Genomic DNA, 72,089 nt, shown 5'->3' with positions numbered 1-72,089 from the left:
ATGCCAAGAAGAAGACAAGCTCCACCTACTCCTATAGAAGTGGACAATAATGAAGAATTTAAGGGAGAAGAAGTCTTAAATTCAAGGCTGCACCAAAATAAATTGAAATATCTTATCCATTGGCATGGATATGATATTAATGAATGCACATGAGAGCCAATAAAGAATCTTGCAAATGCAGCAAAGGTGATGGAGGCTTTTTATTCACGATATCCATCAAAATCAAGATAAAAACCTTCCTTATAAAAGAAAGAAGATCTAAGCAAGATAACATATTACTTTCAATTTTTGTTTGTAGCTTCTTTGTAGTTGTGACACTAAGGAGATGGAGAACCAACAATCAACGGATTTGACTCAAGAGCCTTCATTTGCTTACCTACCAAACAAGACATTACGATTGTCACAACCTTTAAGACAACACAATTGAAATGAAGATCTTCAAGAACGACATATTCTTCCTCGAATAGATAGTGAGATACAACACGTTTGGTATCACAACCTTGGAAAGGAACTCTCAATGTTTGGTGATTTTACTGGAGGTAGGAATAACTCCTTATGGTGTTACAAATATTTTATTTGAAGGAAGTTATGAAGGCCTCAATGACGATTAAATAACTGGGTAGCCTTCTTGCCTTGGTATGGGATACTACCAATGGTTGAGAGGCCCTATCAATAATCTTTGAAGAGAACAAAGATCAGAGTATGTGATGAATATAATTTCTCGCATCATAGATTTTCTCAACAGATGATGATCGCTCCTCATGGAACTCGTCCCTAGAAGGAGGGGTAATGTCACAGACATATGCATGTAAGCTAATAATTACATGTATAAATAGGTAGAAGTAAGTAAAAGTAGGTAAAAGTAAGTTAATTCTATAATATTTTCTATAGTAGCTTCATAGAAGCTTTATAGACGTCGCTTTGACTTTATAGGTCTCTTTAATTCACATTTTGGATTAAAAACGTCGTCAACAAGTTGTACCTAATAATATAAGATAAACTTCTCCAAGTCAAGTCAATATTTTTTTATGATCTTGTATATAATGAGCAACATACTTGCGACACCTCCTCTTATCTAAAGCTTCATCCTCATCTTCTTATTTGCACCTCTTTGTAAGAACATCATCTAGAAAAGGCATAGTCTTCTCAGAAATAAAATCTCTCAATACCTTATTCATTCCATTCATCATATACACAACTAAGTTGGTTGCGCTTTGAAAAAGGGTATATATTCTAAGTAATCCAAGTGGTGTTCACATTGTTGTCATATGTCTACTTTCTTCTATAAGTTGAAATTGGTCATAGCCCAAATACAAATCATCTATTGAATAGATTGCCCTTCCTACAAACGCCTCACCAAATTCATCTACTATAGGCTCAATTCCTACATTCCTGATAGTTACTGCATTCACTGGTTGCATATCTTGAATAAAACGTAATGATCCATTTTTCTTAGGCATTATAAACCATCGACTAGAATATGGTGCAAAAGAAGGCTCCAAAATCTTCATCTTCATCTTTTCTTTTAATAAGTCCACAAAGCTTGGTAAATATATACTTGATACTGGAATTGGCCTTAGATTCTAAGATACATGTGGTACAGTGAAAATAACCATAGGCGTTATAATATTTGGATTCATACATCTAATATCATAAGATTCAAACACAAATAATCTATCTTGTTTTGCCAACATCTCTTTGAAGAAAATAATTTCTCTCGGCAATAAAGAACCATCAAAATCAATCTTCAATTCTTCAAAAGTCTCTTTAGTAAACTTGTGACCAATATTCCTAAGATTTCTCAAGTTTCTTTCTCTTCATGCTTCTTCCATTTGTTCTTTAGAATCTTCTTGCAAAAATCCAGCAATCCGTTTACCTTTCTTATCTACTGTCTTATATTTTGTCTCAACTATAACCTTTGGTGCTTGGAAAGATTCTGACATATCATAAACTTCTCTTGAATGAATTGGTATAACTTTATCATCATTACCTAATCCAATAGATGCAATTAATTCTAAAGGATCTTCTAGTCCATTTTCTTCATAAATACTAGTAATCTTTTCATTATCTTCTAATATTTCTAACCTATAAAATTCTTTTTTAATAGTACTTAATTCATTCTTTTCTTTTCTTTTTAAATCATCAATCTTCTTATATATAATGTTTCCATTTTTAAAAAATGCCAATAAATCCTCTATTAAAGGCATCTACATTTTGTAAGAGTACCTTTCTTTTTGTACCTCTATAATCTTGTTTTACAGTGGTACCTCCAAAAAATCTTTGAATTCTTTAATAACCTTTGGCAATGGATTTTTTCTCAATTTGTCTCATTTCTACTCATGATTTGGAGGCATAGTTAAAAACTATATTGCCCTCCTCTCATCCTCACTACGAATTAATATATAAGCTAAACCATTATCAAGTACCTTTGTTTCTATCTCAGTTATAATAATATATGGTTGTCCCAAAATAAGAGGATAAGATGTTGCATCTTGAATAAAAAAATTTTGCTCCATTGCAACCTCACCAATCTGAATTTTTACATCCAGATAAGCACCATATAACTCCCCTTATGTATTATTGGCTACATATATTACTCATCCATACTCCATATCAATTGGCCACTTTTGCTTCATATAAAGATCTTTAGACCTAAGGTTTATCTCTGAATCATAATCAATCAAAGCAACAACTGGCTCGTCCATATCTCCAATCTTCACTAATATCTTTATAATTGTTCTAGCCCAATTCTTTCGAGTATAATGACTTAAAACCTCTCTATCTTTATTACCTTGATCATTTAAATATATCCTTTGATTATGACTCCTTCCTTCACTTGCTGATTATTTGTAACAATTATCAAATGCATCTTTTTCACCTTCATATATGTGTACATCAATAGCATGATTCAATCTAGCATCTTCTATTAATTGCATCTTTTGTTTAATGTTGTCAATAATGACATCATGGAATTCTTTCTTAGCGATTCCTAAAATTTTTTTTAATCTAAACTCAACTTTAGCATTGAACACACGTTCTTCAAGCACTTCTTTTAAATTTATTACCACTTCAATATCAGAGAATAGTTTATAAATTATCAATTTACCTTTATTTTTCATCTCCTTTTCTTTGTCTTTTGATATTGTTGAAATATCCTTTATGGACAATTTTTGTGAAGCTGCTGCACGAGCCTTATCTCCTCAAGTTTGCTTCTTAGAAGAATTTCCTTCTTTTGAATCATCAAAATTTCCTCTCCTATTTTCTTCTATTAAAGCTTCATGTTGGCTTTTACCATTATATGCATGTACTGACAAAGCTTCTACAAGATCCTCCTAATCCGTAGCACCACAAATTATTGCAGCAGCTCTCAATAAAGCTTCCCGTGATATCTTCTCTTTTAGCATTGTAGAAATGGCACAACACCAAAGTCCACTTAGTTGAACATTTCCAATAAAATTTTGTCTACCATCATTATCTATCCTAGTTCTATAACTTGCAGCTTCCATTGTTGAAATTCCATGTATTGCCAAATAATCTTTAACCAATGCTTTCATGCCTTCTTTATTAAAGTTGGTTTGGAGAAGATGACCACTATCTTTCAATACAATCTTCCCATCTTTCCAATAAACAATGCCTTGTTGTACCATCTCATCAAATTTACTACAATCTTTTCAAGAATGAGAATCATCATCATACTAAATACATCTTTGCACAAACCCTTGTTTAAAAATAGCCTTTAAATTTATTGTAGAAGTCTTTTCTTCAAGCCTTGCAAGTTTGATTTGAAGATCTCGCATCTCTTGTACAATCTCTTCAAGTTCCATATCTTCTTTCTTTGGTGTAGTCAATGGAGGTTGGACAATAGGCATAGTCAATCATGTAATAGGCATTGAGATCTTTGGTACTTGTACCATTCTTCGAGTTCCAAACCTATTTGTTTTCTTTTCTTTTTTTGTAAGTAATCCAATAGCATCTTCAACAACTCTCTACTTTGTTGTCAATCCTTCTTCTTCTTTATCTTCAAGAAGAACCTCTAACTTCTATTGTAATTTTTTATCAGCAGTTTGAAGAAACAATTCAATCTTGTTTGGTTCCAATGTTAACTTTTCTATTTTTGATAATCAAAAAAATTACCTTTCAAATTCTTTTAATAATTTTGTAGCTTGCAAATTTTTGTTAGGTTGCTCAATCCATTCCAAGAATGATTTCTTGATAACTCAATCATTATCCTCCAAAAAATACTCATCCTTCAATGCATATAAAAATACCTCCCATGAACTTTGAGATTGCTCTATAATAGATCTTATATGCTCTCTTGTCTATGATATTGTAGCAAGCTCAAATAATTGAATCATCTCCTTTTTAGATACGTGAATCAATTCCATTTCTTATACATAACATCTTAAATATTTAGAAATATCTCTTCTATCAAATTGGTCAACCTTGTTAATTACTGCTTGCAATGTTTTGGTTGCCAAAGCCTCTTTGCAATCATTGCCTTATTATTGTTGCATAAATAATATAAATACTTGAAACGTTTTTGCAATGTTTTGATCGAAGTACATGCCTTGTTCACCAATAGAAATCCCACTTGAAGCTGCACTTGAAGATCCACTTCAAGCTCCATCCAAAGCTCCATCAAAAAGTCCAACTTCAAACTTCTTGTCTTTTTGCATCATCAAATTCAAATAACCACAAATATAATCCAATACCTTCTATATCAAACTTTCACATCGGGTTCACCACTTATGTCGTATTACGTGTTGTCTTATTTAGGAATGTATTAGACACCTAGATGTGGAAGGTAAGGTTATATTTCATAAGTATCAAAGAAACCCTAATAGGTTTCATCCATACGAGAAGAATATAATCTGAATTTTAATTCAAAAGTACTAAAAAAAAATCTTCTTAGTAGCCTTAATCATACATAAATCTCAATTACCTTATTACTTTCATAATTAAATAATTTAGATTGTTCTTATAAGTGCCAATACTAATTAGTGAGTTTATTAAGTTGTAACATCCAATCTGACTATCTACTTGATGTACAATTTTGCATGTGATTGTCAATATAAGTCTTCTATATGCTCAAGAATTTTTAGCCCAATCTAATTTATAGATTGTGAGAAAACCTCCAAAAATTGCAATGATGTCACTCAGCTGCCAACTTGAAAACTCAAGCAAAAATCTCACCACTGATTTCTTCCTTTTCAATTGTTAAATTTGTCTCAAAATTAGTGTGTAGCTTGACCTTCAAGTCTTTTAACACCATGCAAATTTTTATTTTAATCCAATTAATAGCTCTTCAGATATTATAGAAATCCTACCCAACCTCAAACTGCCACCTTCTAAAACCTTCTTGTGCTAAAAACTAGATATCTCTAAACTATGCCATTAGATTACCACAAAATTTTGTAAAAACTTAGCACACCTAATAATCCAAATAGTATCAAATTTTGAAGTATAGATATTATACCAATTGTATGAACTAGCTAAAATTGCTAGCCCTAATTATATTATATAAAACCCAAATAACTAATATAAATCGTGACTTTGAATAATAATTGCTAAGTCTATAAAAATCCTCCAAAAATAATCCTTATGCCTTTGGAAAGAACTTCAAGCTAGCTCTCAAATCTTATCCTCTGATCTACAAATGAATCCCTATTTTGCCCTAGGCCATCATTTTTGTGGCTAGAGGTCTGATTTCGATCCTATGTCACAAATGGCCAATCCCCGGATATCAATCTAACCTATCCAAAGGATTTTTTAGCCCAATCCTACTCTCAACTTAATCCTTATATCAACTATACTAAGTATTTATCTTTTCTAATCCGATTTTATTAATTTATGGTCTTTCTAAGATAATAGAAGAGTCTCTACAATCTAGAAAGTAAAATTATTAACTAACTTTTAACTTATTAACTATTAAGATAAGAAAGTAACCTAAGATGCTTTCATAAAAGCCATGTTTAGATACTTCATATTATAATTGAACTAAGATAATCAGATATTAATTAGAAATTCAATTTTGATTATAATTTTACTATATAGTCGTATTTTATCACGACATCGGGTAATGTATTATATAAGCTTTATAAATGACTCTTCAGGTCCATTTTGAGCATGTTCATATGGAATACAATATGTCAATTCAATTTTTATTGTAGTATAATAGTCTTTAAAAGACTTTGATGCGAATTCTTTTGTATTATCCATATAGAATGTTTTTATAAGATAATCTAGAAAATGTGCCCGAAAATGAATAAGCATAGATAAAAGATTGGCAAACACCATATTTTGAGTTGATAATAATGAAACATGTGATTGGTTACTTGATGCATCAACAAGGACCAAAAAATAACAGAATTCTCTTGATATTGGATTAATAGGACCACAAATATCACCATGCAATCTTTCAAGTATTAGTGGTAATTCTTGTAGGAGTTTCCAAATTGAAGGTCAAATAATCATCTTACCTTGCACGCATGCACGACATAATTCTATAGAGTCTATATTTACAAGCTTTAAATTCTACCTAGTTATACATGGAATGATCTTTCTAAATAATGTAGATCTTGGATGTCTCAATCGTCTATGCCAAAGAGAAGCACAACTCTCTGTAATGGATGATGCAAAATTAAATATAATGGGAGGCCAAATCACAATTTGGTATAAACCATTTTTTGTAGCAAAAGCTTTTTTAACAAGTTTATGATTCTTTGCAAGAACCAAAGCCTCTTTTATATTTAAAATGGCAATCAAGAGGTAATAACCATTAATACACACATCTTGATACCTGATCAGTCTTTAAGGTGCTGAGGGTGCAAACATCGCATGTTTACATTTTATGATGAGAGTTTTTTCAATCATTTCTTCTTCAGAGATGCTTTCTCCACATAATTGTAATTTTGAGACAATATTATACATTTCATTATTGAAAGCATTTAAATTTGGAAAATCTAAGATATGTAAATGTGTCGAATTATGACATGCACGTAGATGGAAAATAGTTTTTTGATGATCAAACCTAGATTTAAGATTCTTCCAAAGTTCTGCAGGATCTTCTATTTCTAAATATTGATATTGTTATGCAAGTACAAGATGACAACGAAGGAGAAGAAGTATTTTCTAATGAATAGCACAAGGAAGAGAAATACTTATTGTAGAAGATTCTTCAAACGTAATGGCATTTGAGAGTTGTTTTGTAAATAAATTTGATTTTACCATTTTTGCCCATAATAGATAATTGTTTCTATCTACAGTCAATAGTGGAAATAAAAGAGCTTGAAAATATTGGGATGCATTGATAATAGTTAGATCCATATTGTTGGATCTATAGTAGAAGCAATTGAAGATGTTGAAGCACTCATTATAAATAAATCTATAAAGTAAATACAAAATCAAGTAGAAAAGTTGAATAAAATATACCTTAAAATATATAATCAAATAAAATGATAAATTTGAATTTGAAAATCAATAATATATTTTTTTATTATTTTATTATTTTTTTAACAAGGTTGTAGATTGTGGCAGCAGAGCAGCAGTAAGATGGCAATAGCAAATAGCGGTGGTGGTAGGAGGCATTGGTAGGCAGTAGTAGGGTGGCAGCAACAACGACAAGATTGGCAACAGTTGGTGGTCAGTTCGGCAGCTGTTTGGTGGCAGTTTGGCAGTGTATTTGGCGGCAATTTGGTAGTTATTCAACGGCAAGCGTGAGGCGCAGAAAGGAGGTTGGGTTGGAGCAAGTATTCTAAGTAAGTATTCTAAGCAAGCAGGACAAAGAGTGGAACAAGTATTTTAAGCAAGCAGCTAATGTATGAAAGGCCAACAAGAAGAGCAGCAAGATCATGAGGCAAACAGTGAGCCAAAGTAGCAATAAGTTTGAAGAAACAAGACTAGAGCAAAAAAAATTGTAATAGCGTGTAAAAGAGAGTTGTGCTAATAATATATTGAGAATATTAAGAAAGGCACAAGACTAGTCGTAAATAATACACACACATATATACACAAGAGTTATAGTAAATAATATACACAATATTAGAAACATAGTCCTTAGAACCTTTTAGAGACAAGTTTCTAGAACCTTCTAGAGACAAGTTTCTAGAACCTTCTTGAAGCAAGCCTCTGGAACCTTCTAGAAGCATTTTAGTTGATGGAAGTTACTTGAGAAGCTTCCTAGTTGGTAGAGGATGTTAAGGACATAGTCCTTAGAACCTTCTAGAGACAAGTTTCTAGAACCTTCTAAAAGTAAGTCTTTGGAAGCTTCTAGAGACAAGTTTCTAGAACCATCTAGAACGAACTCTTTGGAACCTTCTAGAAGCTTTCTAATTAGTAGAAGTTGCTTGAGAAGCTTCTTAAATAGGAGTATATATTAGAATCGAGGTTGAAGAGTTCTTTAGTCTCGACAACACATCTCTTGGAGCTCAAACTCACCTCTCTAGTGTTCTTCTTGTATTCATCTGATTAATCTAATTCTTGTCAGTTCTTCTTGAACTTCTTATTAGATCTCGAGCCTATATTTCTGTATCCATGACAGTTTGTCGAGACTTCACTCACCTCAGATATCAGAGCTAGTTTCTTCCTCGTTAGAGTGTGGATTACCCCTCTGCTTGAAGGTATACTAGCATTTTAGAGGTTGCGGATTATCCTCCTCTAAACTGATACTTCTTTTGTTACAATATTGGAGTCTTATTTTTCTTTGAGAGAGTAGATTACCCCTTTTCTTGAATCTCTTAAGGCGTTTTAGAGGTTGTGGAGTACCCTCTTTTAAACCAATATTGTCTTCTTGTAGAGTCATTTCTGTCATTCTCTTAGAATGGCTGGAGGTCAAGACATTAATATGACACAAAGTTTAGAGTCTAAGTTGGATGCTATCATGAATGCCCTCGATACGTTATCGCAAAGAACTGTAGAAATTGAAGGAGTCGTGGCAAGGCTTCATAATGATGGAGCATCTGGGATGGCACAATCTAGGTTGCACCAGCTTCAAACTTCTACACTTGGAGAAGCAACTTTACCTCAGGTTCGACAAGCACCACTGGTTCTACAACATAAAGAGCCCTGAGTTAGTCTTCTAGACAAGTTCGATGGTACGCGTTCCAAGTTTCGAGGATTCGTCAATCAAATTAGATTGATAATAGTTTTATAGCCTGAACGCTATTCAATGGAGGAGTCATGTGTTGGGCTTGTTGGAACCTTACTTATAGGGCAAGCTCTATCATGGTTTGCTCCTTTGTTTGAGAAACAATCGTCCATACTAAACAACTTTGAAACCTTTTTGGAGGCATTTGCGAAAGCATTTGGTGAACACGACAAGGTTTGATGGGCTACAACAAAGATCCGGTCACTACGACAAGGGATGCGCTCTACATTAGTCTATGCATTAGATTTTAGGCAATTAGCATGCGACATCAATTGGGATGAAGAAGCATTGATGAATCAATTCTATTGGGATTTAAGAGATAATGTGAAGGATTTGTTGTTAACTCTTCCTAATCCACGAACGCTCAATGAAGCTATTAGCCAAGCTGTGAAGTACGATAACCACCTATTTCAACGTCGCCAAGATCAACGCTCAAGACAACATATGATTCGCCATGCCCCAACTATGTCGACAAGGAGCATGAATTCACATTCAAAGGTAAAAGACATGCAAATTGATGCAGTATGTATCAAATTCCTTACTCTAAAAGAAAAAAAGTGGCATATGGAAGAAGGTCTATGCTTGTATTGCGGTGAAGAAGGCCACAAAGTTGAAAACTGCCCCAAGAAGCAAAATCGACACACTGTCAAGACCAGGGCACATTTGTTCAGGAAAACAAGGATGCCCAGCCACAATAGGAATCGTGCGATTGGACAGTAAAATATCGCAACAACAACTAGGTTCTTTCTTTCTACTCAACCTGTCTTTTGTTTTACAATCCCTTTGTTTATTGGCCTTCAAAAACTGAGAACCTTAGTATTATTAAATTCAGGAGCATCTACTTCTTTCTTAGATGAAGAATTTGTGAAGCATCATAAGATCCCTTTAGTACAAAAATCCAAACCTATTCACATTGAGGTCATAGATGAGTGACCTTTATTGTCTAGTAGTGTCACCCATGAATCAGAACCTATAGAAGTGACGTTTAAGGGCCATAGTAGTCATATTATTTTCAATATTATTAGAATCCCATCAAATCCTATTATTCTTAATCTTTCCTAGTTGAAAAAGTATAATCCATCCATAGATTGGAAGTTGCGGAAGATGATCTTTCCCACAAAACCACCCAAGAGCAAGCCTAGTAGAAAACCCCGAATAGAAAAATCCTTATTCATTGGAGCAAGAACATTTGTAAGATCGTCCAAGGAAGGCACACCATTTGTCATTTATGCAGCTTTAACTACTGGGGAGAAGATCTCGACAGCAAGTATACCGGAGCAATATAAGGATTTTAAAGATGCGTTTCAAAAGAAGAATGCTGACATGCTACTGGAACAATGACCATATGATTGCGCCATAGACTTGCAGAAAGGAGCACAACCACCTTTTGGCCCAATCTACAATCTATCGCAGATGGAGTTAGCGGAGTTGCGAAAGTACATCGACAAGAATCTAGCCAAGAACTTCATCCATCTTTCAAAATCGTCAACTGGGGCACCCATCTTATTTGTGAAGAAGAAAGATGGCTTGTTGCAGATGTGCGTAGACTATCGAGGCCTCAACAAGGAAAAAAGAAGAATCGTTATGCATTACCCTTGATTTCTGATCTCTTAGAACAACTTAGATGTGCAAGGATCTTTACAAAAATTGATCTAAGGGGAGCTTATAACCTCGTACGAATCAAAGAAGGAGATGAATGGAAGACACCGTTCCGTACAAGGTATGGCCATTTTGAGTATAATGTCATGTCCTTTGGTCTTACCAAGGCTCTAGCAGTCTTCTAACATATGATGAATGATATTTCTCGGAAGCACCTTGATGATTTTGTTGTCATCTACTTAGATGATATTTTGATATTCTCCAAAAATAAAGAAGAGCATGAAAAGCACGTTCGTTTGGTCTTGGAGAAACTACGTGAGCGAGGACTATATGCAAAGTTGGAGAAGTGTTTATTTTACTAAATAGAGATGGAATTTTTGGGGTTCATTGTGACTACGGAAGGCTTGAAGATGGATCCTAAGAAGGTGGAAGCAATCGTATTTTGGGAGGTTTTGAAGACGGTTAGAGACGTACAATGCTTTCTTCGCTTTGCTAACTTCTATTGAATCTTCATCAAGAATTACTCTCAAGTTGCTGCTCCTCTCACTCAGTTGACATGCAAGGATAAGTTGAAATGGGGACCTCTAGCGGAGAAGGCGTTTCAAGATCTGAAAACGACATTTACTATGGCTCCAATCTTGGTACATCTAAACTTTACAAAGGCCTTCTATTTACAAACTGATGCTTCGGATTTTGCTTTGGGAGCTGTACTTTCAAAAATGAGAGAAGATAAGAAGCTCCATCCGGTTGCATTCTATTCTCAAAAGTTCTCTACTACTGAAATCAATTATGAAATCTACGATAAGGAACTTCTTGCTATAGTGGATTCTTTCCAAGAATGGCGTCACTTTCTTGAAGGAGCTATACACTCAGTGACCATATACATGGATCACAAGAATTTGGAGTATTTCATGTCAGCTCGAGTTCTAAATCGACGTCAAGCTTGGCGGAGTATGTCGCTATCTAGGTTTGATTTTGTTATCACTTATCAACCTGAAAAGCAGCAAGGACTATCCAATGCCTTATCGAGGAGATCGTATCTTGTACCAAAGATTGGAGAAGTAGCGTTTCATCCAAAATATACGACATTGTTGAAGCAGCATTTCATCAACAATGTACAACGTTGTTGAAGCCAGAGCAATTTCGGCTTTGCGTTACTATTGTGCCAATTGATACTAACTTCCTGAACTACGTACGATCCATGACCATTGAAGATTCAGTAGCCATTGATATCAACAGCGTGCCAATGACGACAAGTTCAAGGTAGAAGGAGATCTTTTATACTTTGAGGAGCGGTTGTATATTCCAAAAGGACCAACACGACTCCAAGTTCTTCAATCTCGCCACGATTTTCCAGCTGCGGGACATTTTGGATTCAAAAAGACCTTGGAGCTTATTTCTTAAGATTTCTAGTGGCCCCAAATGTGGAAGGATGTGAAAGATTTTGTCTTTTCCTGCGACATCTGTTCAAGATCCAAGAATCCTCGACATCGCCCTTATGGACTTCTACAACCATTATCGATTCTACATTGACCATGGTCTTCAGTTTCTATGGACTTCATCATGGACCTTCCATCATCGAACTCATTTGATAGCATCTTTGTCATGGTAGATCGGCTTACAAAGATGGCGCACTTTGTCCCTTACAAGAAGACATTGTCCAATGAAGTCACAGCAAGGCTTTTTCTCGATAATGTGTATCGATATCATCGACTACTAGATGATATCATATCAGATCAAGGAACCCAGTTCGTATCAAAGTTTTGGAGATCTCTCTTTGAGATACTGAAGGTGGATATCAAGCTTTCTTCGGCTTTTCATCCTCAAACTCACGGCCAAACGAAACGGATGAACTAAGTCTTGGAACAATACTTACGATGCAGTATCAACTATCAACAAGATAATTGGACCACATATCTACCGCTAGCCAAGTTTACATATAACAACACCCTCCATGCGTCGACTCAATACACACCATTCTTCTCCAACTATGGATATTATCCAAAGCTTGATTTATTGATTCTATCAACAAATAAGAATCCAACAGCTGAAGGATTTACGAAACAACTATCAGAGCTTCAAAATATGTTGAAGCTTCAATTATAATCCGCTCAAGAATCCTACAAAGCATCTGTAGTTAGATTTTAGAATCAAGCACCTACTTTCAAAATTGGAGATAAAGCATGGCTTCTTCGACTGAATATCAAGACCAAGCGACCATTTGATAAGTTGGACTATCGAAGATTGGGACCATTTATCATCCAGAAGCAAATCAATCCAGTGGCATATCTTCTGGAATTACCGGCTTCTATGAAAGTACATCCAGTCTTTCATGTTTCTCTGTTGGAGCCTTATCGAGAGTCGTCTTTTCCTGGAAGAGTGCAATGTTTGCCACTTAGTATTGAGATCTAGAACCACGAGGAATACGAGGTCAAAAAGGTGTTGGATTCACGACAAAGGTGGGGCAAGTTGGAGTATCTTGTTCATTGGTACAGCTACAACATTAATGAGCGAACATGGGAGCTAGCTGAAAATCTCGCCAATGCACCTCAAAAGATACAAGAGTTTCATCAACAACATCCTCATAAACCTAAGCCAGTTTGATGATAGCTTCCTTCTGAAGCTTGCTCACCTAAGAATATAAAAAAGAGAGAGAGCATCACCAAAATTCTTACTTGATGTAGTTATTTTCTCCAAGATAAAGTAGAATTTTTTCAGTAGCCATAGTTTGGTCTTCTGATATGGATAGCAGAGAGATAGATACTATGCCAATCAGATTATCTCAACTGACTAGCTCACAAAGATGACCCTGAGATGAAGAACTGCCTACACCATGACGATGACGGAGGATATCGAGTAACCGATCACTAGTGATTGTATTGGAGATTGAGCCTGCTTACAATGGTCAGCCAGAAGATATGTTTGCAGGATAATTTCACAATGAGGACATGAAAGTTCATGCTTGGTCAGAAATCGAAGAAGTGGGCCACTATCGTTGGCTTCAAGGGCTGATGAACCACTTGCCTCATGAACAACAGTTGGAGTTCATAGCAGACGTTATGCGACAGATTTTCATTTTCTTGCGTTGGTACTGATTAACAACAACATTGCTTCTCAGAGACCTCGAAGCTAAAGGAGGGGGTGATGTTAGAGACATAGTCCTTACAACCTTCTAGAGACAAGTTTCTAGAACCTTCTAGAAGTAAGTCTTTGGAACCTTCTAGAAGCTTCCTAGTTGATGGAAGTTGCTTGAGAAGCTTCCTAATTGGTAGAGGATGTTAGGAACATAGTCCTTAGAACCTTCTAGAGACAAGTTTCTAGAACCTTCTAGAAGCAAGCCTCTGAAACCTTATAGAAGCTTCCTAGTTAGTAGAAGTTGCTTGAGAAGCTTCCTAAATAAGAGTATATATTGGAATCAAGGCTGAAAAGTTCTTCAGTCTTGATAACACATCTCTTAGAGCTCTAGCTCATCTCTCTAGTGTTGTTCTTGTATTCATCTGATTAATCTAGTTTTTGCCAGTTCTTCTTGAACTTCTTGTTAGATCTCGAGCTTATATTTCTGTGTCCGTGACACACAAGAGGGTTTTTAAGGAGAAAGAGCTTCACACATAAAAATCCTAAATCAACTAGAATAATTGCCTTCGAGACTTACAAAGACTCCATTTTTTCTCCACTGATACTATTCTCCTTCATTTAACATCTTCTAAGAATAGCTTCACCTAAAAATTGTAATTTTGATACTCTACATGCATTCTTTTGTCCTAAAACAACTAGAGAGTTAATTTGATGACTCACACTTGATCTCTAAGATCTCTAATATAGATCCCCGCCCTTTATTCATCCAAGAATCAATTTTGTTATGAAGGGTGATGGCTCTTGTAAGTTTTCAATAAAGTAATTTTTGGTAAATCTAACTTCACCATTGTATTCAAAACACCTTTTTATTTTTAAGATCTACTACTTAAATGTCTCAATCCATGTTTAATTGTAATTTTTATGAAAGTTTTTACCTACAAGGATCTTAGCAATTCTTGTAAAATTCTTCAAAATGAGAATTTCATTCTTCCACTTTTATTTTGAAGAAAAGGTTGCTGATTTTTTTTTCATCTCATGGAGTGAAGAAAACTTGTCACCATTGCATTATAAAGGCATCTATTAATTAAAAGAACCACTATACTGCTTAAATTTGTTGAATTTGGAAGAAATTTCAAAACTATTATTGCTAAACTTCACAAGTTCTTTTAGAAAATTATAATTCTAATTCACTTTAAATCATATGAAATGATTGTTGGTGAACTCGTAGGCTTTTAGCCAACTCTTATAGTAGTGATTAACAACATTTAAATTATTAAAATTAACTAGGTTACTATTTTAATTTTCTAACTCTTATCACTTTGGTCCTAATTAATCTAATTCAAGGAATTAGGCTATGATCTGTACCATCAAAGATTGCAATCCTAAAAATTCTATAAGACTAAATTTTACTTATATAAATCTTAATCTAACATGTTCAATTATCATAAAATAAGAAAATAATAAAAATTTAAAGTTTAGAGTATAATTGAAAGCTCGCATAAAATTAACTACTAGATCCACAATAAAGAATTTTTTTCAATCATAGATTCATTTTTAAAATAGAAACATTATCTAAAAAGTATATCAAGTCTAGCCATTGTATATATAAATCATCAAATCTTCAAATACTTCATATTGGCATGTGTTTTGAAATGTTGTCAGGTCTATTCGAGTATGTCTTTATTAAGATTTAATTTCAAGATTACTTATCAATCCAAAAAGAAACAAAGTTTGTAAAATGTCTTTTTTGGAAATTCTTATATTACACCAAAAGAAGAAGATGCACCTTTTGATCAATAAAGAATGATTCTCTTGAAGCCAAAGTATTTTTATCTTTAAGTAATGTTATCAATATTGACTATCGATTTAATCTTTTTCAAGTAAGTTCAATTGAGTATATCTTTTATATCAACGACATATATATTTAATCCAATAATTATCTACATGATTATGTAGAAGTATGTAAAAGTAGATTAATTTCATAATATCTTCTAGAGAAGCTTTCTAAAAGCTTTAAAGATGTGATTTTAACTTTATACATATTTGTAATTGATTAATAGGTTAAAAAATTTGTCAAAAAATTAATCATGTATGATTTGTCATATTACGTGTGTTCTTACTTGAAAATGCATTAGGCACCTAGTTGTTGAAGGTAAGTAGAAATATAAGAACAATCCTATCAAATCTAATATAATCTTAAATAACTTTAAATAAATCTTAATAATCCTGATCAAACTTTGACCAATCCAAAAAAAAATTTTAAAAAAAATTATAAAAGAAATAAAAAGAAGTTTTAACCTACTTTAAAAGAAAGATAAAAAAATTTAAAGAAATATAAAAAATAAACCTTAAAGAAATAATAATGATGTAAAAAAATATAAAAAATAGAATTTAAAAAAAATATAGAATCCTAAAGAAATAATAAAAATATTATTATTAATTAAATCTTGTTAATATATAAATCAAATCCTAATTGAAATCCTAATTGAATCTTAATAAAATTTTATATTGAGTCTTAATGCAATCCTAATAAAATTCTAAATTCTAAATAAATCCTAATAAAATTCTAATTAAATTTTAGTAAAGTTTTAAATTAAACCTCAAGCAAAACCGAATCTTAATCAAATCTTAGACCAAATCCTAATTCCTAATCAAACTATAGACAAATCCTAGATCAAACATCATATAAAAATAGAACTTCAACAGCTAATGATTAAACCATTTTTATCAAGTCAAAATTTGCACACTTCTTAATATCTTAGTTAGAATATGCTCAAGAAAGCTGAAATTGATCATGCTTACCAATTGAGAGAAATACAAGATAATCCAATTATATGTTAGGTGGCCTCTTAGTCCAACTTAAATACTAAACTTTTAGCACCAATATCTCCTTTTTAAACTATTAAATTATTCTTAAATTTTACTTAAACATTGGAAAATGAGTCTAATATCCATAAAAAAAAATTCACTTCAATCCAATTGAAAAATCACTAAAAATCTTAAAAATACTCACTGACCCTCAAATTCCAATTTTTGAGACCTCAATCTACAAAAACCTTCAGATACTTTGATCTAATCATTTAATTGATCTCAAAATTTGTACACACACTAAAAACTAGCATACCAATCTATATTCCAAAATTCATCCATATACACACTACAAAATTCAAGAAATTCTTAAATTTATAAATGTATTTTTATTTTTTAAAATCTAAATCAATTGAAAATATTACTAACTTTGAAAATCCTTTAAAAACTCAATATTGATTTAATTGATATAAAAATAATACCCAAAAATCTTTTTTTAAGTTTTTTCTTAAATTCCTTACTTTGATATATCAAATTATTTTAAAGTCACCATATAAGCATGATTTTATGCCTTAGAATTTGATTTTAATTCAAGTTAATAAAAAATCCTCTTTGGATATTAATTTTTGATAATTTGAGGTAATTTTTATTTTATCCTATTATTAATTATTTTTTAAATATGTTAATATGAATTTTTTATATCATTTACTTTGATTTGGCTCATTTATCTCTCTACAAAGTAAATAGGAGTTCCTTCTATAAAAAAACAGTATTAAGACTAAATCTTTTATTACCATTCTATCTTTTATTCTTATTTGTCTATTACATATTTTTACTAGGCTCTTCTATAATAACATCTATATTTTTATTTTTTACTATATGATCATGTTATCACATGACAACATGTTATTAGCTTGTGGAACAAGCTAACTATATGGTATACATATAGATAACTTGCCTTATAAGTTAAGATATATGTATTGTAAAGTCAACATGTGTTAGAAGTCTTATAGAACATCACCACATATCTTCTAGTTAAATAGTATATGTAGAAGCAAGAATGAAGCCTTCTTCACTCTTTTCAACACTTTTTTAGTCTTTAATCTTATTTCAAGTCTTTCTAGTCTTCTTGTCTTTAAAAATAGCCATTTTAATTCAATATACTTTTATTTTTGAGTAATTTTATAGTCTTTTTGAGTGATATAAGAATATATTAAGATTCTTTTTTTTTAATTTATATCTTAAATAATTTAATAAGAATTTTATCTTATTATTTTTGTCTTGTTATAAAAATGAGTGGATTATTTCATTTCTATTATTTTATTTTAAAGCTTATAGACTACCCACCTTTAAAAAAATAGTTTGGTTTTCTAAGATTGATTTTTTTTCTTATAAAAAGTAGATTGTCTCTCTTTGTGGAAATTTTCATTTGAAACTAGAGATTGTAAATTACCTTCTTCTACTTTAATTTTTTAAATCTTTTTGAATTGTCTATAAAAATAATAATTATAGATACTACTCTTAGTAGAAAAAAATATATTTGTAACTATTATAAATTTTTATAAGCTTTTTAATAATCTTAAGGTAAAATTTTACATATTTCAGCATAAATCATAGAGGTACTATTCCTATATCTATGGAAGAAATCAAAAATGAAATTCAAAGTTTGCACCAAAAAATTGTACAACTAAGAGAAGCAAGTAGATCAAGTTCATAATTAAAGTTGAAGAATCTTGCTACTATTAGTATAAGGAAGGCAAAGATAAGTATACATGAAAAGTTTGATGGCATAAGATCAAAGTTTCAAAGGTTTTTACAATAAATCAAGCTCTATCTAGTATTGTATCTTTCTTAATACATTGATAGATTTACTTAAGGCAGATCTATAAGAGTACTTCTCTTTAGAAGTATTTTTTCTTAATTTTTATCTTTGATAGAAAAATATTCATGACTATTCTATAATTTGAATTCATTCTTTGAAATATTTATGGCTATATTTAGAAAAAATAATCAAAAAAGATAGTAGAACTGAAGCTCTATTTTTATGATAAAAATTATATTTAGTCACTACATATATTGTTGAATTCCAATATCTTATTTATAATATGGATTGGAATGATAAATCCTTTATTAATCAATTTTAATATGTATTAAAAGATAATGTCAAAGATTTATTGTTGATAATGCCAAAAGTAGATTCATTTGAGTAATTTATTTCTTAAGCTATTGCATGCAAAAATTGAAAATTTTAAAAGATACCAAGAATAAAGATTTGATTGAAGAGGTATAAATCAAGCGATGGTGATATCTTCTAAATTTTTGAAAGCTTATTTATTCAAGCTAGAGCCAATGTAAATTGACATGGTATATTTTAAACCTCTTATTAAGCAAGAAAAAAATTGTTGTCAAGAAGATTTGTACCTATGTTGAAAAGAAACTAATCACACTATTCAATATTGTTCAAAGAAATAATGCAATCAAAAAAATGGAGAGTATGGTTGCTAAAGAAGATAATAAGTCAAAAAATAAATTTTTTCAACTATAATAGGAATCATGTAGCTAGAACCATGTACAACACTTAGTATAAAATCCTATTTTTTTCTTAGATTCTTTGCCAAGTTTTATAATTGATGTATGTGAAGGACTTAAAAATCATAAAATCTTTGCTTTAATAGATTCAAGAATCTTAGCTTATTTTATAGATAAATATTTTTTCAAAAAATAAAAAAATCTCAATTAAATTCATATATGCAAAAATCATAGATGATCATTTATTATCTTTTAGAGTTATTATCTATGAGACTATCTCTTTAAATATAGTAATTAAAGATCATAATAGCATAGTAATATTAAATGTCATAAAATCTCTTTTTAACTTAATTATTTTAGAATTATCATAGTTAAAAAAATATAATTTTTAAATTGATTGGATTTATTGTAATCTTAACTTTTTTATGTCTAAATCAAAAATTCCATTAGTCAAGTAGAAATACATAAGTCTACTACATCTAAATCTTTATTGATAGGTACAAGAGCTTTCATCTATGCCACAAAAGAAAGATCATCTTTTGTTATATATGCCATGTTCAAATTTTACATGAAGTACTAATGTACTTCTAAAAACTATCACAACAAATTTCCACCCTTTCCAAATCCTTTCTAAATCCTAAATCCTACTCTCAAATTCTAAATCCTAAATCCTCAACTCTTTTTCAAAATCCTAAATCTTAAATTTTATTTTTATTTGAGTTTATATATATATATATATATATATATATATATATATATATTTTAAAATTGGGATTGAGAATTTCAAAAGATTGATGCCATCTCACTTTAAGCTACTACCAACTTATTGCTTCTCCCTTTTTTAGAAAAGTCATATACTAATCTATTAAGAAGATAAATATATAGAAGGTATAAGCATCACATATCATACTACTATTAAGAAAGATTCTTTGCTCTCATCTATAGGTAACAAGTGTCCTTCTCATCCAACATAATCCTCTAATACAAGTATTGTGGGGCCAATATTTTGGATATCTTCAATAAATTAATTGAAAATATTTAGAAAATATTTCTTCCCCCTTCCCCCCCATGTACCACCATGGAATTTTGAATCGAGAACCTCCTAGGTGCTGCCCAAGCACCTTATTATCCATCTACTACTATGAGCTCCAAGCCGCCACTTGATGTTCAAAGCCTCAATTCTTTTTCTTCTAAGCTTATTGTCTAACCTCTTATCATTCTTCAAATCTCTATTTCTCACAAATTATAACTTTTTTTCTATAAAAATTTTATACTTATTTATAAACATGTTAAAAATATATCTACCAAATTTTATATAAAATAGACACTCTAATAATTAATTATCCTAGGACTTATTTTCTCTTTATATAAACTTAGTTTTTTATTTCTAATAACTAAAATACTTCTAATTATTTCTTTATAAACCTCTATAATAATTAATTAACTAAGAACTAAAAAATAATATATTTAAAATGTATATTTAATTTTTATATATTATGTATAAATATGATATAATATTAGTAAAAATATATGATTATTTTATCATAATATTGTGATTGATACCTCTAGAGACAAGTTATGAAGGATAAGTTGTTAAGTTATCAGGATAAGAAGATCTCAATAAAAGAAAATCTCAATATATTCTTTTTTCAGTTAAGAAGATTAAAAAATCATTCAAAGATGATAATATATTAAACTAGAATGTCTATTGTCAAAGACAAGAAGACTAGAATGTCTTAAAATAAGATAAATGATTAGAAAAGCATTGATAAGAGTAAAAAAGACTTCATTCTTGTTTCTATATATATTCTTTAACTAGAAGTTATATGACAATATTCTATAGGATCTCCAACATGTATTGACTTTGTTAGACATATGATTTAACTTACGTTGTAAATTATCTATATGTGTGCTATACACTTAGTTTATTCCACAAATTATTAATATGTGTATCATAAGACTAACTTATTGACCAAGTTTCTAATCTATCAACTAACTATAAACACATGTAAAGTCAAAATAACATTTATGAAGCTTCTTTAGAATATATTATATTTTAATTTATTTTATCTACTTTTACATAATCATATAAATAATTATTGAAATAAATATTTTTATTTGTGATATTACCTCTCTTTTAGGGACAAGTTCTACAAAGAGCAGTCATCATATTAAAAAATTTAAGATGTGGCAAATTATGTTTGTCACATACCCTAACCTTTGTTTTCTTTAAAGATAGTTGATAGGACTTTTCAACCATCCATAATGTCGTATATTAGGGCAAAAAGATCTTCCTATTATTTGATTATTATTTAGACTTTTATAACTTCTTTGAAATAAATCATTTGAAATATCATTAAGAGTCATTTTTACCTCTAATAAAATCAACAAACATTGAAAATCACTTTGAAGGTTATGATATCAAACATATTGTTGTATGGCATTGTCAAGGTAGAAAGATTTTCTCTCAAGAAAGCATTGGACTCTTGGCTACTACTAATTACTCAATCAAGTCTTGAAATAAAAAGACCAAGTTTATATATATATATATATATATATATATATATATCACACTTTTAGATGCTATTACATCAAATATATAAGTCTTAAGTTTCCAAAAACACCCAAAATATGATAAAAACTCTAAATCCTTACATATCCTATAGAATATTATTTCTAAACTTCAAAAACTCATATCTTCCAATTGGACTGTTCAAACACTCTCAAATTTTATACGAAGTACTGATATACTTTTAAAAACTATCACAAAAAATTTTAATTGCAAATTTTTTACGGATCTTAAGATATCACCAAATCCCTAATAATAGCTTTAAATCCTAGTTTTTATATACCTACATGCAATTTTCTTCATTATTCACAAATTAAGCAGTCAAATGCCACAAAATTTATTTATATAGATTTTTAATAATATAATTTACCTTCTCCAAAAGTTTTGAGCCAAAAATTCATCCTAAAACTCAAGATATGGTTCCAACCATTACTATGAACAAAATCACTTACTTACTGCCTTTGATTTGGATGTGCTAACTTCAACCCTCTATAACTTCTTCATCCAAATTCCAAATTCAATAAAAAATATATGGAAAGTGTATTTGAAGAAGTGCTCTCTTCAATCCTAGTTGTTGAACTTTTGTTGTTTTTTGTAACTGTATGTTATGCCCCAAAGAGTGACAGTAGGTATGAAATTAACACCTTAACTTTGAGTACCAATAACTCCTTCATAAAATCTCCAAATCACACAAAATTTGCATCCAATCCATATCCAAAAACCTAAACTTGATCCTAGCCTCTAAAGCTCAAATAACTTCAAAAGAAAAATCCTAATCCCTAATAAGGCCTCAAGCAACCTCTTTGAAGCCCATTGAGAATGGCCTTCGACCAATAGGAATGAAGACCCCCATTCCTTGCCTTTATCCAACCATGCCTTGCTTTCATCCCTCCCAATAAGCCTCCTACTAGTTAAGATTTTCTTCTTTAGGCTTTAATCTCCTCTCAAAGCTTCATACTAAATATTTAGGTCCTATAATTTTTTTAAATGCTATAATCAAAAATGATAAAACTAAAAATAAAGTTTCTAAAATCCATTCTTTTTAAATTAATCTATTAACTATTCTAATATATATTTAGATTTATTAATATATAATATATTTTAATTAATTTTTATATATTATAAGCTTTTACAGTATAACATTGTGATTTGAATTTGAGAATACACTGCATACCTAGCTGTAGAGAATTTAGCTTTAGCTTATATATGATGTCTTATCTTTCAAAAATTTCTTTATCTTATAAAAAAGCTCAAATTATAAAAAAGCCTTTCAAAATATTTTCTTTCCATAAAGGATGTTTTTATCTTGAATTTTAAAAATTCATATCTCTTAATCCAACTATTCAATTTTAATCTCTTAATCAAATTTTTGTTTAATATAGATTCCATTCTTAAACTTTACTACAAAAAAAATGAACCATAAATCTATTACCAATCTTCTGGCATCTTTGAAATCCTAACAGGTGCTCTAAATCCTAATCTATGAGCATACAAAAACTATTTTTCTTATATCTCAAAAGTCCAAAATTCAAATTCTACAAAATTTATACATAAAGTTTATTAACATGATTATATACATTCTGCAAAATTTTGAGCCAAAACCTCATCAAATTGCTCAAGATATAGCTCAAAACACAACCATTAGTGAATCACGTCACTTGCTACCCTTAGATTTGCAAGCACTAATTTCAACCTCCAATATCTCTTTTATTCCAATTAGAAATCCATCAAACAGTATACCAAAATTTTAGCTGAAAAAGTGCTCTCTCTAATCCCAATTATCAATTCTCTCTTATTTTTTGTACACGTGCATTATATCCAAAAGAGTGACAATAGGTACAAAATCAACACCTTCACTTTGAATGCCTATATCTCTTTCATAAAAACTCCAATTGACTCAAAATTTGTACCAAAATCATAGCTAAAAACCTTAATTTATCAACTTTAGCCTCTAAAAGATTGAATGGCTCAAAAGTATAATCCTAATTACTAATATTGTCTCAAGCAGCCTCCTTCAAGCCCATTGGTCATGATTTTTGACTAATAGGAATGGAGATTTATATCATCTATTTCCATTCATTCATATAGGCACTCTAACTACCTTTTCTGCTACCAAAATCTCTCTCCAATTCTTTTCTTTATAAGATTTATACATTATATTTCCTAAACATCATCTAAAAGAAACAAAATAAGACTTTAAGGATCACCAATATCTAGAAAAGGTGATTCTAAATATTTAAAAGTTACTACTAATAAGATCAACTTCAAAGTCACTATCAAAAGAAAATAAAGTTATATAAATTCTAATAGAAGCTTTTTTAAACAACATCTTTTTGAGGTAGTAATCTATCTACATCCTATAACCAACAAAAATCTATTAATATGGCTTTCACCATATTTTCTAGTATATTATGTATTAAATATATAAATCCATTATTTTTACATGGTAGCCAAACCACAACATGAAAATATTATATCTTACCATCTATTCAAAGCAAGACATGTTGTTTTTGAAGATATTCATTTCAATTATTTCATCTTGAAGATCATAATAATTTTAATATCTTATCTGATAACTTAGCAAATAGTAGTTCTTGAGTCCAATCTCTTGATTGTTGATTCTTTATTTCTTTAGTGCCACAAATATACAGAAGTTACAAACAAATGTAGAAGATAGAATACTAAATTTTTTATATCTTATTTTTTTTAAAACAAAGATTTATTATTCTTCATCTAAGTTTTAATGGATGTTATGAGTAAAAATTCTCAATGTTCTTTATTGCATTTGTAAGATTCTTTATTGGCTCTTATATGCACTCATTAATATCAAATCTGTACCAATAAATAAGATATTTTAATCTATTTTGGTCCCACCTTAAATCTAAGACTTCTTCCACCTTAAATTTTTAATCATTATTCACTTTTAAAAGAGAAGGAGGCATTTATTTTCTTCTTGAGATATTTTATTATTTTATATGACTCAAAAAGAGATATATAAAATATAAGATGGATCTTTATAGACTCTAATATACGTAATCAATAAGCAATAGGATTGACTTGTTTACAAATAAAAAAAGATTCAAGATTATGATAATTTAACTTATCACAAGGATAAGTAGATATGATATTATAATAAAGTATTTATATTTTATTATTGATGTTGAATTGTGGTTTTTCTTTGTAATATGCATCTATATTGATCTATTGTCATTTTTGAGATTTTTTTTAATTATGCCTTTATTATTGCATGTAGCTCTGACAAAAAATTTATCAAATCTTTTATCATAAGATTATCATTTTTTGAAAATTCAAATGTATTAAGTTATAGATGATAACTACAATTGACAAAGAAAGATGATTGTTGAAAAAAAGAATGTATTAAATTATTATATGTATACTCTACCAATGACAAAAGAATTATCTAATCATTTTAATGATAATTGATGGTATATCTCAAATATTGCTTCAATCAAGGATATGAACTTCAAAAAATTAAAATATTGATTTATTCTTATTACTTGAAAAGACTTAAAAATCTTTCAAAAATAATATTACAAACTACCAATACATGGTTAATTTTTGGACCAAGTTTCTAACCTACTAATCAACTACAAATACACGTAAAGTCAAAAAAAACATCTATGAAGCTTCTAGAGAGCATATCTAAAAAATATTATGAAATAAATATATTTTTATTTATTTCTACTTAAATATATAAATAAATATTAAAATAAAAATGTATGTTTGTGACATTATCTTCTCTTCTAGGAACAAATTCCATAATAAGCAGTCATCATATATTAAAAAAATTGAAGATATGGCAAATTATATTTGCGACATCTTTTGATCTTTGTTTTCTCTGAAGATGGTTGATAGGTCTTCTCAGCCATTGATAGTGTCCACCCTATTATTTGATTTTTGTTGAGGCTTTTGTAACTTCTTTCAAATAAAACATTTGAAACATCATCAAGAATCATTCCTACTTTTAATAAAATCACCAAATATTAGGAGTCTTTTTAAGGTCATCATACCAAACATGTTATATTTTACCATCTATTTGAAGAAAGACATGTCATTCTTGAGGATCTTCATTTTGATTATATCATCTTAAAGATTGTGACAATTGTAATGTCTTGTCAGGTGAATCAGCAAGTGATAATTCTTGACTTAAATCTATTGATTGTTGGTTCTCTATGTCTTTAGAATCACAAATATATAAAAGTTACAAACAAGAGTAGAAGATAGAGTACTATCATTTTTAGATCTTATTTCTTTTATAACAAAGATTTATTATTCTTCATCTTGATTTTGATAGATGGTATTGATGAAAAGCTTCAACTCTTTTTGTTGCATTTGTAAGATTCTTTATTGGCTCCCATGTGTATTTATTAATATCATATTTATATTAATAAATAAGATACTCTAATCTATTTTGGTACTACTTTGAATCTAAGACTTCTTCTACGTCAAATTCTTGATTATTATCTATTTTTATAGATAGAAGTGGTATTTGTCTTTTTTTGGAAATATTCATTATTTTATATGGCTTAAAAAGAGATATATGGAATATGATATGAATCTTCATAGACTCCAATAGATATAATTAATAAGCAACAAAATTGACTTGTTCACTAATAGAAAAAGATCCATGCCTACGATAGTCCAACTTATCAAAAGGTTAAGTAATCTTGATATTATGACAAAGTAGCCATACTTTCTCACCCATATTGAATTGTGGTTGTTCTTTACAATAGGCATCTACATTGATCTTTTGTCGTTCTTAAGCTTCTTTCGATTGCGCCTTTATTATTGAATGTAGCTCTTAAAAATAATTTTCTAAATCTTTTATTGTGGGATTATCAATTTTTAAAAAGTTAAAAGTATCAAATTATGGATAATAATCATAATTAGTAAAAAAAAATATTTATTGACTAAAAAAATGTACCAAATTATTATATATAAACTTTGTCAATTATTAAAGAATTGTCTAATTATCTTAATTATAATTAATGATATATCTAAAATATTACTATAATTATAATTCACATATATTATTTATCTATTAATTTAAGGATAAAAAGTCAAAGAGAGCTTTATATCCACTTTTAAAATCTTAAAAAAGATTTTCTAAAATCTTGCTAAAAATTGAGTCTTCTTATTTGATATAATATCCTTCAACAATCCATGATAGCAATAGATGTTGTTAATGAAAAACTTAATCATTTCTTTAACTGTGATAGATTTTGTACATAGTACAAAATGTGTCATTTTGGTAAAGCAATCTACTATCATAAATATAGAATTATATGAATTTGAAATTAGAAGCTCTATAATAAAATCCATAGAGTTAAAAGATGATAGTTGCTTCAAAATTAGTAATGAATGAAGAAGTCTATAAGATTGATGACAAGGAATTTTGGATTTTGAACAAATATCACATGATTGTAAAAACTCTTTGACTATATTTTATATTTGATGCCATCAAAAATTTCTAGATATTAGCTCAAAAGTCTTCTTATATCCAAAATGTACAACTATTAAAAAGTCATAATGAGCTTGAAGAACATGTAATCAAGCTTTATCTTCTAGAATATATAATTTTCTTTCAAAATAGAATAGATTATTCTTGAATTTGAACTTGGAAGTATCATGAGACTTAGAAGAAATATTCTTGATATCATAAACAAGAATATTGGAAGACATATTTGATTGAATTTGCTTGACAAAGGTTGAATCAATAGTCAATGTTTATTTTATTGCACAAAAATGAAAATGCTTTGGCTTCAAGAGAATCATTCTTTATTGATCAAAAGTTATATTTCTTTCTTTTGGTATAAGATAAGGACATATAAAAAGGAAATTTGATAAACCTTGTTATTTTTTGGATCTATTAGTGATCTTAAAATCAAATCTTAATAAAGACATACTTCAATGGACTTAACAATGATTTGCAACACGTACCAATATGAAGTATTTGAAGTTCTTGTGATATGTATTTAGAATTTTTGAATTAAAAGTGCCTTCTAGATAATGATGTCATTTTTGAAATAAATCCACAATTGCAAGCTCTTTGTCATGGATCTTATAGTTAATCTCAATTTTTAAAAATTTCTTGGAATAAATAGCTATCAATTAGAAATTATCATCTTCTCTCATTTATGATAAAACAACATCTATAGCACAGTTTAATGCATTTTTTTCTATGAAAAATACCTTAAAAAAATTGACATGATATAAAATTGGTGCAAAAATAAATATTATCTTTAAGTCTTCAAAAGATATTTCAGCTTCTTTGCTCCACTCAAGTATGGCTTTACATGCTAGTTGTGTAAGTAGAGTTATAACTTGAAAAATATTCTTGATGAAGATTCAATAATAATTGGCAAATTCTAAAAAATATTGATCTTTAATTATTTTTGGAACCTTTTAATCTATAATAGTCTAGACCTTATTACAATCCATCATTAATTCTTCATTAGAAATGACATATCTTAAGAAATCAACTTGAATAGTGTAGAATATATATTTTTTTTAATCTTTGCATATAATTTTGCATCTTTAAGTTCTTGTAATACATGACAAACATGAAGTTCTTATTAAATTCTCAATAGTTTATGCACATCCACAAAGATCCGTCTTTTTTTTTATAAGTAAAATAGGAGCTCTTCTTTGAGATTTTGAATGGCGTATGAAGTTCTTAGCTAAGTTCTCATCAATAATCTCTTTTAGTGTAGATAAAAAATTTTACAATAAGTTGTAGATTGATCCAAATGGTAGTTAAGTTCCTTCTTATAGATCAATTAAAGAATCATAGGATCAATGCTTTGAAAGAATATCTACATTCTTCTTTTCAAAAATATCCTATAAATCTTAATATTGGCTAAAAATACTACTTAATATCTTTCCACCATCAAAAATGGATGTAGTATATATAACAAAAGATGACCTTTCTTTTCTAACATGCATTAACGCTCTTATACCTACTAATAAAGATTTAGATGTAATAGGCCTATCTATTTCTACTTCACTATCAAAATTTTGGATTAAAATATAAAAAAAGTTAAGATTACAAAAAATCCAATCTATTTAAAGATTATATATTTTAATCATAATAATCTTAAAATAACTAAATTAAAGGAAGATTTTATGACATTAAATATTATTATACTATTATGATCTTTAATTGGTACATCTAAAGGAATAATTTTATAAATAATATCTCCAAAAAATAACAAATGATCATCTATGATTTCTATATATATATATATATATATATATATATATATATATATATATATATATATATATATATTAGTTTAATTTAGTTTTCTTAACTATATATATTTCTTATTTTTTTACAAAGTCTTTGTTTATAAACTAGGCTAAGACTTTTAAATCTAATAATGCAAAGACTTTGTGATTTTTAGGTCATAAATATATATCTATTTTAAAACAAGGTGAGAGATTTGAAGAAAGAATAAGACCTTTACTAGATATTACATATGATTCTAACCACACAATTCTTATTGTAGGTGGATAAACTTGTTTTTTGACACATTGACTTCTTTGGCAATCGTACTCTTTATTTTGTAATTGTGTTGTTATTTTGAATAATATTCACTAGTATATTTAGCTTTTCTACAATATAAGTATAAATTCTCTTAATTAAGTTGAGTCTTTTTTTATTTAATGAAGGATTTAAAATATACTTTATTAATTTACATCAATTTTGGCCATAATAAATAAGTTTCTAAAAACTTAGAAGCTACCATTATTACTTGGCTTGTTCTTCTTCAAGCAAGTCTTTGTTCTTAATGCCTTTCAAATAATTGATTATTACATGTAATAGCTTAAGTAATAAATTATTCTAAATATTTTTCTTTTGATATTGTCAATAATAAATCTTTGATATTATCCTTCAATTCATATTGAAAATTATTGATGACAGCTTTGTCATTCTAGTCCACAATACAAATAAGATTTTAGAATTCAGCAGCATAATTCTTATTATAAATATAATAACTTGATCTTTTCTACTCTTTTTCAATCAATATCTCTGAATGTAGCCATAAACATTTTAAAAAATGAATTCAAATCATAAAAGAATTATGAATCTTTTTCTATCAATGATGCAAACTAAGACAAAGTATTTCTAGATAGGAATGTGTCTATGAATCCAACTTGAGTAAATCCATTAAAATAATAAAAGAGATGCAATCTTAGATAGAGCTTGACTTGTTGCAAAAATCCTTGAAAGTTTGATCTCGTTCCATTAAACTTATTGAGTATACTAATTCATCTTTTCATGATACTTGTAGAAGCAATATTTCTTGATCTACTTGCTTCCTTCAACTATACAACTTCTTGACATAGATTTTGAACTTCTTCCATAGGCATAGGATTAGTGTTTCCATGGTTGGTACGAGCGATGCATAAACTTTCAACTTTGACTTGTTTGTAAAGATCTACAAGAATATTGATTTATTTGTAAAGATCTATAATAATTATAAATCTATTTTTACTTCTACTAAGTATAGCATCTATGATTTTTTCTTCCATTTTAAATAACTTAAGAAATTTATAAGTCAAATTAGATGAAGGTAATCCACAACCTCTAAAATGAAATGAAAATTCTCACAAAGAAAGGTAATCTATTTTTTTTAAAGAAAAAAATTGGTGTTAAAAAATTAAATACTTTATTTAAAGATGGATAATCTACAACTTTTAAAATACAATAATAAAATTAGAATAATCTATTCACTTTTAAAAAATAATAATAATAATAATAATAATAAGTTAATATTCTTGTCAAACTATCAAGAATATTAACTTCAAAGAACTAAAATGTCAATACAATCTTTTGTTACTTAAAAATATTAAAAAATCACTCAAAGATGATATATTATTAAATTAAAATGGCTATTGCCAAAGACAAAAAGACTAGAAAGTCTTAAAATAAGACTAATAACTACAAAGATGTTGACAAGAGTGAAGAAGGCTATATTCTTGCCTCCATATATACTCTTAATTAGGAGCTATGTGGCAATGTCCTATAGGACCTCTAAAATGTGTTGACTTTATAAGACACATATCTTAACTTGCAAGGTAAGTTTTTTATATGTGTGCCATATAGTTAGCTTGTTTTGCAAGCTATCAATATATAGTTAGTTTTTTTAATTAATTTTCAAACCTATCAATCAATTATAAATATATATAAAGTTGAAATAGTATCTATAAAGCTTTTAAAAAATATTTGTAGAAAATATTATGAAATAAATCTACTTTTATATACTTTTAATTAATTATATAAAAAAAATAGAATAAATATGTATGTTTGTGATAGTTCTAAAATCTGATTCATTTATTATGTTTTTTCATCATTTTGAAGATGAAAAGTCAAAGAGAGTTTTATATCTACCTTTAAAATCTTAAAAAGGATTCTTCAAAATCTTCATACAAATTGAGTCCTCCTATCTAATATAATATCTTTGAGTAATCTATAATAACAATAGATGTTATCAAAAAAAAGTTTAGTTATTTCTTCACCTATGATAGATTATATACATGGTACAAAATGTACCAATTTGATAAAATAATCTATTATTAAAAATATAAAATTATATAAATTTAAGACTTTAAGATCAATGATAAAACCTATAGAAACAAATGACCATAGTTGATTCGGAATAGGTAATGGTTGAAAAAGTCTATAAGATTGATGAAGAAGAATTTTTGATTTTATTACTCAATAATAAAAATACTCTAGATTCAAGAGAATTATTCTTTATTGATCAAAAGTTACATTTCTTTCTTTTGATATAAGATAAGAACGTCTAAAAAAGACAATTAATAAACCTTATTATTTTTTGAGTCAATAAATGATCTTAAAATCAAATTTTGATAAAAACATCCTCAAATGGACTTAACAAAGATTCAAAATACATGCCAATATAAAGTACTCAACATTCTTGTGATCTGTATTTACAATTATTAGACTTAAAATGCCTTCTAAATAATGATGTCATTCTTAAAATAAATCTACAATTGCTAAAAGCTTTTTATTGTAGATCTCATAGTTAATCTTGGCTATTAAAAATTTTTTTTAAATCAAAATCTATTGGGTAGAGCTTGCCATCTACTTTCATTTGTAATAAAAAAATACCTATATTAAAGTTTGATGTGTCTATTTCTATGAAGAATGCCTTGAAAAAATTAGTACATAAATAAATGTTGTCTTTAAGGCTTCAAAAGATGCTTTAGCTTCTTTGCTTCACTCAAGTTTATCTTTATATATTAAAAATATAAATAGAACCATAAATTAAAAAAAGTTTTTAATAAAGATCTTATGATAATTGGAAAATTTTAAAAAACATTGCACATCTTTTATTGTTCTTAAAATCTTCTAATCTAAGATAGTCTAGACCTTCTTTGGATCCATTTGTAAAAGTAAATTTCTTTCACAATCCAAATTATAAGATAGCCTCAATTAAGAGTTTTTTATAATTAAGTGTGTGAAGTAGAAGATGCAATAAAGAAGAACAATAAAAAGAACAATATAAAATAGGTGAAATAAATATAATTAAATAATTGCATATAACAAAAGTAGTCCATAGTCTGTTCATTGAGTTTTTATTCTATAAAACATTTAATTAATATTTTAAAATATACATTTAGATAGATATTTTTAATGCCTTTCTAAAGACATAAGAAATATGTAAATCTAAATTATTATGAATAAGTTATAAAAGTTTTAAAATAAAAAGTGAATAATTAAAAAGTTAAGTGAAAATATTTTATTTCAAGAATAACTTGCTTGTAGATTAAAGATTCAAATCTCACCAAGGCTCGCATATAGTATAAATGGATTATTACAAGATACCACAAGGCCTTAGTCTTATCTTCCTAACTCTATTCAAGGTACTATGATCCATATGGAACTTGTGTACTTTCTATTTTCTACTAATAAAATTTATAATTTTATAATTTTGACTTTACTACGATAATTAAAAGTATCCAAATAGTCCAAGAATCTAGTATTGCCTTCAAATCTTATTCCATTTTTTTATAATGGCTTCCAATATGGTAAAATTTAATTTTATTAAAGTCTTTAAAAAAAATTCTAAAAATTCCTAAATAATTCTAAAAAAATTATAAAAAATCTTATAATATTTTTATAATTTTAATATCTATTTAAGACTATATTTTTCTACCTTAGTGATTTTTTATAGTGATAAAATAAATATAAATATATTAAAAGTATTATTTTTTATATAATTAATTAAAAAGATATAAAATTCTTTTTTACGCTTCTTTTAACTATTAACTAATTATTGATAGAATTTTTATAAGTAATATATGTAGATAAGAGGCCAATAGAGAAATTGGTCTCAATAGTTAATCCTTAATACTTAAAAATAAGTAAAAATATTAAACCAACTAAGATAATTATTTCTAAGACTTGTTAAGATTCTATTTTTATAACTTTTATTTTAATAAGACTTTTCTAATGTATAAATACTTCTAAATTCTAATAAATATTTAAATATTCAAAAATATTTTCTAATCTTAATATTATTATAATATATAACTTAAAATTATATTTTTAATTAATCCATAAATCAAGATGTATTGGTAGGACTCATACTATCATTTTTTCTTTGTTGAAAATGATGTATTCTAAGAAGTCAATTTGAATAGTGTAGAATACATATCTTTCTATCTTAGCATATAATCCTACATCTCTAAGTTTTTGTAATACATGAAAAATATGAAATTCTTATTCTTCTATTTTTTTAGAGTAGATTAGAATGTTGTTTAAATAGTAGACAATAAAAATTATCAAAAACTCATAAAAAATTTTATTTTTAAGACATTGAAAAGTGGCTGGTCTATTTGTAAGTCAAAAAGGCATGATATTATTATCTAAATGCCTATGCTTAGTTCAAAAAAAAATCTTCCATTTATCTTCTTTTCTTATGCAAATTAGATTGTATGTTCTTTGTAGATTTATTTTTATACAAATCTTTGCTTGATTGAGTTGATTAAGAAGTTTTAAAATTAAAGGTAAGTGATACATATTCTTGATAGTGATTGTATTAAGTTTTCAATAATCTATGCACATCTATAGAGATTCATCAATTTTCTTCACAAATAAGATAAGAATTCCTACTGAAGATTTTAAATGGCATATGAAGTTTTTAACTAAATTCTCGTAAATGTACTCCTTTATTATAGCAAATTCAATTTTCAATAAGGTATAGATCAATTTGAATGGTGGTTGAATTCTTTTTTGTAGATCAATTGAACAATCATAAGGTCAATGCTCTGAAAAAATATATACATTTTTCTTTTCAAAAAAATCTTAGAAAACATGATAATAGCTAAAAATACCACTTAATATCTTTTTACCATCAAAAATAGACATAGCATACATAGCAAAAGATGATTTTTTTTTGTGGCATGTATAAAAGCTTCTATACTTAGCAATAAGGATTTTGATGTAGTAGATTTATATATTTTTACTTGAATAATAAGATTTTAGATTAAATTATTAAAAAAATTAAGATTATGAGAAATTCAATCTATTGAGGATTATATTTTTTTTATCCATGATAATTTTAAAATAATTAGATTAAAATAAGATCTTATTATATTAAATATTAATATACTATTTTGATTTTTAATTACTACATCTAAAAGAGCAATCTCATAGATAAAAATTTTAAAAGACAACAAACAACCATCTATAACTTCTACATGTACAAGTTTAATTCTCTTAACTAAAGATATTTCTTATTTTTTGACAAAGTCTTTGTCTATAAAAACAAATTGAGGCTCTTGAATGTAATAATGCAAAGACTTTGTGATTTTTAGGTCCTAAACATATATCTATTGTGAAATAATAGGAAAGATCTAAGAAAAAAATAAGATTTTTATTAGGTGTTGCACATGATTCTAGCCATACGGTTCCTATTGTAGCTAGAGAAACTTATTTTTTGATACATTGTCTTTTTTGGCAATCGCATTTTTTATTTTGTGATTGCATTGTTTCTTTTAATAATATTAAGTAGTATGCTTAGTTTTTGCATAATATAAGCAAAAACTCTCTTAATGATGTCAAGTTTACTTTTACTCTATGAGAGAATTTAAAATGCATCATATCAATTTGTATTGGTTTTAGCCTTAATGAATAAGTTTTTGAAAATTTAGAAGCTACTATCATTACTTAATTTATTCCTCTCTAACCAAGTCTTTATTTTTAATATCTTTTAAATAATATATTTTTATATATAATAGCTTGAATAATAAATTATTTCAAAGATTAATTTTTTAGCATTGTAAATAATAAATCTTTCACATTATCCTTTAATCTATATCAAAATTAATTGATTAAGGCTTTGTCATTTTAGGCCATATCACCATTGAATTTTTAGAATTCAGCATTATATATATGGTGGCTAATCATGATCCTTATTATAAAGATAAAATTTTAGTCTTTACTATTCTTTTTTGATCATTTTTTCTAAATATAGCCATAAATATCTTTAAGAATAAATTCAAATTATAAAAGAGTTATAAGTATTTTTTCAATAAAGGCATAAACCAAGAGAAAGCACTTCTAAATAGAAGTGCATCTATGAGCCGAACTTGAATAAATCCATCAAGGTATTAGAAAAAATACAACTTTAGATAGATCTTGACTTTTTACAAAAATCCTTGAAATTTTGATCTTATTCCATCAAACTTCTTGTGCATACTAATCCTTGTCCATATCATATTTGTAAAAGCAAAAAAAATTTGATTTGATTGTGATGTCAATCTACTTGCTTCTTTCAACTACACAACTTTTTAATATAGACTTTGAACTTCTTTTATAAGTGTAGGATTAGTTTTTTGTGGTTGGTACTAATAATGCATAAAATTTCTATTCTAAAAGTGTTGACAAGTTTGCGAAGATGTGCAATAGTTGTAAATCTATACACTTCTTTCAAGTATAGCATCTATGATTTTTCCTTCTATTTCAAATAACTTAATAAATCCATATGTTAAATTAGATGAAGAAAATTCACAACTTCTAATATCAAATAAAAATTTCAAAAAAGAAAGGTAATCCACTCACTTTAAGGATAAAATCAATGTTAGAAAATTAAATACTTTATTAAAGATGAATAATTTACAACCTTCAAAATATAATAATAAAAGTAGGATAATTCACTCACTTCTAAAGCAAGATAAGAACAATAAATTAGCATTCTTATCAAACTATAAAGAATATGAATCTCAAGGAAAACAAATCTCAATATACTCTTGTGTTACTCAGAAAGATTAGAAAATCACTCAAAGATAGTAATATATTGAATTAGAATGGCTATTTTCAAAGATAAAAAGACTAAAAAGTCTTGAAACAAGACTAAAGACTAAAATGACATTGACAAGAGTAAAGAAGGCTTCACTCTTGCTTCTATATATACTGTTTAATTAGGAGCTACATAGCAATATTATATAGGACCTCCAACATGTGTTGACTTTGCTAAATATATGATTTAACTTGTAAGATAAGTTATCTACATGTATGCCACATATTTAGCTTGTTCTACAAGCTACTAATACATATACTACATGACTAATTTTTTGACCAAGTTTTTAACCTACCAATTACTTCAAACACGTGTAAAGTCAAAACAACGTCTATGAAGCTTTTAAAAAGCTTCTTTAAAAGGTATTATAAAATTAATCTACTTTTATCTACTTCTACATAATTATATAGGTAATTATTGGAGTAAATATGTATATCTATGACATAAATTAGATTACTATAGGCTTGGACCAGTTTGTATTTGTGAATAAGTCAACTCAATTGCTTATTGATTACATCTACTAAAGTCTATGAATATTCATCTTATATTTCTTTATTTTTCTTCTTGAGCCATATAAGATAATAAATATCTCAATAAGAAGATAAATACTACCTCTTCTTATAGAAGTTGATAATAATTAAGAATTTGAGGTCAAAGAAGTCTTAGATTTAAGCTAATATTAAAATAGATAAAAATATCTTGTTCATTAGCTCGGATATGTTATTGATAAAGGCATATGGTAGCCTACTAAGAATATTGCAAATGCAACAAAGAAGGTTGATGTTTTCTATTAACAACATCTATCAAAACGAAGATAAAGAATAACAAGATCTATAAAAGATGATGAGTGTTCCTTGTAGAAGTCATTCCTAGAAGGGAGATAATGTCATGGATATATATATATATATATATATAGATAAGAAGTATTAGATAGAAAGTAAACATAGGTAGATTTGATATTATCTTGTAGCAAAGCTTCATAGACATATATTTGACTTTATATATATTTATAATTGATTGATAGGTTAGAAACTTGACTAACAAGCTAGCCACATATTGCACATTTTCGTAGCTTGTGATATAAGCTAATAATGTGGCATATATATGGAAAACTTATTCTGAGATTATGTATGCCATATTGTTATATATGAATATAGTTCTTTGAGATTCACGTCTTTGATACAAACATAGCTATTTATATAAGAAATAAAAATTTATAAAAGAAAAATAAAAAAATAAAAAATAACTAACAAATAAATATATTATATTATATTATTTGACTTCAAAATTGATTTCTTTAAAATATAATTTATTATTATATTTTTAATTGTTATATGATTCAATAATTTTAACCTAATCATTTTGTTGTTATTTTTGTGTTTAAATTTTATTCAAGTCAAAGATGTATTATTTTAAGTATTTTCTAATTTTTGAAAAAAAAAATCAGCTCAATAAACTAAGATAAGCTAATATATTAATGATTTTTTAATATGAAATGTCAAGAACTAACTTTCTTCTCATGTTTAATGTATGTTTATTGTATGTGTATATATATATATATATATATATATATTCATGTCTATTATATATGAGTTTTTTTATTATTATGCCCTTAAGACTTTATATGCTTTTTTTTGGAGAATAAATATTTTTTTAATCCAAATATATAATTAAAAAAATTTCTTAAATATTTCTTTAAAAAAAGCTCAGATTATAACTTTTTTTTACAGTAATATGAATTTAAAATACATTAGTAATCATACATTTTTTTTCTTAATGCTTAAATTTTTATAGATTAATACATAAAAATAAAAATTAAATTAATTTTCTAGAAAATATAATAAATAAAATTATTTGAGGTGATATTGGATTTTTATATTACAACTATTTTAATAATAAAATATAGAAGTTATAAAAATAAAATTAGCTAAATATATATATATATATATATAATTCTATATTTAGTTATTTTTAGATTTTGAATTTGATATATGTATATTTTTTTATCCTATAAATACCAATTTGAAAAAAATATATAACTTTGGCAAGTTATTTTATTTGATCAAATGGAATTTTAGGCCCAAATTAGTGTTTTCATTAAATTAATTTTTTTAAAATCAAAAAAAATCTTCTATTTGTAGAAAATACAAACTATTTAAAGATAACTAATGTTTTAAATAAGTATCAATATATGCTTGTATTATTTATTATCAGACTTAAAGAATTTTCCACTCAGAGATGTAAATGAATAAAATAAAGTTGTTAAATATTGTCTACATTCTTGTGTATAAGCTGAAATTCTTCAAAAAGATACTTACAAGGTTATGTTTAAAAAAATTATAATATGTTATACATTATTATTTTTTATTTTTTTGCTATGTATAAAAAATATCTAGTTTAATTCAGCACTGTATCTTTAATATTATTATTATTATTATTTATATTTATATATATATATATATATATATATATATATATATATATATATATATAGTTTTTATGTATTACATAAAAACAATTATATCTATCAATAGCATGGTAACTAATTTTTAAGAAATACTTTTATTTATGTAAATATTAAATTATTAATATATTATATAAGTAAATATTTAGTAAGAGTTTCTAATTAGGCCATTGGACATATTAATGAGATTAAAATCTTGTTAAAAATATGATTAAAATGTAATACGATTCATGATATAAACTAAATTAAATTTTATCCACATAAGATATAATATAACATATTGATAAACAAAATATGTATATATATATATATATATATATATATATATATTCAATTTAGACTTAGAATGTAATAAATTATCACTTATTTTGAGTAATTAAAATATGAAACATTTAGCTTTATTAGAATCATTAATTTTACTAAATGAAATCTATGGTTGCATATTTTTCATTAGTCTAGTGTTTTTAAACAAGGTATGTGTTAAAACTACCAATATATAATTTGAAGATAAACACATTTAATATAAAACTTAAGCAAATTTAGGATTAAATTAAAAAAAATTTAATAAATATATTTATTCATCATAGCAGTTTACATTAGCAATATCAATTGTTTATAATAGAGTTATGCTTCAAAATGTTTAGAAATTTATATTGTAACCAATAGTCATAGCATTTTTGTATTTTAAGTAATAAAGTTAGATATATTTTAATAAATACAGTAACATATAAGTAAGTAAGTTGCAAATCAAAAACATATTATTTATATTAAAGAAGCATAATGATTCAGTTGTAAACAATTATTGCATTCAAAATTTTATTTTAAAATACATTATTTAATCTCAATTTCCTTCAGTATATATTTATTTATTTATTTATGTATGAAAAAAATAAAAATAAGTACTCAAATAGGATTGTAAATAAAAAAAATTAATAAAATATTAGGCATTATTTTTTTTAAAATCAACAACTAGAAAAAAAATTAATAAAAAAAATTAAAATTTTTATTTTCAGTGTAATAAAAAATTAAAAAATTAAAAATAAATAAATAAATAAATAAAATCTAATATACATCATACAATGTAAGAGTTTTATGTGCATATATGATAAATTAGAAAATGAACTAAAGGTCAATGCAGCAGAACCCTAACTTTAATATAAAAGTGTGATATTGACAACAGCAAATGTATAACGAAATAGAGAAGTGCAGACGAAAAGCAGAAAACGAGAGTGTTCAATTGAGTCTGCATGGAATTGAATGGAAGAAGAGTTGAATTTATTTACTTCGCATTCGCCGTAGGTCGGGGACAATGCTGCTCTCTTCAATCCATGCCGCCGCTTCCCTAACGCCGTGTTCTTCCCCTCGCCTCCCACTCTGCCTCATTTCTACTTGCATTGCAAAAAATTGTGTGTGTGTGTGTAAATATATTTGCATAAATATAAATAGATAGATAGATATATGTGTGTTTGTGCGTGTGATTGGGCGTCTCTTGCGCTATCTTTTTCATGAGGAGAGACACTATCCTCCGTTTGCCGACATGTTGCAGACGGAGCTAACAACGTACCAATTGATTGACTGATTGATTGATTGACTGAACAAGTCGCTCCTCCTCCTCCTACTCCTCCCACTTGTTCGCAATACTGAGGTTCCCCCCCGCCTTTGTCTTCGACAGACTACGCCGATTCGCGCATTGTCGAGGTTAGAAACCAACACTATTCTTTTATCCATTATGTCTGGCCATCTGTTTCGACTTTGCCTCATGTGTTGTTGTCTTTCACCTGCTACGCCTCACTCGATGCGAAGGTAGTCTGCGTATAGGAATTGCTCCTCAGTGTCTGGAGTCTGACTATGGAATGAGTATGTCCCGGGCTATAATGATAACAGGTAGCGGGAAAAGGAGCAAGTTAAAAAAGTAAAATTAAATAACAACAACAACAACACCAGCAACAAATAACTCCCTGACAGCCAAGAAGAAGGCGAAGAAGAAGAAGAGCGGAGAGGGCGAGGAATGTTGAGCGTCTCATTCATTGGCTTCAGTGATTCTTAGTGAAGTTGTGTTCTCCCTTTTGTGTTATTGATCCTCTACAAATTTTAAAAAATACAATGTAATCATAAAACTTTCTTTTTAAATGTATAATCGAAAGATGGTTAACATTTTGAATTTTTTCCTTAATAAATATTATGTTTTCTAATTATGTTATATATATAAATTATCAAATTTAACATAGAATTTACAGAGATTTCTCTTAGTATAAGAGTTGCAAGTAAAAACTACTCTGATAACAGTATTTTTTTCATAAATCAAAGTTAACCTTAACAGCTTAATAATATGTTCATTTATCCTTCTCGTTGTGGCTTCAATCTTTGTTTTCTTTGAAATCGTTCTTTTAACACAATATCTGACAACTACTTTGCCACCATCCTAATAAAATCTTTCATGTTTCTTTAAGTAGTGGATTGTCTCAGCAGTAAATGCTTAAAAAGAATCAAATCAGTTTCTCTTTTTGGGAGAGGAAGAAAAAAAACATAACATAATTTATAATTCATGCTATTGTATGATCATCTGTGTGCATTTAACTAAAAAAAATGATTTTGCTGAATATAAATCTTATAATCTCATGATGTAAGCATACACAAAACAGTCTATGCAATTTATTTCATTTTCATAAAAAAATAGAAATCATAAGCATCATTTTAATTTTAATTTTATGCATCTTAAAAAGACACATGGAATTTTAGTTAAAACGTATCAAATATAAAAATATTTCACAGCATTAAGACAATCAACATACATTTACCATGATTGAACGTGACCATCATTCCTACAATTTAAATCCAACTTATTCTCAGTTTCTCCATTACCTTGCTCAATCACCCAAAACACTACCCACCAATTCAAAACAGCAACAATCAATTCACCCAACCATGTTTCATTTCAAGATGTTTCACTACTTTATTATTACTATACATCTACTCTTTTAAATCCAAACAAGTTTTTTATATTCCACTTCATAATGTATCTCCACTCATGTCATAAACAATGCAAAAGGGACTTGAAACAAACACCGCACACACACAGAAGTTAAGTGAATAGTTCATGCAAATTTCATGCTAAGTGTGCAAGCAGTGTTTCCTCTCAAGGCTCAGAAGCTGTTGCTGCTGTTGTTGCTGCTGCAGGTCCAGCGAGATCATCATCAGCCTCAGTCAGGCTCCGTGAAGCTTCAAAGCTCCGTGGGATTTCTCTGCTGCTGGTGTTGCTGGTGATGCTGCAAACGGGAACGGAGAAGAACGTGGGCAGGGGGATGCAGCATCCGGAGCCTGTCCTGCAGGCTGCACGGGGGACGTGCTCAGAGCCTGCGCTGTGTACTTTGGCGCCTACAGGCCGCGCATTGAGATGCACGAGGATGGGTCATGCGTTTCGTTGCGAGATTGCTCTTTCACTGTGATCATGGTGGTGGTATCGTGACCTTCATACTTGTTTCGTTCCCTGCCAGTGTCCCGTACGCTCGCGCACCCTCTGAAATCCCCGTAGGCAGTGCGTGAGCCCGTGAGGAGGAGCTTCGATGGGCCGAATGTGCTTTTGGACAAGGACTTGGGACTGTGGGACTATTATGGTTGCAGTCCTTGAAGACAAAGACCATTGTGGAAATGTGGACATATTCCAAGTTTCTTCTTCTTATTATTATTATTATTATTATTATATATATATATATATATATATATAGAATGATGTTGAGTTTTGTTTTCCACGTCAGGTGGTGATACCCTCAGGTTTCGCAACGAAGAGCCTTGTTAGTGCCACAACCAGCAGTGGCTGCTGTGTACGTTGACGCAGATTTTTCAGTAGCACTGTCCGGACTCCGTTTCCATTCTTTATTGATTGACCCATTGGAATAGCACGTTTTTTAAAAGTCGGAGATGATTCGGTGAGGACAAGCCGTGAAGTTCCTTGTGCAGGGTGTGTGACAAAAGCCTCCAACCAATGTTAAAGCTACTTTGAGATTATTCTCCCCAGTGAGATCGAGCGTCGTCGCCATTCTTTACATTATACCCTGGCTCCATGCCTTTACCAATGACTGCATGTGTGTATATTATTAGAGCGTCCGATTGTAGTTGCTTTCAGCTCTTATCACTCCACGAGCAGTATATAGATTTTGACACAATCTTTGCCTTCGTTGCAATAGTCTCCATATTGGAACCCCGCCCCCCCACAAATCGATACACTGTTTCACATTAGATCACAGGGGTAAGTACGGCCTGCTGCCCGAACTGAAGCTTAAGACCTTATCAATAGGTCTGCGTCTCATTTCAATGTGCGGCAGCTGCGAATGCTAATTAAAGGGAAAGCCTACGATAGAATTCACAAAAGATTTGATAGACAGTGGCTCTGGTCCTTATGCCTATAGCTACTTCATGTTCATGACATAGAGTTATGTATGAAGTTGCTTAAAGATTCAACCTCTTCTCAAAATCCGTTCCTCATCCCCAAGAGAAGCACAGCTAAAACATTGGTCTACAAGCAACCATGGTTGACTGAGGTCAAGGTCTGACAAACTTCAAAGCTTTTGGCAACAAATTCTCAGGTCACGAAGATTCCTTCTTACTCATCTGCTCGTAGGGTCAAATCTACTGTTCATAACCTCATGGAATTATCTGCCAACGCACACATGGAAGCCTACAAACTGGATCTCTCCCAAATTGACTCCCGGGAACTGATACTCACTCAGGTTTGAAAGTTCTTCGTAGCCCCACGTTTTTGGGGCACAATCAAGAGCACCCCCCTCTGGACACAACGCCAGGGCCACAACCACTGAACCACCGCCTGCATGTTGTCGCATTTGGACACTGAGCAGTCCTTTCATCCAGCAGCTGAGAAACTAGCATTCAATCAAAAAAAAAACAACGCAGTTCATCACCACCCAAATTGCTGCATGAAGTCCTGAATTCAATTCTGGGTCTGCACGTCCACCGAAGGTCTCAGCCACTATCGTTGACGCACCCGTCCGACAGGACCTAAGGGAATTAGGGTTACGCATTGGATTCACATTTTTCTGCCAGGGCGTCACCGACGTCTGAAACTCCTCCTCCTCCCTCTTCCGTCCCACCCGTCCGCCACCCGTCCGCCCGTCCTCCCCAAGTCCTATGAACACACCCGTCCGCCACCCGTCCGCCCGTCCTCCCCAAGTCCTATGAACACAGAGAGCTGCCGCATTAAACTCTAATGGATGTTACAGATCGTTTCAGCCCTTGTGCGAATCTTACGTTGGCAAAGTGTCTCAATTGCAAATACCAATCACGTGGTGCACACCGGGCGCCCAGTACTGTACACGTCCGTTATGAGTGGTACCGCACCTAGCGAGAATCAATTGAGGATCCAGAAAACGTAGTACACACAATCCCTGAGGAACCCACTGAAAAAGGCCCGCATTGACACCCTTCGGCATCGGCTAGTGTAGACACTCTCTCACTCTCTTGCAGCAAGCTTCGCTTTCACGCTAAGGATCAGGATGAATCGGCTTTCTTGGGGGCACATGCCATCGCCATGGCTAACCTCTCACCTACTCCCTCCCTCCAGATGGTCTCCCCCCCCCCATTCCTTTCTCATATATATATATATATATATTTCTGTGTTTTCCACATGTTTTTCTTCTCTACTTAAATGGAAAAAAGACAAAAGAAGAAGCATTACATGCGATGACTTTGATGCTCCAATTGTGGGCCTGACTGCAGACAGACAGACACACAGACACACAGACGCCGAATCGTGAAGCAGGGGCCAGGGGTGAGTGGCAGATTGCCCAGCAGCAGCATCACTCACTGCAACGACGACGACGAAGAATGTTGGCTCCCATGACGACCACCACCAATGGTGGTGGAGACGACAGACGAAGAACCTCATTTCTTCGTCTTGCGTGCGACACTGGATGTTGCTGATTTTGTTTACGAACTTCGTTGCATTATTTTCATTGTGACTATGTTTATGTTTACTTTCGTTTATTCATGTGTTTTTATGTGTAGGGAGAGAGGGATTGAACATATGTTTTCATATATCATGGTGTCTTTATGAGTTGTTAAACTATTGCTTAATTAACATATTGGAGCTAGATTTTTTTTATTTATTTATTTTTGAATTTTGTCTTTTGTGTGTGTGTTGAACCAACTTGAATATTGGTGTTGCTGAAAGTTAACCATGGAATTGTAACTTTGTCAATCTGATTGAAGATGCAAGGATGTTAGATTTTAGAATTTTGCATGCATTGGGAAGGAAATGATGAGTAGCATTGAGAAGTGTAGGTTATTGAAGCAAGGCTCATTATTTGTGTGCATTTGAATTTTTGTATAAGCAATGTAGATATTAAATATAACTAATATAAATTAAAATCTTGTGCCTTTTAAAGTCTGATTTAAATTTATATAAATAATTTAGATTAATTATATTAATAGTACTGGAATATAATATTATATGATTATTTTTATTTTTTAAGTGTCTTTTTGAAAAATCTGTGACAATAAGTGTACTATAAAATGCTGCAAATGTTTCGTATGACTTCCAATTCATGCACGATTTAAATAATAAAGAATATCGCCACTAAAAATTATATCCATCCACCAAACATATATTATATGATGCTTTAAAAAGATTAAATATTTTATGTTTTGGCATTTCCCAATGAATATACAGGATGTGATTCAACTTATTCTATATAATACAGCATAAAGAATATGAGGTTTCAGTATACATATATACACACTTAAGAACTTGCATGAAAATCAATTTAATAAAAGAAATAAAAGAAATAAATGGTATTTCTTTTGCAAAGCTTTTCCTTTTAGCCAATAATATATTTCTTATGACAAATGTATTAAATATAGTATTTTTCATTACAATATAAATGAACAAATAGATTTAAACTATATATATGTATATATATATACCTCCTGCAACACCACTAATAGCAAAATTGTCACCTCGTCTTTTAACTCTTGTGGAATGGCTATTGATAGAACAATTCAAAAAAGTTGTTCGCAACACCCAAAACGTTTCTGATTGTAGCATTATTACAACCTCTTCTGTTATGCAATCCATTTTGTTGTGTATATTTATATTTACAAATATTTACAAATACGCATGTGCTCTTTATGATTGGGTTGTTCCATGCTCTCTCTCTCTCTCTCTCTCTCTCTGTTTTTATATATATATATATATATATATAAATATAATAAAGCATACATATATATATATATATATATATATATAATAAAGCATAAGAAGAAGGCAGCCCAAAGGAATGGAACAAAGAGATGCAAAGAAGGAGCCAAGTATTGGCCAAATGTGGGAGCAGAGCCACAATTTTGGCAGCTTTTGTTTCCAAAGTGTGCTGCATGATTGGGATCACAATTGGTGAGCAGCATTATGGTGTGGTAGCATCATTCATTCATTGTATAACTTCTATTCCTTTGGGGGAAAAAAGTTAAAATAAAATAAAACAAATAAATGTGATTCTAAAAAATCTTGTATTCTTACATATTATTATAACTCAAACATTAGGTTTTCTTTCAAAGTTTACTCTTCAAATATTATCAAATTTATATCAAGTAAAGTACACACTGGAGTAGATCTTAGTATGTTTGATTTGTTTCAAATTACATATATTTTAGATATAAATTTAAAAGCACTATATGAATTACACCCAAAGGACAAAATAATTTATTAGTAATAATTAAAAATAAAATTAGATGAATCTCATTAATATACATGTATGTATATGTGTGTGTATACACATACTTTTTGAATTTTATCTACTTAAGTAAAAATAGTACACAAGTTTTAGGTCCCAACTTGATTGAATCACCTGAGAAAGTAATGTGTGTCAGTGAATATTGAAACTTATGTTATAATGATATGTAGACACATGTGCACAAACAGGAACGTTTCAAAGCACAAGACATTGGTTGAACAAAACAAGATGGAAGCCAACTTACGTGGGCTTGGGATCTCTGGTATTTTTTTGTGTTCAAATTGTGGGCAGTTACCATCACCACATGATACACATGCACACTATGTCCACATTCTAACATCAAAGATGAGTTTGCTTTAAAATATGTCACAGTTGCAAGTGGGTTGGAAAAGAAAACCATGTACATCTTGGCCTTTGGATTATGACTTCCCTTTGCTTGGAAAACAAAATGCTTCTTGTGCTGGATGGGCTGAATTGGTTCATATGCATTAACACTTTCAAACAATCACACATTTAATAATAATAATAATGATGAAAAAAAAAGAAAAAAAAAAGAAAAAAAAAAACTCCTGTTTTGAGCAATGATAAAATGGCACCAATTTTGAATTGTGCCATAACATCAAGCTTAATATATCCTTAATTTATAATAATGATGATAATAATAATAATAATGTCAATAAGTGGGGAAACTACAGAAGAAGAAAAAAGCACATGTTGCTCTAATAAAAAATAAAAAAGGTTTGTGATTCATTGCCCCAATTGAAACTGCTATGCAAAAATAAATAAAAAAATAAAAGCAGGAAGACATCTCAATAGAAAATTTATTAGCTACAAACTAAAACAAAGTCAAATATTTGTGGATTGTGCATTCCCATTGCTGTGGTAGATTTAAATTCTGATAATACTAAAAATGCCTTTTTCCATTGTGTCTGTGTTAGTAACTAATGTTTTGGGGATTAGGATATAAGAACAAAGAAGATGTAATTAGGGGTTGTTGCTATCATATTTTGTTCCCACATACAAATCCTGATTAGAAAGCCTCGACAAATGGCATTCCCCTTCCCTTCACATTGTTATCAAGTATCTGCTTGTTGATTGCAAGTTTAGAGCATGGCAACTGACAGCCAATTGGGTCACTGTCCACTTGGCAAATACTGACGGCACCCCCCCCCCCAACTCTAACCCTAATTTTGGGACTCCTCAATAAACTCAGTTTGAGATGGATATCAAATCTGCTCTTGAAATGTGTGATGTTAACATAACTGTTATCCTGCCATTATGTTTTATGTTTTGCCCCATGTTCCCAATCCCAAACTAGGGTTGGGAACATGGTTTCCAAGTGGCAAGAGTAAATGGGTTTCTACTCATATCAATATATCATGTAACAAGAAATATACGTATACATACACATGTATTTACATGTAGATGACTAAATTTTATTGAAATATGATTTTGTCAACAAATATTTTTGTTATGATTAGAAATAGTGAAGGAATTGATGTGACTAGTGTTGAAAAGTCAATCACAATGATTTCATACATACTTGAGGATTTTAACTGTGTGGTCAAACTCATTATAGTTTTTTTTCCACCCTTTTTTTTTACTCACTCCTTGTGTATTTTAATTTATAAGCAATGTCAGTTCCAGTAGTTGGTCTACATTGCCATATTCATAACTATTGGTGAGATTTAAGTCGCATCCCATGATTCATGAGAAGTAAAGGGGTGAAACTACCAAAGTTACTCATCTGAAGTAAAATGGAAGCTATATTCAATGAGATTTGAATACATGTATAATTCATTAATAAAACTGCAACAAGTTAATTAATGGCTACACAATGAGTGTCATATTAGACTTTTTACACACCATAAATAAATACATTTTTCAAGTACGCCGTTGTCCAATTCAAGTCCACGACCAACACCCATTTGGTATGTGAAGTGAGTCTATCAAATAAAATCAATGGCAGGAGAGATAAGAACATCAAAGTTTGTAGCACAGACAGGCAAAGTGGTGGTGGGGGAGAGGATGGGAAGGAGTAAGAAGGAGCTGCTGTCATTTCCATTGCCATTCTAAGTATGCCATCATAATACAAACCTGCAATGGCATAATATGGTAAAGGATAGGCAAAAGGCAAAAGGTACCCACCCCCCCCCCTTCTCCTCCTGTTTCTCAAAGCCTTTTGCTTTCATATAATGGGACCTACGATGTTTCACACATTCCAAGTCTTGTTCTCTGACCATGTTCCACTTACGGAACAGTCCTCCCCTCCCCCTCCCCCCCCCTCATGGAGGAGACTTGTGTGAGCTTGAGCCTTCTTCACATGTGATCCCCCCACCCCCCCCCCCACCCTCCTTCCCTCCACCAGGTACCAAGTCCCCCTTTGAGTCCTCCTCTGTTTGTTGACTCTCTGCTCTTGCTTTGGGCTCCATTTCTATGAACTCCATCAACTCCCTTCTTGTTTAATTTTTTACATATTTAATCATGTATGTATATGCAGTCTACATAGGCAGGCACATGGAATGAATGTGTATGTGCAAGCAAGAGAGAGAGAGAGAGAGAGAACAAATAAAGTAAGGTTAAAGGTAAAGGAAGGGATGCTTGCTGGGGGGGGTTTATTGGCACTTTTTTGTTAATGAAGATGCCCCTGCTGCTGCTGATGTGTGCATGTATATATGTACATTGTGTGTATTTATGTATTCGTATTTCGTATATATGCCATGTACCTGCCATCCCACCCCACCAGGGCCAATTGCAGGAGGGCGGGGGAATCCAAGGGTGTATGTAGGTGCCATTGCTTCTTCTTCAGCTAATGTGGGTGGGTAGGTGGGTGGGTGCCACTGTTGCTGGCAGAGCCACAGTAATACTACTACTTTGTTGTGGTTGTGGAAATGAGCCCCATGTCTTTGTAGGTTTCCTACTTGCTCTCTTGTTCACAATCATGGCTTTGAAATATCAGAAACTCAAACCCCCTTTTTGTTGAATCATGTAGTAACTTAATCTTGGTAATTAATTTAACCATGTTTAAACCAATATGTACATATATATATATATATATATATATAATTTTGGGTTAGTCTTGGATTGTATGTGATATGTTGCATGTTTCTCTCAACAACATTGATAATTACTATCATTATTAGATTGTTTCCTTTTATATAATATTCAATAGATTTATAGCTTGAAATGCCACAACTTGTTATTAAATTTGTAGTGTTTGTTTTGTTTTGTTTGGTTGTTGTTGTTTTTTAACTTAATGCTTGTCTGTTTAGTGAACAATTCAAGTTTGGCAAACAATGCATAATTGATTTTCAAGTTTTATGATATTCTGCACAAAAATTTGCAATTTTTCAAGAGCTTAAAATACTACTATTACTTGTATTAAATTTCAGAATGGAAAAACTAGAAAATTTCAGCATATATGAATATATATATATATATATATATATTCCGTACTTCACATTCTATTTGCTTTATAATCAATTTTGAAAAATAAATAAATAAATAAATAATCAATATTGATTTTAATTCATTTATATTATCCTGTTTCATAGAGAAAGTGTCAACTATACTGATTAGTTAGTTCGCTATTTTTTCATTCTATTTTCTTATTTACAGAATCAATTATAGTGCATTTCCATTTAATTAATAATTTAATTTGAACATATAGAGTTGGAAATTGATGCAAAAACTATGCAAACTATTGGATGGAAGATAAAATTGATTGAAAATCAAAAAATCCTTTTTACTTTCTTTTTACAGTAATATTTATAATAATTATTTTAATGCAACTAAATAAGACATTTCGGTCATAGAAAAAAATTTAGCCAATTTTTAAATCAAAATTCTATTTTAGTGCACCTCAATTATGTTTTGCTGTAAGCAATCTTAATTGCATTTTTTTCTTTTTTTTCTTTTGTTATATATATATATATATATATATATATATATACTTTGCATGTTAGACAAACTAAGATTTAAGTCTACTAATTATATACACAGTAAATACTTTGATTTTCAACACCTCCAGCTTGGAAGTTGTTACATATATTTTATTGTTATGTATTTTCAATACTTGATTTTTTTGCAAAATTGTTTTGGTAAGTACATTTAGGACCAAAGTTTTTGTTGCATAATATTTTATACCCATAGGTCGAATTTCAAAAACTATGTTTTGCGGAATAATAACAATTGTTTTTCTCTGTAAAATTTGCAAATCATTGATTGTTGCAGAGTATAAGTGTTGTCTAAATTTTGTGCAGATTCTACAAGCACAGTGAGTTTTTTGAGCTAAATAGAGTTAATGATGCACCAATTTATATATTTATTTTTGGATAAATCCTTCTTTTTTTTTTTTTTTTTTTTTTTTTTTTTTTGTTTTTGCAGATTATTAAAGTTGAAGTTTTTTTTCTTTTTTCTTTTTTCGATAATAATTATGAAAATTTTATTATATTTTAGAAATAATAGATAAGCTTATATAGATACTCAGTTAATTGGATCTATTACATAATCAAAATAAAAAATGACTTAACACGTGTATATATATATATATATATATATATATATATAATGTTCTAATTTTTTTCATTGTTTTGTGTTAAAATAAGTGTAAAGATTTATTCAATGTAATTGCATTTTTTTTTTGTTTTTTCTTTTCTTTTTACAATTTTTATTATAAGATAAGAATACAATAATCTAAAGTTGTTATATATATATATATATATATGTATATATATATATATATATACATATATATATATATACATTGACTAATAAATAACAATACCATATATATATGGTATTGTTATTTTATCATTTTTTACTAAATACAGTTTATAAATTTAAGACCACAATGATTTTATAATTTTTATTTTCTTTTATCTTTCAGGGCTATATTTTTTTTAAGGAGCTTAAGTTTGCTAAAAAAACAAAATCCCATATTCATTGACTAATATTAGAAATTAGTTTGGTACTTGAAATTAATTCTCTGCAAGTGCCATAAATATCATCAATTAATTTTAAAAAAAATAAATAAACTCATATTTGGCCTTGAGCACAAATATTCATCACACCATTACAAAGTCATGTTTACACATGAAATAGTATAATTTTTTTTGCATTCATATATTATTCTATTCAAATTTACAAGCACTCCCACATCAAAAATACAAAGTAATTAATATGTCAGAGGAATATTCATCTTTATTATCTACAAATACAAGTTTTTGATGTATTATTAGTGTTAATTTCACATCCCTAATCTAAATTTTAGGAATTGATTTGCTAAGGTCCAAACTACTGACCAAATCGTGAAGCATGACTAGAATCTATGAATTACACTTTTTGTTCTTGAAACCACTACTTTTTCATTTGATTTTTTACAGCTCAATTTTGTTTTATAAATTATTTAGTATGGCTCTTCAACACAACTTTAGCAATTGAGAGGGTATCTGATCCTACCTATCAACACATAGATTAAATTTTAAAATAAATGTTTATTAAAGCAATATACTAAGTACACTAAAGATTCATATAAATATATATATTTAATCTGCCCAATTAGGCCTATTTTTTATGCATATTTTGATATTGCATTTCAAACGTGAAATACTTTCTATAAGGCACAACAAGAGTTAAATTACATGGTCTAATATGTATGCAGTGAATACCATTAACATTGGATTTAATGCACTTTGTACATATATTGACGTGGCAATAACATGATACACAAAATTTAACATAACTCGTAAATTTAATTTATTATGATAATAGTGATGTAAATTTTTTAACGTTTAAACTTGTTAATATATCTATATATATATATATATTAAATTGATTCAATAAAATTTATAGATAATTGTACAGTAGAATCACAAATCAAATTACAGGTAATTAGTTATATCCTGGAAAGGCTCAAAATGTTATAATTTCTTTTATTAGTAACTATCCAGCAATAGAATCTTTATTGAAATAATTGTTTCTTTTGAATACATACCAAAGATTGTAAGATATATCTATTTATGAAGTACACAACTAAGTAGAATTGTAGATCTTTGTTAAAATTTTACATTTTTAAACAATTACAAATAAAAGTGTGAGAAGATTCTGGAATTTATTATAACAATTAAATCATACTTAAAATACTACAGAAGTGTGGTAATTTCAAATATCAAAACACCATATATATATATATATATATATATATAAGCATTATGTAGATTATAAAATTGTGTAAACTTTTCTGAGGTGCAAAAAGTTGCGGAAGAAACTATTATTATTAATACTGTCTATTAATGATTTATAGAGAGTCTTTAATATGAGGTTTACAGAAGTAATCAACATCTTTGTTTTGTTTTATTTTTTTAATATAATAGTTTACATAATTTAGTGTATTGAAAAGTCTTGATGCATCTGGCATATGGGCACAACACATTTAGTTCTATATATAAATATGAATACTTTTATATGTATATACGTTTATTAATTAATGTCGATTTTTGAAAATGTTTCGAAAAAGATTTTAAACAAATTATTTATTAAATGGTGCCGATTATCTGAATTCTCGTGTTCTTTTCATACATGAGTTTACGGTATCATCATTGCAATAATTTCTACCCTGAACCCACATGCAATCGTTTTTAAATTTAGATTTGGTAAATCTTCTTGTGAGAAAGATAGAACTAAGATTTGGAAGATTTTTGAGAATTTAAGAATACTTTTTTATTCTTATTTTTTATGATTAGTAATCAAATTTAAAGCATGAATTTAAAAAGTTATTTTCTTAAGAATTTATCAAAATCATTGCAATGGTTGACAAAGTGAAACTAGTTTTTATCTTTTTGTATAAGTGTCTATTGATTAATTTAATGATTAATAAACTCTATGTAATATTTATATCTTTTGAGTTTTCTAGAGTACATGAAAAGTTATTGAATCACATAATTATATTTAAATTGAAATACGAATTTTAAATACATCAATTTCTTCAATGGTTTTTCATCCTAATTTTTTTAATATTTTAAGTTTCAATTTAAAGAAAGACAAACTCAGTGCTATATTAAAGAAAATCTATGAGGTATATCAAGTTAATATTTTTATTAATTTCAACAACCAAATTAAATTAAAAAAAAACATAACCATCACAAAATAAAAAATTTAATAATTATTTGGTCATTTAATAAATGTTTTTCAAAAATCATCATGGACATGTCCTCATTGCATAAAATTGACTATATTATTTTTTAATCGTTGGAAAAGAAAATCAAAATCAAAATTCTTCTCAACATTGTAAGACATTCTTTTGTGTTGTAAAATATTGAAAAATTAAATGTAATTAGAGGTCGAATATTTAAAATTATAACTTTATTAACCATTAATTAACGAAAAGAAAAGAACATAATAAATAGTCATTGTTTGTATTCATTGAGGGTAGAAAATTATATGTGCACATGCAATAAATATTGCAAGAATTAGTGACCTCCCTTTTGTGCTTCTTCAATTGTGGTTCAAGTTTCACTTTTTGTTCTTGCTCCAATTGCTTGGATTAAAAAAAATTGTTGTCCCTACTTAGCTTTTAATTCCTTAAATTATTTAATTCTAGGTTTTGAATCCTCTTGATGTTCCTCTCGCACACCTGCTTGCTCATGTTATGCACTTAAAATAGGTCAATAATATGCCCAATTTTGAAACCTTGTGTGGCATGTTATGTAAGAAAAGCATTCCATTTAGATGGAATCAATGCCATAGAATGTTGATTTGGTTAACAAAATGAGTCCATGGCTGGACTGTCAATAGTGGGATAGAATTGCAAAATTAGAATTTTATTCCTCATTAAATCTATAATTTTTTCTTTTTTCTTTTCGATTAAAAAAAGAAAAAAGAAAGAAAGAAAGAAAGAAAGAAAGAAAGGTTAATGGTTTATAATCTGGGAATAAACTCCATTCCAGCATATTATTAACCAAGAAAAGAATATTAATTAACGGGTATTAATTAGATAAGGTACCACTGTATATACAATTGGCTTTACTAATCAATTTTCTAAACTTTACTTTTAAAATTTTAATTTTTTGATAATTTTGATGTAGTTGAAATTGGTACAGTATTAGCTTTAATAGACATGTATGATCTTCATGCTTGGTTTTATATATATATATATATATATATATATATATATAATTTTTTATGTAATTTTTTACATTCTAAATGCCTTCATAATTCTAAATAAGAATGTAAATACATTGATAAAAGAATTCAATTGCATTAGCTCCAAAATTTAGTTTTAATACAATATTTATATTAATTAGTTTAGATTGTTAGTTTGTTTCTAAGAATCTATATATATATATATATATATATATTGGAGTGAAGCCACCACAATTTTGGCCGTCAGCTCTGTAAGCCACACAATATATTTTATTTTATTTTATTTTTATATTCGAACTAAAAAAATTAATATTTTAAATAAACATTTTTCTGTATTAACTATATTGAATTTAGTAAACATATTGTTTAATAAAAAATAACTCTTCAAATAATGTGAATTTCAACAAAATGACCATAAATATTTTTCAATGAATCTAGGTTCTATTAATTATTTAAAAACTGCATGCAAAATTTTAGTGTAGATTCTTGTTAAAATTTTAGAAAGCAAGATGTGCAGTATGGTATGCAGTAACATGAATATTGCTAGAAATTAAAAGATAGATAAAATTCGTGTTATACAGTAAGCAGACATACATGCTTAAAAAAGAAAATTTTATTTATATATATTTGAATAGACTTTTGCATTATTTGAAATTTGAACTTTTTTATAAGATACTAATAAAAAAATCCATATTAATGTATTACTTAATTTTAATTTTAATTTTTTAAAAATATATTTTGGAAGCATACTGGTGTAATCTTTACAGTAAGTGTATTATTTTGCATTCTTATTACAGTTTCCTGTATATATATATATATATATATATATATCTAATTTTGTAAAATTTATAATTATTTTAAAAATAATGCAATCTACTTAAAGAAGCTTACTACATCCTATCAACATTAAATAACGTTAAAATATTAAATTATAAAATTCAGTTACAGTTTTTCATGGAATTTTAATTAGTAAATTGCATAAAAAATAAAACATACACCTTCATTTGAAAGAAGCCTTTTGAAACATTTCAAGAATTAAAATCAATCTGTTTAATTATTTATCATTTAAGGTTAAATAATAATTCATATTGAATTGCTCTAGTATCACCTCTACTACCAAAAAATATTAAAATATATAATAGAAATAGAATATTTTTTAAAAAGTAAATTAAAAAAGAATGATAACATCATTGCAAAAATTAAAAATATTTTAATTCTTTTCAAAAATATATTTGTTAATACAAGTACTTGATTTTTTTTATTGATTCTTTAATACAAACCTTTTAGGAGGTGATTTTTATAAAAATTTAAAAACAAAGTTTAAAACTTACTAAAAATATTGATTAAATAAATCATATTTTATTATTATTTTTAGAATAAAGGTATAAGGTGGCATATTAAGACTTATGATAAAATGATATTATGGTCCATTTCATGATCTCTTCTCATTTTATATTATCTCTAAACAAAACCAAGGTCATTAAAAGAGAGTTATTTATTTATCCATTTATCTATTAGAAGACATTTATAAGAATTTTTTCCATTTTTTTTCAAAGTAGGCTTTTAGATAAAAAGACTTCATAATTTGATTAGGTTACTATTGAATACTAGGTACAAATTAATCAAGTAAATGTTTAAATTATATGCTATAAATAAATATACCATTGAAATGATTTTTTATCCAAATATTAAAATTTAAAATTTAATCTAATATTTCATATTAATAATTTATTTATAATAATTTATTTAAAATATCATATTTTTAATTAGATATTCAAACAAACATTTACATTCTACTCATTTTTATTTAATTTGATGTTAATTTAAGTGATTAAGATTTTATGATATTTATAAAATTACTATTATAATATTTATAAATTAATGTAAAATTTTATTTTTATATACATGCATGATAATTATTTTTTAAAAAAGTGAACTTCATTCTCTCTAAATATATCTAACTATTTGTTTTGTAATACAATTTGATTATAACAAGCTTCTAAAACCTAGGTGAAATTTCTATATATATATCTTTATGCATAGAAATTATCAAGATACCCAACATGATTAATGTCTAATACCTAGACTCAAAGAAAAAGCATGTAAAAGTAGTTGGGGTGAATTTTGAGGAAAAAAAATATCAAACCCTCTTTGTGCATCCCAAGTATTCAAAAAAGATAAAGATAATACAATGATAAACTTAAAAAGTACCAAAAGAATTACCCAATCCCAGCGCATCCAAATAGATTTCATGGCAAGCAAATTCAAACTTATAAGAAGCATAATATTATTTTAGTGAAAATGGGAGACTAAACACCCCCCCCCCCAATGAATTGCGAGAAGAGAGAGAGAGAGAGAGAGAAGCTGACATCGCGGGCAGCCAATCCGGGCAGCTCACCCGCAATGGACAGATGAAAGTGTAGAAGAGGCAGGGACGGGGGACCCGGGCCTAATGGGGAGCGGGCTAGTAAGCCGTGTCAGGTAGGCTGTTCCGACCAGTGTAGGTAGAGTAGGTATAAAGCACCTAGGCATAGACCTGATCAGGTTCGGAGGGTGGGAAGAGAGGGCCTAGAGGGTCGGTTGAGTAGGAGGCACTGCTGCCAATCCTTTCCTACACTACACTGAACCCGCGACTTCCTTCCTTCCATCCAGGAGTGACTTCACGCCTAGCCTACGGGTGGGTTCCAATGGAGACCCGACCCGACCCGACCCGACCCGACCCCATACGACTGGGTCCCACCCAGCCCGGCCCATCATCTCGGTCCCACCGGAGTGTCTCTCTCTCTCTCACTCACTTTCTGGCTTTGCTCGCAGGATCGCAGGCTCGCACTCTCTGTTCCGAGTTTCCGTCTTCAGCTTGCTTTGCCGTCCCCTTTCCTTCGCAAGGCTTGGCTTGATTCGGCTCGTGGTGGGAATCTTGGATATGCTCCGCCTCGGCCTTGGGATAGTTGGTGCACTGGTGCATCGCGAAGGGTGATGTGGGGGGACAGCCTCATCACCAGCAGCATCACGGAGTCACTCCTCGCACTGGAGGAGGCGGTGCTGCTGCTGCTTTGCTGGATGAGTAGCGCAGAGGAACGCGATTTTAATGGTAGAGTTGAGAGGGTGATCGTCGGGTGGATCGGGTTTGGAAGAGGTGGCTGTTCACAGGGTGAGTTAGCTGCCTGTGGTGAGGCGAGGTGGTGAGGTGTTGATTGTGCAATTGTTTGGGAGTGACTGACTGTTCAGTTCCGCGCGGAGGAGAGGAGGATTTCATGACAGTTTGCGTGGGTGTGGGAGGTGAGAGTTGCGCTGGGAGTTAACAGCCTCGCATCGTTTTTTTTTTTTTTTTTTTTTTTTTTTTTTTGTTGTAATGTGGAGGCGTTTGGAGCTGGGGTTAGTGGTTGGTTGAGGTTTGGAGTGGGCAAGCGCTGCCGTCGGTTTGGATTTTGAGGTGGTAGGCTCGGAGCTTCAGAACGTGGTAGCTCCTTTCAGGTAGACTTTGATGATGTCTTGTTGCATGACAGTGTCTGGAGTGATTCATGAGTGACTTGTTCGCGTGCGGGCGCTTGTGGTACCCATCACATTTGGTGATGTATTTTGAGCTTCTATACATTTTCATGCTTGAGGGACTTAGCCGCTGCCTAAGACAGCTAAGACTAGAAACCATGCTGAGCAGATTATTATCATTGCTATTTTCGTTGGTCACTGCTTCAGTTAGCTCCATAAATATGTGTATGAAGGCAACTAAAATAACTTCGTATCCATGTTTGCGAGACGTTAAGAATGGATGTTCGACTCATATTAGAAGATTTTAGTAACTGAATTTTTTTTCTTCTGCTTTTAGCTCGTTCCAGTCAACTAGTTCTGGCCATGCCTGTGATAACGGCAGTTCAATGGCTTCCAAGCTATCGCTAGTGCAGGCTAGTGAATTTCCTAACTACAATTGACTTAACATTAGTTTCTGATTGTGCAAGGATGCAGCGAGATAGACTTACATGAAAGTCATGGTTTGTCATTACGTAGGAGTGCAAGGGAGCCGTCTTTACATGTAACCTGCAGGAGATTGTACATCACTAGTCTGATACCAAGTTAAATGAACTTAAGTTCTAAGCGTTCTAGCCGAAAGAAAGAACCAGAATGTCCTTTTCGAGGGCAGCTCTCAGGGTAGCAGTAAAAACTCTATCTTACAGGGAGATTTGTTTTCCTTCGTTCAAGAGTGTACAGATGGGCGAGATTGCTGTGTAGGGTCGAAAGAGCCGACCTCTACTGATGATTTTCACATCTTTCCGAGCCGTCACATTTAATGCCTACTTTTAGTATGGAGGACAACCAACCCATTCTGACTGTAACTAAAAAACTTAGCTGAATCAAACAATCGACTGTAGCAGCACATCGGTGACACAGACCTAGCGCGTAAGTGGTTTCTTAGTTAAACCTGGAACAACGTTATAGGATTTTCGTTCAACTTGGACACGCAGTGATGAACTAGAGGAACGATCAAAACGAGCGTTTTTTTTTTTTTTTTTTTTTTTTTTCGTATTCGTTGGTTCACACTGAGCTCTTCGAAGGTTGAAGTCAAGGTTCATATTTGCACTTGCAATACATCCGGTTCACAAGACGAAACTTGAGGCGCGGTTACACGTTTGAAACACAGTCTATGAGAGACTTAGATAAGCTTTCTGAGGAGAAAGAGAGAAAAAGAAACCTGGCTCCTCTTTGTTAGAATGTTTATTAGCCAGGAAAAAGGATATCTTTGGGGTTTCGAACTTGTCATAGGATACTGGACCACGTAGGAATTGTTGGTATGTATAAAATCACCATCTAGACCTAGTATATCCACAGTGAGGGCAAAACGATAACACAAGTATATTTTCTTGGAGAGGCACACATGATTTCATAGGATTTGTTTGAAGTGAGATACTGCAATATTGACTATAGAGCTAGGTTCTGAGAAAAAGTTGTGTGTTCTTTCTAGGTGGAACGAATTGAGGAGATTTTCCAGTGTTGAGAGGGAAGCTTGGCTGGTATGCCAGACCAAAGAATGCTGGATGAGCCCTTCTTTGTACAGTATTTCTGCTGTAAGCCTCGCAATGTCCAGCAAGACACTACATCGCATGAGACTCTTCGCTTTCTGGACTGAGTTGATGCACTCCATGCACATGCCTTCCTGTGATCGTTGATGTAATCGGAAGTGTCTGTCAGCACGAGTCGAGTCCATAACAATGTGATTCTGACGATCAATTATCACATGTTTGTGATTCTTCTACGCAATAGAGGTAAGTGTTCCACGTATGTAGCTTGCAGGATCAAATTAGAACAGCAAGAGGAATATCACTTGCTAGTAGAATGACCCATGGGACTTCAGTTGAAATATTTAAGTGCAGTACTGAAGATGGGAACGTCATGGAAAGTAATGAGGCAATCTGAGGAAAAAGATTCCGTCACGACATGTTGGTACTCCCTACCGAAGGAATTCGTTTAAAGAGCGCATCCCTATCAACATATAAATCCTCAAAGTAGTTATGGAACTTAGTTAGAGGGACAACCAACCTTGCCGGATGTATTGGTCCTGTTCTCTAAAGGCGACCGATCTTTGGTTCTCTCAATCTAAAACAATTAAAAGAATATATCTCTGCAGAATACGGTTTAATTGGAATTAATCCAACCAGTTGAAATTCCCAATATCCTGGCAGTTGAAGAAAGTGCATAAGCTCGAGCAGCGGCTCATCCTCACATTACAGAGGTAATGCAGGAGGTCAAAACTCAAGTTGGGCCGGTTGGAGAGCTTTGGTACCTTGACAAGGGAAGGGGAGGTGGAATCTGCTAGGGATATGAGTATACCAACTTTTTTTATAGAGGACCAGGAGTCCATGAAGGCGGAAAACAAATTCTTATCATCCCATTCTCCCATTACCTGATAGCGTTAACTGGACATATTTTCAGAAACTGAGAATGCTCAATGCTTTTCCAGTTTCCTGAAAGACTTGTGTCATTTACTAGAACAGCTGTGTGGCACCAGTAGATATTGTTTTCACCACTTTCGCTTCAATTTGATGAAGGTTAAAGACCCGGGAAGTCGTTTATAGCAGTTTATCTAAAATTGCCGAGAGCGGACTGATTTCAACTGTGGATGTATTTGTGCAGGTACGTACTTCAGAGTTTGCATGCATGTTGAATTAAATAAAAGTTTCTGAATTAATTGTGCTTAGTGCACATACCCCAAGTGAAGAAAGATCCTTAAAAAGCCTTCAGACTATTGAGGATGTAAATTAAACTGACTTGGACATTCTGTGGAGGTTTTCAGTTCTTTCTTCCTCGATGCTCTCAACCAGGAGTTGCGGTTGTCGACGAAAGCTAATTGTGGTCAATAATGACAGAAACCTAGAATATCCACTTCAGAATTCTAAATTTGAATTGAACGATTTAAACCGACTCGTCAGTCCCGTCTGTCGGTAACGAAGGAATAGAGTAGAGAAATGATGCCGTAATAAGCCTAATGAGGGTCTTCGTTAAACCCAATCAACCCTTTTTGGAACATGCAGGAAACATATCCACATACTGTTTGTTATGTCGCTCTGCATAAAAGTCGTCATTAAAAATGATGTCCAGCATTGTGAGGATACGCACGAAGGGCAGGGTCTTAGCTGGTATCTGTGTTTTTGATTTCTTTTTCCTTTTCTTTTTCTTTTACTCAAGAGATCGCTCGTCTCGGTTTTAAGAAGAAAGAGGCTTTTTGACTCACTATTCGTCTCTCGTGCTGCAATTTTGCATTTTTTCCAGGGTTGCTACTGGTTCGTTTATGGCGGATATTTTCTTTGGAGCATGAAACATCTGCATGGACTACAGAAGGTTCACTTCTTCAAAGTAGAACTAGCAGGCAGGCGATGAAACGCAGCTCACATTTCCCCCTTGATGGAATAAGCGGAGTCCGTCACTGTAGCTGACCAAATTTAACTCCATGTGCCGATTCTTATGTCACTCTATTCAGGGATGCTGTGAAACTTGCCGGACTGTCGAGGTCGTGGATCAAAGTGTGGAATCGGATCTTGAATCACTTCGAATTTGCACATTTTAATGGTACAATCTCAAGGTCACTTCAAGACCAGCAGCATTTGGAAATAACCGTGCTGTGCATGGCATACCGAGCTGAAGTTTGCCTCCAGGTCTTGAGAGGTCACCCTCGTTTCAAAAAGTCTTCATCACTTGCGCTTGTCTAAATCTTCTATGGGGGTTCTGGACTGGTGATGATTGTCCTCTGATTGCCTTAGTACCGTGGCTGCGTATTTACGTTTCTCAAGTATACCAGCTTACATGTTGCTTACAGGCTGCCACAAAACCAGTAACATTCATCTCAAGGTCTGCTGACGAGCCTTTTGATGATTTAAACTTGGCGTGTTCTCTCTCCTCTGTCACTCAACTTGTCATCCAGCTGTTCCTTTACTGAGAACACTACCCCATTTACCATCTCTTCTGGTTTATGGGATGAACCCTTCTGCAAGTTCCAACGAGCAGCAAGGTGATCCTAGCTGGGCAACAGAGAACTGGGACAACCCAGGTGCAGTTGGCAGCCTAGATCAGGCCTCCCGTCAGTATACAGGTTCTAATCGCCAGGAGTGGGAGTGGGATCCAATGATTCTCGCACAGCACCCTGGTAGCGGTGGCTCCAATGACGGCAGTGATGGAGACCGTAAAAACCAAATTTCTGCAGGTGATTAGTTACATCCAAACGGTCCATTGATATGTTCCAACAGGCCTTCGATTTATGGAAAGTTGACATATTAAGCTATGACGAATACAAATTATTAATACTGATATGAATGCCGTTCTGTCTGTTTCTGGACACAGGCGCAATGTCTAGCCTTCGGGCATCGTACAACATGTTGTCAGCAGGCCTACCATCCAACTTCACCCATAATCCCTTAGGTATTTTCAGCTCCGCAGGTATCCGGAACTTTGGATCTCTGGACGGATCTGGTCAGATTTCGACATCAGCTAACCTCCACAGCGTCCTTGGCTCATCTGGAATACCAGGTCTTGCAGCAACGAGTGGTACAGGCTTCTGTAATGACATTCGAAGTTATGAGCGTCGCTGTGATTTCTTCGCGGCTAATATGCATGACCATCGTGTGAAAAGAGAGGAGGTATGAGCCAAAGCATCTTTCACCATTTAAAATTATACCGATTTCTAACGATTTCATCGAAACCATATTTCCGAAGAACAAATTTGGATATGCTGAGGTCACCAGAGTTTTTGGTATTAAATAATATGATGTTAAATCTACTCTTGTTCCTTATCCAGGTTAGCGACGGTCATGCCCGGATAGGCCTTAACCTTGGGGTTCGTACGTACTTCTCGACTGAGGACACAGCTGTAGGTCGACTTGGGAAGAGACATCGGGCAGGTTCACCTGGTTTCCAAGTTCCTGTGTGCCAGGCCGAGGGTTGTAAAGATGATTTGAGCAATGCCAAGCACTACCATCGTCGCCACAAGGTGTGTGAGCTTCATTCAAAAGCTCCAACTGTTACAGTTGGTGGACATACGCAGCGGTTTTGTCAGCAATGCAGCAGGTATGAGATGTTTTCGGAGAATCCGAGGAATTGATACCCTCTCCACTTGCCTGAGCCAAGACCTGGAATCAAACTATTTTATGCAGTTTTACTAATATCGTGATTGCCTTATTTGAGCAGATTCCACCATTTGGGTGAGTTTGACGAGGGCAAACGAAGCTGCCGAAAGCGCTTAGCTGACCACAACAGACGTCGACGGAAGCCACAACTAAATGCCTCTACTTCAGGTGGAACCTCAGTTGAATCCATTGGTATCATAAAAGCTTGCGATGACGGACATCTGCATGCAGGCATCAATCGTCCAAACGGTATTCCTATCGGACCTCAAGTTGTATTCTTTTGTTATTTTTCCTCCCTTTTTTCTGTATTGTTCTTGAAAGCAGCTAATTTGTGCATTTAGTCTGAAGGAATACTTACATCCACAATGTTCCTATGTTCTTTGTATTTCTGGGGCACATCGACCTCTCTGAAAATCCTTTGATTTCCTTTGTTACATTTCGTCAGTGCAATATCTATCATATTCATGGGACCGTGGAGGGCCCCAAGTTCAAACAGTACAAATCGTGTAGACGTTGGTGATATTCCCTGAGAAAAGTGCACTTGGTAAATTTTCTTCGAGTATAAGCATCTTTCTTTCTTACTTGACCTAGTGCCCTCACTTTCACCGAGTTTTTGGCTAACTACTGTGGGTGATGGGTGCAGATCCAAAATCAATGCTCAACATGCACTCACAGAAGAACTGTGGGTCACCTAATTCTGTCTCTCTGGAAGACTCTGATGAGAAGCCTAGTTTAGGCGCCAAAAACCTGAAATTACGAACATCTGGTCCTGGCTATTGCAGAAGTCCTGGAAATGACCAGCAATCGTCTCATTCGGGGATGCAGATGGACTCCCAGTCTATGGCGAGTTCAGAAGCCCAGACATTGCTGTCTGCTATATCTCTATCACCACCAGCCCCTCTTGTGCAACACAAATCAAAGCGACAACTGACAATGTTGGGAGGGACAGGAGATTATGATCATGAAAATTCAGTATACCAGCTATATTTGCAGGTAGTTGAGAATCAAGTTCACTTCTCTCTTCAAAACTTTAATACGATGCTGAGGACGAAGTAAGTTTAACCTATTACTTACTATAAAATTATGCACGTCGCATGCAGGGAGTAAGTTCCAGTCAGACTGGACCAAACCTATCGCTTTCTTCCCTAGAAAGCCAACTTGGACATCAAGGTGGAGGCCGAGGACAGCCAACATCTGTTCAAAGCTACAATGGAATGGAGTCCGCTGTTCAATGGCTAAGGCCTATCAATGCACAATCAGATAGCATGACCAAAGCGGTTAACAGATCAGGTGCAATGAACATGCAGCATCTGATATCCACTGATTCGAAATCAGGGATTACATCAGCCTCAGCAAATTCCTCAAATTCTCAGGTGAATATCCAATGTAAATCACTTGAACGGCATGTATTGGTCTTGAATACTTAGCTATAAACTTTGCCATAACGAACCCTCCCCGTTGGATATATGCATGACTTAACCTGCAATGTCGTGCACCGTTCTGTGAAACATTTCAGGAACATGATGTCCAAGCATTCTCACCATCAAATCAAAGTCTTCTACCTCTGGAATCTCGCGATCTATCCAGCCCCGAGTGGATGATGGGTAGCATAACAGGGGCACAAACTTCACGTGATGGGTCACATCAGTATAGACCATCGACGCCCATGAATAATCTATCAGCAAGCGAGCAGCTTGAAGCTGGCGATCGAATGCTAGCTCTAATTAATACTTCCAATCAGGCTGGTAGTAACCCCGGTAACGATGGAAGTAACCAGAACGTCCTTACTGGACGATCACAAATGGAGTTTCTTCAGCAGCAAAATACAGGAGCGGATTCAGGTGGTGATAACAATAGTCGTGGTGGCGGTAGTACTGTAAACAGTCCTGATTTGAAGTACCCTGAGCTCCAGTCCCTCAGGCCAAGCTCCTACGGAACATCATCTATCTATGATTCGCATCACAATCTCTTGTAAGACAGACATGCAGTCCATGTGTGATGCATATGGTATGTTTCTCTCTCTCCATGTTCTCTTTCTACATCCTCTCTCGGATCGAAACGTCTTGTAGTGAACGGCAGGTCTCAACATCTGTAGAATCTTAACAACACCTCACGTCACTCCCGCGTCAGGTCGAACAAGACGGTTGATAATGGCCCATTTTATGGGCTGAAATAAAGTTGTTCAAAGTTTCATACATGCTGAGTAACAGTTCTGGTTGTTAAAATGCATTCCGACGGTCTGTCTTTAATATTTCTATAATCGAAGAAAGTAAACTAACTTCGACGCGTATGTTGTTGGAGTGGTTTGCAGTGTCTAGGGTTTATCTCCATCCTGAGGTCTTGAAGAGCTTTGGACCTAGCTAAGGACGATGACCACCCACAATTAAAAACCCGCTGCACTGATCACAGCAGGTTGCGATCTTTAAAGAGTATTTATTGAGGTTCAATTTAGAAACAACAGAACGTCATTAGATTCTTGAGGGAAGTTTTTTTTTGGATATTATTGTATGAACGCTGTTTCTGTAGCCATTTTCTGATGAAAAACTCCCAACTTTTGCAAGATAGTAGAACGTAGGCAATGGATTCTTTTCCATCGAACTATCTACCAGTACAAAACCATGGTTGGACCAGCACTTGAATTTCTGGACAGGTTGAATGAATAACTCCCTAAATATATACTCTATACCTACACATTCATTTGTAATTTTACTGCATCGAGAGTAATTTCAGATGATGATTCCTGCCCAATGGCCTCCTGTGATTTGTCTGATTTGAATTTTTTGCTGAGGAAACTAAAGATTTATATACAAGGTATATATATATATATATATATATATATTTATATATTGAATATAACGTATATTTGGTTGTAATAATAGGATTATGACTTTCTTTCTGGTTTAATTTTCTTCCGTGTTCTGAACCTATAAACTCTTTTCATTTTCGTTTTTTAAAATTAGGTAGTTAATGAACTCAATATTTGTTTTTGGTGTATAGTGGACATGAAATTTACTTGATTTCATAACTGAATACTTTTAGAATTATTGTAAAGGTCTATTGGTATTTTTTTGGTTAGTGCAACATATCAAGATTCTATCAAATTACAAAATTTGTTATTTTGTTTTCTTATTTGATTTTTGTTTTATTTTATGAGCCCATTTTTGTAAAATAAAAAAATGGTTTTAATATTTAGACCATACAATACAATATAATTTTTAATTTTTCTTTCTATCCAGCATTTGTATTTTTCTTAATTTTTTAAAAAAATCTACCCAATGTTCTTTGTTTTATATCCTTACTATTTATGATACAATAGTATAATTGTTGCATTCTTCTTAAATAATGTGATTGTGATGCATGTTACAACAAAATGGTGTCAGATCTACTACATAACAAGAGCAAAAATGTGATATTATTCAACAACTTAAACCTCATATATATTTTAAGCTACAAATGAATCACTTTTATTTTAAATTAATTTAATTTTATATTGATTTAGTCTCTAAATTTTTTTTGTTTAATAATTGAATATAACAACTTTTAAATATGCTAAGAAATTTTTATTATACTATTTTTTATAATTGTATACTTATAATTATAATTATTTTTCTATAAAACGCCTTATTGTGTTTATATTTTGATATTTTATTTTAATTTTAAAACTAAATCTAATTGTTATACTTATATATCATGTAGTCTAAAAACCAAGATACTAAATTGGATAAGATCCAAAACTCTAATTTATAGCTAACAAAAACAAAGAAATAAGAAATTTTAACATTATGAATGATTAACTTAAGAAAGCAATTAGTGATATTCAACACATTATAGAAATATATAAATAGAAATAGATATCTTTTGTAATTAGCAGCCTTGGAATTAATAGTTTTTATGTATATTATTGCAAAACAAACTTGCTCTTGTATAATAAGTAATTACACCAAATAAACTTGAAGTTTGTATGTTCTAATTTATTTTTGACTGTAAAAATTAAAGTACCAATCTTTGCAACAAAACTTTCTATAATTATTATCTATACTAAGTATCTACTAGAAATCTATCTTTGATCAAACATCTCCAACAAGACCCTCAAAAAAGTCAAACAATGCAAATAAATTCACAATTTTTTTTATTAACTAAAAATCTCCAATAATATTCTAAAATTATCATCAAAGCACCAAAATATTTAAAAGAAATCTACTTTTTTACTGAAATATAATATATTCATTTATTTTTATTTTTTAATACTTGTGACACAAACACCAAATATGTCACTACTTTATAAGTTCACATGACAAGAGTCAATAAGATAGCCTAGTAAAGTGGACACTTGGCTATTACTTCACTAGATATATAGACATAATTAAAATGAAGAGAGTTATGAATAATAAAATTACTTAACTTAAAAAAAAAAAAATGTTCTTAAATATACAAGTCATCTTCACACAAAGTTTGGAGTTAAAATAGTTTACATAATAAACTGAACTATGTTCTACAAGTTCATAATAAATAATTCAGTAGAGCAATATCTAACATACCTTTTTGTTGCACAAAAGTTAACGTGTTTAGTTCAAAAAGACTTAATTAAAGAATAATAAAAAATAGCAAGGCTCACAAGTTAAATATTAAATAATATCAATGCTATACTTTTTGAGAATGTTAAATTTGAGTATTTATTTATTTATTTTATTTTTTTCAAAAGATAGTGATGAGATTTTAGTAATAAAAAAAATAGAATTTAGAGTTGAAGTAATTCAAGAAGAAATTGTGATTTTGTTAATTGATATTTTTACAATTGGCTTTTTGAGTTAAATAGGTTCTAAGAAAATAATTAGATTAAGAGGAGAAGAAGTAAAAAAACCTAAAGTATTAAATTTTTGATTTTGCAATTACAACTTTGTAATTGAAAATATTTAGTGAAATTTAGAATTTTTCAAATAATCATTTTAAAAATATTTTTGTGAATATTTATGCATTCTATTCAATAGATAGTACATGAAATAAGAAAAGATCATTATTTCCTAATTTTTCTCTAGTTTAGTAAAATTGGCCATTGATATGCTTGGTTTGTGGGTTAATTTTTAGATTTATAGCTATTCTCATGTTGGAATTTTTATTATATATTATTAGAAGTAGCCTTAAATTTATGAAACTTAAATTACAGAGGATCTTCTTAAGCTAAGATGCTTCACAAGCTATTGTATAAATGCACGTATATTCAATTTTAAATGAAGATAATGCTATCATGCTTTGTTTCTTTGATAATCATATAATAGGTCTATTTTTAAGTCTAAAAGTAAAGCTCTTTGTTGAGCATATGTCTTTTAAATCTCTAATCAAGTCAATATTTATGTATCCAAAAATTTAAAGTTTTATGTTATGTTAAAAAATTATACCAAATTCTTTTGTCTTTAAGATATATATGAAATGTTTTTTACTCTTTAGAAGTGAGGTAATTAGGATTTTGATATAAAATAACTTTTGATTGCTATTGTATGAAAAATATTTGGCCTTATATGAATTAGATAAAAATATTTTTTAATCAATGATTTATAAAGAATAGAATAAACAAAGTCAACTTTTATATCTATGAAGAGTTTCAATCCAAAAATCATTAGAATTGAAATTAATTGAGATGAAATTATGTCAAATATTTCTAAAGTTTGAGTTGCATAATTTCTATGAAAGAAAAAGATTCTATTACATACTTGAATGCATTTTTTTTAATAAAGAATATTATATTTTTTATATAAATTTTACTTATTTCAAAATTTAATTCTAATTTAGCTTTGAACCATGTGATATATTTATCACAATTTCTTATAAATAATAGATAATGAGCATATAAGTCTAGAAAGATATTTCTTTTTTGATATCTGAAAATATGTAAATTATAGTTGTATTCTCTTTGGAAAAACCATATTTTCTTAGAAATGAATTGATCTTCGTGTATTATGATTTTGGAGCTTTATAAAGACCATTGAGTGTATTTTTTAAGTCAACACATTAATTTTTTATTTTATTTTATTTATTAATCTTTAAATTATATAATATAATTTATTTCTTCTAAATATCTACAAAAAAAATGTTGTTTTGACATCTATATAAAATAATTATTATTTCTTTTAAGTTGTTAGGATTAATAGACACTTAATTTTTATTTATTTAACAACTAATTCAAAAACATCTTTATAATTTATTTCTATTTTTGTCTCAAAAATTCATGCATCAACACAAGTTTTTTTCTTTTGTAAAATTCTATCACCTTAAACCTTAGTTTTAAAAAGCCTATTTTTTAGATATTGATAATTTTTTTAGTAGAAATTGTATCAATAGCCATGTTTTGTTTTTGTAGATAGAATCCATTTTTTTTTGATTGCTTGTTTTTATCTACTAAAATGTGTTGTATCTTCAAATATTAATATTTTTTTTGAGATTATATAAACCAATTGTAATAAATATTCATATTTACTAATATATTTACTTAGATAACTAGAATTAAATAGAAGTAGGTAGAAATAGATTGAATTATTGATATTTTATTAGAAAAATTTCTAAAAGCTTTGTATACTTCATACATATTTATAAGTAATTGGTAGATTGACAACTTGGCTAACATGTTAAACATATATTGCATATTTAGCCACTTATCTTATAAGTTGGTCTTATTGTGCACATATCAAAAACTTGTGCTCTAAATTAGACGTATATTGCACAAATTAGACATGTGTCATATAACCTATAGAAAATTGCTACATAATTTTTTAGTAGATAGTATATGGAAGGAAGAGTAAAGTCTTCTTCACTCTTATCAATGTCTTTCTTATATTCTATCTTAATTCATGACTTCTTAGTCCTTTTGTATTTGATAATAGTAATTCTAGTTCAATTCTAAATCTATTTTTTAGAATTATTTATTTTTTTGGTGATATAAGAAAGTATTATCATTTTTAGAATTTTATTGTGGTTCATATGTTTAAAAATGTACATTAATTGTTAAATAATTTTAGGTGAGATTGGATGTGATTTTTGGTACTAGAAGATGGTATTATAAATTCTATATTATGGCTAGATGGATTTTTTAGATTACTTATATTTATGGTATTTTTTAAAAACAGTTTGTGATAAATAATAGGTATTTTAAAAGATTAATATTCATTGATGGTATCATTGAAAGGTCAATCTTCATAATTATTTAAAAAATGTAGTTGAATATAAAATTATAAACTTATTAAGCCAATGGTATTTTACCATCAATATAAAAGAATTACCATTATATGCTTGATTTGAGGACATAGATTCAAAATAAGATTTTTATTTTTAGAGAACCAAATATTTCTTAAGATAATAAGAACCTAATCATATTCAATGTTTGAATTATAGTGGTATTAAAAGAATTGTGAGCATTGAATGGTATTTTGGATAATTTAATTGATGAATTTGTAGTAGATAATAAATCATCTTCTTTTTTGTTACTAACATAAATTGTAGGTAATAAAGTTAAAATCAATAAGAATAGATATTTTAAAAAGAGAGTAGATTTGACTTTAGGTATAAATAAAAAATTTATTTAATTAAATTATATATTGTATATGACTTGGATTTTTTTAATAATGAAATACATACAAAATATTATTTATATTTCTATAATATCTTTTAAATTTAATTTATTATGATATATTTTGTCTAAACAAGTATAAGTATTGTAGCCAAAAATCATAATTTTTTTTAAGTTAAGTTGTTTGTCAGATAATATTTCATTTAATGTCATGCTTTGATTTAACTTAATTAAAGTACAATTAATTATATGTATTGTATTAGAAATCAAGTATTAGAGAAATTTAAATGATTTAAAGTTATGATAGAACTTTAAAATATTTTATATAAAATTTTAATATTTTAATTAAATAAGAGATGTAAATTTTTCATCAACAAAATTCATCAAATATTTGATAAGTCAAAGCATCTTACAATCGCTTATTACTCCCTCCAATGACATAATAGTCTTATCTCTATAACTCAATCAATCAACACTATGTTCTTCATTGTATTTATATTATTATGATATGAGTTATTTAATGGTTAAATGATAGGCATTCATATGCATTGTGCCTACCTTAAGTATACAATTAGATTGATGTTAGTAGTTTATTGTTTTAGTTTATATATTTGCTTTCATTCATGTATATGTTTATTTGTTAGTAGAGGACTGGTAATAAGATTGATAACCATGAAGATTAGATGATCAAAATAAGGATAAGATAGACCATAAGTGGTGGATTTTTATCTTAGAGTCCTCTTGGTGATATTTTTGAGGATGAGGATAAAAATAAGGTAGACCACAAGTAGTAGACTCTCATCTTAAAATCCTCTTGGTGATATTTTGAGGATGAAGATAAGGATAAGATAAATTGTAAGTGGTGGATTCACATCTTGAAGAAATCTTGGTGATATCTTTGAGGTATTAAGGTGATTTAAGGGAGGAAGAAAAATAAAAAAGATATATTTTTTTTTATTATTATATTTTTTATTTTGATTAATAAAAATGGAAGATTTTAGATCTTAAAAAAAATCTATTATATTTGATTAGAATCTTTGATTAAAGCAAGCTTTATAATCTTATTTTTAACAAGTATATCTATTTTTTTTATAAAATTTGAGAGCAAAAACTAACTAAGATAAGGAGAAATAAAGTGCTAAAGCAAAAGAGGTCTAGCAAGATTGCAAGTCAAGGGCAACAACTTTGAAGGGTCATAACTTGATATTTATAAGAGCTATGATTATAAAACTTAAAGTATAGTTATTATGTTATATCAAAAAACTATATTTCAAGTTTAAAGATATTATAATATTTTTTTTAAAAGATATGTACAAAAGAATAATCAAGGATAGGATTGTGAGAAAAAAGTAGTGACGAAAAAATTAGCTTTGGTGATTTGCTTATTATTAACAATTTAAGTCATTAATAACTTTGAAATTTGGAATGTAAAAAAAAGATAAGATATGTAATCTATTGTAAGAAGATTCAAATCAATCTATTGATTTTATATTGA

The 72,089-nt window shown here is 30.0% G+C and overlaps 1 protein-coding gene and 4 long non-coding RNA genes across 8 annotated transcripts; 3 read left to right on the top strand and 2 right to left on the bottom strand.

The window, feature by feature from the left end:
• Positions 1-39,793: 39,793 nt before the first annotated feature.
• LOC149988067 (uncharacterized) lies at positions 39,794-40,980 on the bottom strand. Its single transcript, XR_016505894.1, has 3 exons — positions 40,859-40,980; positions 40,111-40,628; positions 39,794-39,931 (listed from the first exon to the last, which is right to left on the bottom strand). It is a non-coding gene; the product is annotated as an uncharacterized LOC149988067 (long non-coding RNA).
• An 829-nt stretch (positions 40,981-41,809) lies between these two features.
• Positions 41,810-42,563, top strand: LOC149988065 (uncharacterized). The gene is made up of 2 exons (XR_016505893.1): positions 41,810-42,003; positions 42,302-42,563. It is a non-coding gene; the product is annotated as an uncharacterized LOC149988065 (long non-coding RNA).
• On the bottom strand, positions 41,944-42,435 carry LOC149988066 (uncharacterized). The gene is made up of 2 exons (XR_016505892.1): positions 42,312-42,435; positions 41,944-42,063 (listed from the first exon to the last, which is right to left on the bottom strand). It is a non-coding gene; the product is annotated as an uncharacterized LOC149988066 (long non-coding RNA).
• Positions 42,564-43,996: 1,433 nt separating the features above from the next.
• On the top strand, positions 43,997-44,661 carry LOC149988064 (uncharacterized). The gene is made up of 2 exons (XR_016505891.1): positions 43,997-44,124; positions 44,277-44,661. It is a non-coding gene; the product is annotated as an uncharacterized LOC149988064 (long non-coding RNA).
• A 12,773-nt stretch (positions 44,662-57,434) lies between these two features.
• On the top strand, positions 57,435-65,784 carry LOC112289717 (uncharacterized). 4 transcript variants are annotated; one of them, XM_090255032.1, is made up of 11 exons: positions 57,435-57,706; positions 59,385-60,553; positions 61,190-61,572; positions 61,734-62,117; positions 62,255-62,550; positions 62,709-62,977; positions 63,098-63,285; positions 63,680-64,029; positions 64,137-64,409; positions 64,553-65,043; positions 65,348-65,784. In XM_090255032.1, exons 4-10 carry the CDS (start codon positions 61,892-61,894, stop codon positions 65,009-65,011), a joined length of 2,061 nt encoding a protein of 686 aa, XP_090111158.1. In that variant the 5' UTR covers positions 57,435-57,706; positions 59,385-60,553; positions 61,190-61,572; positions 61,734-61,891; the 3' UTR covers positions 65,012-65,043; positions 65,348-65,784. The 4 variants fall into 4 exon arrangements, with proteins under 4 accessions (XP_090111158.1, XP_024390968.1, XP_090111157.1 ...); XM_024535200.3 differs by having other exon boundaries at positions 61,190-61,582; XM_090255031.1 differs by having other exon boundaries at positions 59,385-59,685; positions 61,190-62,117.
• The last annotated feature ends 6,305 nt before the right edge of the window (positions 65,785-72,089 follow it).

The sequence above is a fragment of the Physcomitrium patens genome, chromosome 12, assembly GCF_059467195.1.
Source record: "Physcomitrium patens ecotype Gransden chromosome 12, ASM5946719v1, whole genome shotgun sequence".
In the NCBI taxonomy this organism is placed as follows: domain Eukaryota; kingdom Viridiplantae; phylum Streptophyta; class Bryopsida; order Funariales; family Funariaceae; genus Physcomitrium; species Physcomitrium patens.
This window is presented reverse-complemented; position numbering and strand designations above follow the sequence as displayed.

Coding starts and splice junctions, on each gene's coding strand:
- LOC112289717 (XM_090255031.1), top strand. CDS start 61,892: ATGAACCCTTCTGCAAGTTCCAACGAGCAGCAAGGTGATCCTAGCTGG. Junction 62,978..63,097: donor TTTTGTCAGCAATGCAGCAG/GTATGAGATGTT, acceptor TTATTTGAGCAG/ATTCCACCATTTGGGTGAGT. Junction 64,410..64,552: donor CAAATTCCTCAAATTCTCAG/GTGAATATCCAA, acceptor GAAACATTTCAG/GAACATGATGTCCAAGCATT.